At 31.5% G+C, this 71,419-nt stretch overlaps 7 protein-coding genes across 24 annotated transcripts; 2 read left to right on the forward strand and 5 right to left on the reverse strand.

Annotated features, from left to right (window-relative positions):
- Window positions 1-535: 535 nt before the first annotated feature.
- On the reverse strand, window positions 536-4,309 carry LOC137814246 (calcium-transporting ATPase 12, plasma membrane-type). Its single transcript, XM_068616858.2, has one exon. The coding sequence runs from the start codon at window positions 4,042-4,044 to the stop codon at window positions 889-891; it is 3,156 nt and encodes a 1,051-aa protein (XP_068472959.1). The 5' UTR covers window positions 4,045-4,309; the 3' UTR covers window positions 536-888.
- Window positions 4,310-4,955: 646 nt separating this feature from the next.
- Window positions 4,956-18,520, reverse strand: LOC137814247 (uncharacterized). Of its 10 annotated transcripts, none has more exons than XM_068616861.1 (4): window positions 17,534-18,520; window positions 17,168-17,267; window positions 16,394-16,441; window positions 5,780-6,061 (listed from the first exon to the last, which is right to left on the reverse strand). In XM_068616861.1, the coding sequence occupies exon 1, from the start codon at window positions 18,189-18,191 to the stop codon at window positions 17,553-17,555; it is 639 nt and encodes a 212-aa protein (XP_068472962.1). In that variant the 5' UTR covers window positions 18,192-18,520; the 3' UTR covers window positions 5,780-6,061; window positions 16,394-16,441; window positions 17,168-17,267; window positions 17,534-17,552. The 10 variants fall into 10 exon arrangements, 8 of the variants coding, with proteins under 8 accessions (XP_068472964.1, XP_068472962.1, XP_068472961.1 ...); XM_068616860.1 differs by having other exon boundaries at window positions 17,168-17,291; XM_068616867.1 differs by having other exon boundaries at window positions 5,844-6,278; window positions 17,168-17,291.
- A 5,320-nt stretch (window positions 18,521-23,840) lies between these two features.
- LOC137814248 (uncharacterized) lies at window positions 23,841-24,881 on the reverse strand. The gene is made up of 4 exons (XM_068616868.2): window positions 24,706-24,881; window positions 24,451-24,608; window positions 24,292-24,369; window positions 23,841-24,216 (listed from the first exon to the last, which is right to left on the reverse strand). The coding sequence occupies exons 1-4, from the start codon at window positions 24,779-24,781 to the stop codon at window positions 24,082-24,084; spliced, it is 447 nt and encodes a 148-aa protein (XP_068472969.1). The 5' UTR covers window positions 24,782-24,881; the 3' UTR covers window positions 23,841-24,081.
- A 10,495-nt stretch (window positions 24,882-35,376) lies between these two features.
- Window positions 35,377-42,136, forward strand: LOC137814250 (Cyclophilin-like peptidyl-prolyl cis-trans isomerase family protein). Of its 4 annotated transcripts, none has more exons than XM_068616869.2 (14): window positions 35,377-35,545; window positions 36,033-36,220; window positions 36,319-36,373; window positions 37,298-37,386; window positions 37,951-37,975; window positions 38,079-38,117; window positions 38,248-38,365; window positions 38,724-38,884; window positions 38,993-39,329; window positions 39,424-39,545; window positions 39,656-39,875; window positions 40,007-40,300; window positions 40,389-40,469; window positions 41,494-42,136. In XM_068616869.2, exons 2-14 carry the CDS (start codon window positions 36,143-36,145, stop codon window positions 41,864-41,866), a joined length of 1,992 nt encoding a protein of 663 aa, XP_068472970.2. In that variant the 5' UTR covers window positions 35,377-35,545; window positions 36,033-36,142; the 3' UTR covers window positions 41,867-42,136. The 4 variants fall into 4 exon arrangements, with proteins under 4 accessions (XP_068472970.2, XP_068472972.2, XP_068472971.2 ...); XM_068616871.2 differs by having other exon boundaries at window positions 39,427-39,545; XM_068616870.2 differs by having other exon boundaries at window positions 36,125-36,220.
- A 1,467-nt stretch (window positions 42,137-43,603) lies between these two features.
- Window positions 43,604-53,288, reverse strand: D27 (beta-carotene isomerase D27-like protein). Of its 6 annotated transcripts, none has more exons than XR_016521440.1 (8): window positions 53,195-53,285; window positions 52,856-53,055; window positions 52,641-52,780; window positions 51,991-52,083; window positions 46,853-46,959; window positions 44,766-44,858; window positions 44,571-44,619; window positions 43,604-44,016 (listed from the first exon to the last, which is right to left on the reverse strand). XR_016521440.1 is itself a non-coding variant. In XM_068616874.2 (8 exons), the coding sequence occupies exons 1-7, from the start codon at window positions 53,073-53,075 to the stop codon at window positions 44,579-44,581; spliced, it is 756 nt and encodes a 251-aa protein (XP_068472975.1). In that variant the 5' UTR covers window positions 53,076-53,180; the 3' UTR covers window positions 43,604-44,016; window positions 44,571-44,578. The 6 variants fall into 6 exon arrangements, 3 of the variants coding, with proteins under 3 accessions (XP_068472975.1, XP_068472977.1, XP_068472974.1); XM_068616874.2 differs by lacking the exon at window positions 53,195-53,285 and adding an exon at window positions 47,378-47,439 and having other exon boundaries at window positions 52,856-53,180; XM_068616876.2 differs by lacking the exon at window positions 43,604-44,016 and adding an exon at window positions 47,378-47,439 and having other exon boundaries at window positions 44,352-44,619; window positions 53,195-53,288.
- Window positions 53,289-55,075: 1,787 nt separating this feature from the next.
- Window positions 55,076-56,594, reverse strand: LOC137814253 (histone H2A variant 1). The gene is made up of 2 exons (XM_068616878.2): window positions 56,269-56,594; window positions 55,076-55,608 (listed from the first exon to the last, which is right to left on the reverse strand). The coding sequence occupies exons 1-2, from the start codon at window positions 56,380-56,382 to the stop codon at window positions 55,312-55,314; spliced, it is 411 nt and encodes a 136-aa protein (XP_068472979.1). The 5' UTR covers window positions 56,383-56,594; the 3' UTR covers window positions 55,076-55,311.
- Window positions 56,595-56,705: 111 nt separating this feature from the next.
- LOC137814252 (uncharacterized) lies at window positions 56,706-57,584 on the forward strand. Its single transcript, XM_068616877.1, has 3 exons — window positions 56,706-57,035; window positions 57,113-57,229; window positions 57,345-57,584. The coding sequence occupies exons 1-3, from the start codon at window positions 56,706-56,708 to the stop codon at window positions 57,420-57,422; spliced, it is 525 nt and encodes a 174-aa protein (XP_068472978.1). The 3' UTR covers window positions 57,423-57,584.
- The last annotated feature ends 13,835 nt before the right edge of the window (window positions 57,585-71,419 follow it).

Here is a 71,419-nt window from a genome sequence, read left to right on the forward strand (position 1 = left end):
GAGGTGGAACCAAGGCTTGAAGCGAAGGACGAGTTGCATCATGTCCCGCTCATCGACAAAGAACGCTACACCAGTATCGGCACAACAATGGCAGCAGATGACACCAAGCTCATACATCAAGCTTTGAAGAAAAATGTTGATCTTTTCGCCTGGACAGCCTCTGAGGTACCAGGCGTGAATCCCAAAGTCATAACCCACAGACTTTCGATCTACAAAGAAGCGCGCCCGATCGCGCAAAAGAAGAGAAATCATGGAGAAGAAAAAAGGCTTGCAGTTAGAGCAGAGACCGAGAAGCTCCTAACAGCCCGGTTCATCCTAGAAGCATGGTATACTACTTGATTGGCCAATGTGGTCATGGTCACCATTCCAAAAATCAAAAAATATATTCTAAAAAGAATATTCCATAATGATTTTTTATTTTCCAAATTTTCTATTCTAAAAACATTTCATACTTATGGAACACCCTCATTCCGGAATCACCCAATACTATCAAGGTAATTTTAATATTTCAAAAAATGAAGGTACGAGGGACAACCTAACGAACAAATGAAATAGTTTATATACTTTTTTTGGTACAACAAATGCGAACTTTAATATATCATCTCTATCTTAATTCCACCCACCCAATTCAGCATTTTATAACTAACACTAATACCAATAATTTCTACAGTAAATAAAGGTGCTAGCTAAGATTCCATAAAATCCCAAGCACCTTGCACATTCTTAAATATATGATATTTAAGTATAAGAGATATAGAAATTCAAGATCCCGTATGTTTTAACCATAAGGGGTCTTGAATTTCCATACATCGTATACACGAATATCGCATATTCGAGTGTTGAAGATGCTTGCGATTTTTGGTCCCCGAAGCGAGTGACGAGGCAAAATTATAAATAATGCTTAATCTTGAAGACCGATAATTTTACCCACTTAACGTGGCTGAAGAACGGTTTATCTGAAACGGGTACGAGCTTTGTAATCCAAGCAATTGGCCATGACACAGCTGCAATTCCAATACAAATTCCCCATTGCTCCCATGTTAATCGCTCTGTATCAGCAAACTTCCTTAAGAGTTCCACCATCACAACTTGAAGAACAAGAGTAATCCCCACAATTCCAAGAAACAAGTGGTTTCTGTGAAGGCCTTGGAACACATTAAGTTTCTCCATACTTCTAGAGTTGAACTCGTTGAATACTTGGCAGAGAACAAAAGTATTAAAAATTAGAGTATCCTTTACCTCCTCTCTAACATTGAAGATTGACTTTCCATTGAATTGTAAAACCAATAGGACAGCAATCTGATACAAGGCTTGGGCTAAAAGGTTTCTCCACATAATACTAGTAATAAGAGGTTCAGTCCTACCCACTGGCTTTTTCTCCAATAACTCCTTTGTAGGTCTTTCTGTAGCCAGTGCCAATGCTCCTAGAGTATCCATAATGAGATTTACCCATAATAGTTGAACAGTTGTTAGGGGAACATCTCCCGAAGAAACTGCCGCAATAAAATTGATCACTAGAGCTGCAACATTCACGGTTAGTTGAAACTGGATAAATTTTTGGATGTTGTTGTAAACACATCGCCCCCACCTTAAAACAGTGACAACAGAACTGAAGTTGTCATCTAAGATAACAATGTCAGAACTTTCCTTGGCAACTTCAGTTCCTTGGATCCCCATAGAAAGTCCAATGTCGGCTTCTTTCAAAGCAGGTGCATCATTTGTGCCATCTCCTGTGACTGCAACAACGTGACCTTTCTTTTTCAAGCATTGCACCATTAAATGTTTGTCCAAAGGGGATGATCTTGCCATCACGCGGATCTTCTCTACTTTCTCCATTCTCTCTTCTTCAGAATAATTCCTAAATTCCACACCCTCCACCACTTCTCCCGCACTCACATGGCCATCAAAGTCTAATATTCCGCATTCTGTTGCTATTGCTTTTGCAGTGAATATGTTATCACCTGTGATCATCTTGATACTAACTCCTGCAAGTTTACACGCTTCCACAGCCTTCTTGACGTCGGGTCGGCATGGATCCTTGAGGCCAACAATACCTAGCAAGGTCAAGCCATCTTTTCTAAGGATTTGATGTGCTTTCTCCTTATCGTTATAATCAATATCTTCTGAAATCTGCATGTGAGCAAAAGCAATACATCTAAGGCTGCTAGCAGCCATGCCTTCAATTATATTTTCAAGTTTACTCCTTTCTTCATCAAGGGACTTCTCCATGCCATCATTGTCAATATAATGTGAACACATTGCAAGTATAATCTCTGCAGCCCCTTTCCAATGAACGTGAACTGTGTTGTTGGTCTTCGTCCTTATTGCGACTCCACTTCGTTTCTTTTCAGAGTTAAACGTTTCAACATGGAGAACTTCGTATGTGCGCTTCAGTTTATCCATGTCCATGCCTAAATCTGACACGGCCCACAAGAGTATAGCTTTCTCTGTTGGGCTACCAGAAATTTCATGTTCAGATGTTGATGAAGATTTATATATACTGCCAGTTGTGTTGAGGCCAACTCCTTGTTGGAATAACTCAAGAACTTTAGGGGCCATAGCATTGGAAAAATTTTCCACAACATTTTGTAGGCCAAGCCAAAACTTGGTGACTCTCATTTGATTCAAAGTTAAGGTACCAGTTTTATCCGTGCAAATAACTGTAGCTGACCCCATGGTTTCGCAAGCAGAAAGTTTCCTCACCATTGCTTGGTCTGCCATCATTCTTTTCATGGAGTAAGCAAGAGTGAGAGTGACAGCCAATGGAAGACCCTCTGGGATTGCCACCACCACAATAGTCACTGCAGTAGCAACAATCCTAACTACGGCATTGAAAATGTCGTTTATATCAGTTTTACTCCCCTGGAACTCTGTCTTCCCACTATCATCATCTTTTGTGTTTCCAGTGAAATAACGAATTAACAAGACTATGAGAACAAGAAAAGCAACTGTGAGGCCTACCTTTCCAATAGAAGAGGTTAACTTATCAAGGCGAGCCTGTAATGGTGTCCTTTCATTGGTGTCTCGCGATATGGAGCTCATCATTTCACCCCATGCTGTGTTAGTTCCCACAGATGTCACTAGCATCTGACCATAGCCATCCACCACTTTTGCACCAGACAGCAAGAAGGGGCTTTTTGAAGGCTCAATTTCTACATGGTCGCTCTCACCTGTCATACTTGATTCATCCACTAGCAAAGAATGGCCACTCAAGAACAGTCCATCAGCTGGAATCTGGTCACCAATCTTAAGGGATGCAATATCTCCCACAACAACATCAAAGATGGATATTTGCTCTGGCCTTCCATTTCTCACAACTTCTACTTTGATGTTGTTGCTTATCTTAGACAATTTGTCAAACTGTCTCTCTTGTCTGATGTTGCTTAGTGCAGTCACAACCACCACCAGAAACACTGCTAGAAATATACTCCCTCCTTCATACCAGCCTTCCCCCGGGCCATGTTCTTTTATGCCAAAACCAAGGGAAAGACCGGCGCAAACAAGAAGGATCAGAATAGTAGTATCATTGAATGCTTCCACTACAAAGCTCATGAAAAACTTAGGCGGTGGCCTCTGGTAAGTGTTCGAACCAAATACTTCAATACGTTTGGCAACATCATCATGGCTGCCAGTAATTCCCTTTTCTGGAATGGCTCCAAGAATGTTTGCAACACCTTCAACTCCTCCAAACTCTGCAAAGGCTAACAAGTTTTTGTCCTTAACCATACTAGCAATCCTGACCTTGTCAACGTCAGGAACCAAAGAATAATGATTGGTCCCATTACGCGGAATCAGGGGCTCGATGATATCAAGAGTACTGCTGCGACTTGAAGATTGGGTTTGGAAGAGTTTAGAGAAAGGATGGGTGTTCGTATTTCTCTTTGATATGACTTCTTTGGCCAAGGCAAGCATGACTCGCCTAGAATAAATTGCTGTGTAAGCAAAACGCCATCTCTTTTTGGCTATGTTGATGGTGTAATTAACAGTGGAGGTTATGTCAATGAGAAACGAGCTGCTATCATATTTAAGATTTATGGAGCTCATCGTGGATTGAGAGAAAAGCAGAAGTTCTATAACTAATTAATCCTAAAAGATACTAGGAAAGAACTTCATTCTGAAAACTAGAAGGTGGTTATCTTCCATATATAACATGTCAGAGGGTTTCTAAAGGCAATTTCCGAGTAGTTTCCTACATATAAAAGAAACAAGTGTATTTTTTTTTATAATCGGCTTTAGTCAAACTTTTAAAGTACACGCTCTGCAAACAAATTCTTGCCGCATGAGTGAAAGTGAGTTCTGAGAATATAGTAGCCACTTTGATAAGAAAGACCAAATCACGTTTAAAGGGCACTCTTTGCATTCACGGATGAGCTAACCGATTTATATTTTATTTCAAAAACTTGAAAATAGGTAAAATTTGAACCATCTAATTAATTTGATGATGATTTATGACTGTGAATGTGTCTAGTTTTGTATAACAGAAAAAAGAGTACGCAAAGCAATAAAACAAACTTGTGTTGTTATCCAATTGTATGTTATCTTAAAAAATCACATGACTCTGTTTATTATTAGTTACCGGGGCGAAACTGTTGCATATGCATTAAACTCTTTAAAGTGGAACTCAAAAATTTCTAAAATAAAAACTGCACCGCTGGCGTATGTAAAAGACTTTTGTTATAATAAATTTATGCATTTTCTTGAAACCGACATAGAGACGAGTAGTGGGTAACCATAATCTGTATTGCTATTCAATTCAGATCCCAGAATAGTGGGAACACTTGGTACAGTTATAAATCATTTAAACAAAAAAAAGTATAATCAGATAGTCACTTCATTTAACTCATTAATCATTAATGAATGTTAATATATTATTATAATATGAATGAAATGGTAGTTTTATAGTCGTCTTATTTATCAAAAAAATGTTAAAAAAAACTCTTAAACAGTGGAGTATGGATCCAGAAATATTGATAAAAAAGGATAAGGTAGAAGATAAAAATGCACTTGAATCTTGATTGAGTGGAGTACAACGAGCTTCGCGTGGAAGTTAATGGCCTAATTAAAGCTACCAACCAACTAGAAGGAACCAAAACAAATTGAATTTATAAAGTACCGTGCACCATGCTCTTGTTGACTGGGTCTGAGAGGATGTGATGTACGAACATCATATAACTGTTCTTTTAGTAAAGTCGATTACTAATATGTTTCTCAAAAACTCCGGGTAAAACCATGCCGTCCTGGCCGGGCATGGATTTTGCGTGGAATTTGCGTGCCTACAAGTACAAAAATACAGGACTTTTTCGCGTTTATGTTTTTCTTCCTAAGTCACACAAAATAAAAAATTGCACGTTTCTTTAGAAAATATTTGTATTGTGTTTTTGCGTAAATTCAAGTATCATTTCTATCGTTATTCACTCAGAACACAATGTAGTTAAATAAGGTTCCAAGTTTGTTCAAAGGTGTTGTCAATGACTGAAATTCCAACAATGTTTCCGAAAAAAGACATACACGATAAACTAAAGAACTCAGAAAGTATTGTAATGTATTATATAAATGAAGGTAGAAAGGAAGAAGTGGTTGTAGTGGTGACGAAGTGGACAATGGAGATCATCAACATATGCGGCTGGTTTCACACACGCCCTATGGACCAAATGGCAATTCAAAAACCTATTCCTTCTTTACAGGTGTGTGAAACCAAGGTGCTTGCGGTAATGTCGGAAATTTAACTCCAACAACTAAGACTTCACTTTTATTTTTGTTTTTAAATAACCCTGTCAAATTAATCGAACTATTTTAAATTTTCATTATGAATAAAACATGTATATGTCAGAAATTGATAAGACTAACTAAAAAATCTATGAATGATGAAACATCGTAGAACTGAGTGGTTACAACAGTACATAAACCCAACCGAAAGTGTAGTTGAGTTAACTTCTCTAATAAGTCGCTGTGAACCAACTGGCGTCAACCCAATTACCTCACTTTGAGGTTTATTTGTCAACCATCACTCGTTATCTCAGATTTAGAACAATCATCAGATGACTGTTACCCACCAATCAATCTATAATAAAAAGAATTGCAATTAGCCGTTTCAACTACGACACTAGTGTATTATGCAGTAGAATACAGTAACTCGGATTTCTTAAATTATGCAGTAGAATACAGTAACTCAGATTTCTCAAATTGTGCCATTTGATCTTTGTATTAACTTCAGATCCCGCACTTCACAAATGCTAGAAAATATTAATTGCTGGGATAGAACTCATATGACTAACACCCTGACATGTTATTGGAAACAAATTTTAAACAGTGCTAACACTAATTTAAACATATTAAATCTAATTTTTAAATATGTTCTTGATGCCCAGTTTCATTGACTTTATCAATACTAATCTTCATCAAAGAAAATTATTTAAAAGAATCAAATCCAGTTCCATATAACAATTTTAATATACTAATTCAAATTTAACTAAAATCATTTTAAGTTATTTTTCAATGTATGCAACTACTTAGGCTTTTAAAATATTGTAAATTTTATAAGTAATGTGTATAGTTTTACGTTTGAATTACTAAAACTTTATATTAAATAATGGCATACATATCAAATACCATATCACTTTAGAATTTGGTACTAAAACATAAACAAAATTAAATGACCTAATTATTAAGATATTAAGATAATTATTTCTGCGTTACACAAATAATAGTATTAATAGTATCCTGATTCAAATTAGTATTCCTTTTTCTGTAACTAATTATTCAATTTAAATATATTTTATTTCTAAATTTATTTAAACTATGCTTATAGCAAACAAACATTTGTAATTAAAAATAAGAATAATTATTATTAATTAAAATTTGTTATTTACTAAGTCTATTTGTGTTTCACTCTAAAACTCCCTTAAAAATTCTACATATAACAATTCTGTCATACCTACACCAGATACATTAAGAGGTCTATTTGTAGTGAATTTATTGTCTGTACATTATTATATTTTTTTACATTATACGTCAGAAGTTACGTTAACATAGAAATCAAAATCACTTGAATTAAATGTAAGGATAAAAATCAAGTTATTAAAACTAAGGACTTTCATAGACATTTATTAAAAGTCTATTATTCAATGCAGTTAAAAACACATCCCAACCAAACATTATATATATATATATATATATATATATATATATATATACTGGTTTATCAGTAAAGTAACTAATATTAAGGGTGCCTATGCTTTTATTACAAAAGACAAACAAGGAATAAAAATGATCATGTTATATTTATACATTATCCATAGAATCTACCTCCCATAAGCCAAAGAAACTTCCGGCTTACACATACACAATATTGCACGCAATCCAATTGTTCCACAAAAACATTATTTTGTTTCATCATTTTTCTCCCTGAAGACTTAATAATCTAACTTTCACACGTTAAGAGAACACCTCTTCCTCCACCACCATATTAATCATACTTTGTTGCTACTTTTTGTCTCATACTTATAAACATGAACCAATTTACACACATTATATTCTCATCGAACACATATTTCTCATATATGAATCAAATAATAGGTAATATAATATGATAAGATAATTAATTTCAGTTCTGAAGTGTCAAACCGAACATGTCGATTACGGGATAAAGAAGACCTAGATCTATTCAAAAAAAAAAATCAATTTTAATTGGTAATCGAATTTTTAAATTGGTCTTTTATTACTTTTTTAAATCAGCTTGGCTCTCAACATTCCTACTCACAATAGTATTTTCTTCTATTATTCATCGTCAAGTTAACATGTGAACCACAAACATAAAGAAACCAAAATAAAGCAATTAAAAATTAGAGAACTAAAGATTCTTAAATACTTAATTATTGAGAGTAAAAACACATCAACCCCATCTTAAATAGAGAATTTCAAATTTTCCAAGAAATTCAAATACATTAAATTTGAATTATTTTCTTTTCATATTATTTCATTTTTCTAATGTTTTATTTGGATAAGATAATTCAATTCCATTGAATTTTAATTTTCTTATTTCAATAGAGTATCATCAAATGCAAAAAAAAAATATCACTTCAATCTTGCAATTATTAACAAAAGAAACTATTGCATACCTTAATTAAAAAATGTTAATGACATCCACCAAAAAATAGTCACATCAATCAACCTAGAAAACTCAAACCTACGTCGGCCAATAAATAATCCAATCCTATTAATAAGAAAATAATTAAAATCAACATAACAAAATTAGAACATTGATTTAAAAACTTACTAACAAAAAAGTAGAAAAATAGTATCAATCGCATCGATAAAAACAATCCTACCAATGTTGAGAAAATCCTAACTAAGGATGGTAAAAAAGCCCACTAATGACGTCAACTAATATTATAAAAAGACATGTTCAATATCAATTAAAAAACACAATTGATGTTAACAAAAAAAACAAACTAACGTTAACTTATAAATAACACTAACTTATATCAACAATAAATTAATCTTGAAGATAACAATAAAAAATATAATCACAATTTACTTTCATTATAAAAAAAATCGTTGTTGACATACGGTAAAAAAAAAAATGTCAAGTCAATAACATCTCAAATAACTCAAAAAGAGAATACAAATAAAATTATCATAGATTAAAAAAAGATAATAAAGTATAAAAAAATTTAAATTATTACTTTTCGTACTTTGATAAAAATTATTCACATAAATTCCTATAATCCAAACTACCCATTTTATTAGAAACTACTTAATTTTTTAGGAAAAATGAATTATCCTCTAAAAAAACACTCTCCTCAAAACAATGACTTATGTAACATAAAAAAAAATACGATTCGAAGATATGTATAATCTCTAAAAATATAGGATAAGATATATGAATCTATATTATATATAATTATAAATTATATAAATTAACTATAAAGATTTATGTGCATAAATATATAATTTTGTTTTGTAACAGAATGATGTTTTTCGTAACTGATTTAAAAATATTTGTTTCTTATTTTATAATCATAATAAAAATTTATATAATAAATTTAAATTTTTAAAAAATTAATATATTTCTCTTTTTAAAAAATTATATTAGAACTGTACTAGAATTATCAAAAAATCTAACAAATATTTTTGAATTAGACATTTTACCAATACAAGTTCTACGAGTGTCATACAAATATCGGTATTCAATATGTATATCGAACCGACACACGGTTTAAAAAGACACCATTTAAAAGATGAATCCGAATCCAAATCCAAACCTCATACCTCATAGACAACACCATTCAATTAAAAGACAAATCTGAACCTCATAGGCAACGACTTTTAATAAAATGTAAGGGTACTAGTTTGGTAATCCATTATTAACTACTAGGACGGAACTTTCCAAACGTGTCAAACTGAACATAGAGGGTAGTTATGAAAAAGACTTGACTAATAACTTCTACACTTTAATACATGCCATCATAAAAAAAAAGAAAAACAAAAAAGAGTCCGCCTACACAAAGCAAAAACTAATTGAGTGTTCACAACGCATTTTTTTTTAAACAGTGTTGTTAACTAAATTTTATGAGAGATTTTAAATATTTTGTGCCCCAGTATTATTGAATGACTTTTCTAATTTTATAATTTTTATTATATTTAAACTAATTATAGATTATTTTCTTTAAAAAAATAGGGAATGTCGGATGAATAGTAATTAGTGATTGTTGACAAATCGAAAAGACCTAGGAACTAGCGACCGAAAGTTTAAGGACTTTTCCCGTGTATATTAAATGACCGACTGCAGAGGGAAACTACCAGGCAATTTCGTGGAAAATGACATTTGGAATTGTGATGCTTAAGTGAACAACTTCTCGGCATCTTCCAACGTTGACAGATTGTCATTCTAAATCAATCTAAATCAACCAATCAATCTAAAGACTCCAGTGTATTAAATCAATTCTAAAAAATATTAATTTGACACCAGTTTCCAACCTCATAAAATATCTTTATCTCCAATCTAAAAACTACTGGTCAAATCATCCCCATCATAAGGTTGCTTTCATTCGCAAGCAACTTCTTCCATTGGTTGTTGCTCTTAGCAACTACTTCCATGAATGGAAAAGGCGGCCAAAAAGTCCAAATTGAGATCCTCAATCAGATTAAGCTTTTGTTTTTTAATAGTTTCATACGAACAATGAGAATAGAATTATATTATGTAAAAACAATACAGTAATGTCGAAATCATAATTAATTATAACATCAAAATCAACATAAAATTTTAATAATCTATTTAAGAAATAATCTATACATAATATTCAAAATCTTTTTCGTTTTTTCTTCTTGTGTTAAAAATTTTGGCCCATCACTCAATCCAAAGAAAGTGTGTTTGAGATTTTCTTATCCGACCCTTTTTAACTTCATCACTTTTGAAACAATAGGAGAGTAAGTAAAACAATTTAAGATCAAATATTTATATTTTAATTTCATGTTGGTTGTGAAATTCAGAATGATTTTTAAAAATACAAAAGAACACTAAAATTCATTCAAAATCGATCTAAAATCATTGCTTTTTAGAAACATGCAAACCAAACATTATTAAAGAAACATTGACAGGTGTACAAAACATTTGAAGAGGAGAGTGCATGCGAGAAGGCTTAAGATCTACAACTATCAACCATTAGGGCATGACTTTTTTGGGGCATCTTGTTTAGACAACGTGCTAGCTATTCCGGCACACATTGGTAGCAGTCCTATCAAGTAGAAAAAGTAAAAACGATGGGCTTTGCAATCCACCTAGATTGCACCCAACTTATAATCTGCAGTGGGTTTACACAGTTCGTAGAGTCGAACTAGGAATAGAGTGCCTCCACGTGTATGGGGTAGACACTTTTTATTTGCAAGGAAAAAATAGAACTGCAACTAAGGAACAAACTTTCGGACTTTAACTAAGTTACTTATAAATCATCCATGACTGAATAAATATACTTGTAATAATCCAGTCACAATCTACATTTTTTACTAAATATTTTTATTTAATGTTATAATCCTAAATATTATTATTTAATATTTTTTCATATTATTTAATTATAAAATTAATTTTTATTATATATATTTATTTCTAAACTCATCACATCAAAATAAAAGTTATATACATCTCTAAAGATTGTCTTTTTCCTATTTTCCTAGGTATATATGTTGATGAATAAAACTTAATTAAAAACTATGACTATTTATTATCTTGAAAAGAATAATTTATATCATGTTATGAATAAAATTCAAGCAATTCTCACCACTATTATTGACAAAAAATATTAACAATCTTGAATATTGTACATCAATAATATAGATTGAGTACATAAAAAATATTATTAGAAGAGAATGTTTATTTTTCTTCAACATTCTGTAGAAATTACAACTGAATGTTTCGCTGATTATTTAGAAAAATAGGGTGAGAGATTTAAAATTTATTTTTCTTCGACATTCCTTACAAAACTACACACTTTTTCATCCCTAGTCAACATAATCCTGTCCCTTAGCCAGAGTATATTAGAGATCCTAGTGGTGTCATAATTATTCTCATCTAAATAACTTGCTAATAGGGAGTGAGACATTGACATAGTTACACCCATCTAAGATAACAAATTTAGATCCGCAACAGATGCACATGTCAGCAAAGTGGAAGAGAGAAAAAACATGTCCACAACATTATACGAGAGACAATAATATAGAACGAAAGACGTAAAACGGTCTTTGAATTGGGATCAGATCTGGAAAAAAGACGTTGGCTCGAGCCTGGCGCCGATGATCGTTTCCAGGAAAGTGGTCAAATGCACAACTGTGGCGGGCATGGGAGATCTCCGCGAAGGAGAAAAATGCACGGAAGGGTACATAAATATCGACCTTGGTGGTAGGTTTGTCGGTCAGACTAGGTGGCGACCGTGGCAGTAGAAGACGACAACAACGTCGTATGAACGGCAGATGGCAACGTCGGAGGTAAAAAGTGAAAATTGGAAAAAAAAAATGCACTAAGGGATAGCCAAATATCGAAATGAGACAGACCAATAAGCAATGGATGCTCTTGGAATGCACAAATTTGGATTAGGCTCTGAAACCATGAAGAGAAAAAAGGTATAAATTTATGTGATATAATCCCCTTGTGTGTTGGCACAGGTGAGGTACATATATCATACACAGCAGTTGATAGGGATGAGCCCATGTCCATGTACAAAATATCTATAATATATCTAAAAGATGGTAACAACATAGAAATGGTAGCAAAAGATTTAGCAACAATGTGGGAAATAATTATTGTTGCTATAGCAATCATAGTGAGGTAGGCTGCTACAAACGAAATGACAATAATAATGAATATGGTGTAAATGAAGACGATGGTGACAAAAAATACTAGCGATGATACCTATAATGAGGGTAGTGATGAGAGTGGCAGTGTTAACAAGAACAAGAACAATGGTGGCAAGAGTGGTGATAGTATTTCTAATAGAGGTAAGTGGTATGAAAATAGAAAGAAAGTTAATTCTTTCATTTAATTGCCTTCGAACTCAACTCTCTTCAGGATAAGAAATATACTACTCTGAAGAATAAACGATAAGATATAAGAATCATAGCATATCCTATTGGTGCACCAAACGAATGATTATAGCTAGAATTTATCCCATTATATTCCGACCATGGATCCTTGATGTTTTTCTTTTGCACTTCCATTACCTTTGACAGGAAGACCAAGTCCCCGTATTTATATAAATGACATGACTGAAGGGTGGCATGCTAGCCAATACCGCCCAGTACCATATCATACTTTAACAGTGTTTTGACCAGTTCATGTTTCTTTGAGCATAAAAGAAAGCGCAGATAATTGTTTCACTATTAACGTTTGTTTCAATAAATTCTCGCAAAAATGCAACTGTGGAAAGATGAGGGGTGAGACGGGAGTTGCCCTCCTAAGTGTGATGAAGAAAATGGAAACTAAGTGACATTGTTGTGGTTTACAGCTTTTCCCTGTCCTTCCCACAGAATTATGAAATTTGTTTAAGGTTAACGTCTATTAAAAAAAAATTGAAATTGCATTCAAATGAAATTGTTTAACTGGTTTACATAAAAAACACAAGTCATTGTGTTTCAAAACCACTTTGTACAACAACAAGCACAACACAACACTAGTTGGTTAAACCATACACGGCAGCATAGTGAAATGTAGCATGTATGTTGAGAGGTGGGAAATTCGTTCGGGTGTTCCGCCTCAGTAAGAGACTGGTGTTGACAGCGAGATGGCAACTTGGTGGAGGTGAAGATGTTTTTGAACTGCAACCCTTCTCTCACAAAGTTAACACTCGATGACCTCAATTTCCCTCTTTATTTATTGAATTTTATTTTCTCTTTTATTTATTTTATTATTATTCGCTGTCGGAGTTCCGTTAGATTGTAACATTGTTGTTGAAGAATGGAGCAGAGGTAAATTCTATAAATTATTGTGGCCAGGAGACATTTTCTCAATTTAATGAATATTGGTTTTGATTTGAAAACAAAAAATAAAAAAATATTGGATTATAAATTGGTGAGATGTCTATTTAGTTTTGAATTTTTCAATATCGGAGTGTTCCATTTTTTTTCAATTATACAACCAAATAAATTTTTATAATTAATTATATTACACAATTTATTTTATTTTAACCTTTTCCTTTTACATTAATTTACTACAAACTTTTCACTTATTTCTATTCATTTCCACTCCTCTCAATCTAAACAATCTCATTTTGTACTTTCTTTCTCTTCTTTTATTTCCTTTTCACTCCTCCTTTAATCCAAAGAAAGCTTAAAAAACAGAGTATAAAGCTACCAAAGTGTACTATTATGCCAAAGGTTTACCTATGTTATTATATCAATAGTAGTAGACCCCCTAGGGAGGTGAACCAAAAAACTGTTATACATATGGCGGATGGCTTATGACAGAAATCATAGCAGATAAAAAATCATAATATATATCTATAAGAATTGATAAAAAAGAAAAATATATTAAAAACAACAAAATCATAGACTGAAATCCAAGATATCTCAACTCAAAATAATTTCATTTTCAGTGCTTGACATTGTCCTATGAGTGAAAAAGAATTAAGAACAACGTTGTAGGATTAATAGAGAAAAAAAACACAGAATAACATGTTTCTGAAACTCTAAATATTGAACGTTCAGAAAAACAGAACTAAATTCTGAAATTTTGAAAAAATAGAGCAATAAGGAGAACAGTAACAGGCCTAATTGACAGTAAGAAGAGAGAAAAAGAGATGAGGCACATCTGAAGAAATGAAGACCAGGAGAAGAATCAGCAGAGAAAAAGAAAGACAGGGAAGGAAAAAGGGGGAAAAACAAAAAGAAAACCTATTATGAGTCATCGGATTTGTTCATTGGAAAGCAGGGAGGGGGTAATTTCCCCATAGCAGTTATGGCAACAACAGGTACCTTTTGCCTAATGCCGAAACTTCCATCTTAAGAACCAACCCAAGAGGAAAATCCGAAAATAGTTTGCTTAATAGCCTCTTTGGTTGCCTCGGAACAACTATTCATAATCTCAACAATAAGCAAAACATGACAAAATCTTAATTTGATGCCTCAGGAAAAAAAATATACAAAATATCAAGATGTTTATGTTTGAAAGTTTTGGGGTAAGAGTTACTATCTATTGTTTGGATGCAGGAGGGGAACTCTCTTATGTCCTCTTGTTTGAGAGCTAATATAAACGGAAGGAATAAGTTACAAAAAGAAAATTCCAATCTTTACATGCAAATCTATTTTGTTCTACCAAACATGTGAATAAATAATTCCCGTATATGAATTCCCTAAAATGATAAATATTTAACAAACCAAAGGCTCCTTGATGTCAAAGATATTGGAAATTAACAAATTGAAGGGGCCCATTTGCAAATTGCAACAAGAGAGGAGAAATGCGTTTAAGTAGAACAGTCGATAGAAATAGGCCCCAAAGCCCCTAATCATATCCAAATTTCCAACATTCACGTTTGGCAAGGGAAATTGCTAAATCTTTAAACTTTATTCCTGCCTTCTACAGTAATGTGCAAAAACAGGCAAATGAATTTGGCCCATAAAATCCAGGGTAAAAGAAGACATCGAGACATCTATCACCAGCTGAAGAGTACCCAAGTACTTGGTGAACTCACCCTCAAAAACTAGCTATTGAGAGGGGGAACCAAACACTTAAATACACCATCAAGCATCTCATACTCAATCTGGGACTTGGGCATCCATAATACCCAAGTTCCTAGCATAGCACCATCCTAAGAGTCAAACGTCTCTAAGCTTTCGATCTACAACAATTCACAATTGTGAAATCTTTAAACTTTATTCTTGCCTTCTGCAGTTGAGAGCCAAACGGGGAAAAGAAATTTGACCCATAAAATTCAAGGTAAAAGAAATCAAGACATCTATCACCACTGAAAAGTTCCCCCAAGTGCTTGAGAAACCCACCCTCAAAAGCTAACTATTAAGGGGAAGAACCAAACACTTGAATACTCCACCAAGCATAATATACAACACAATTTAGGACTTAGGCACCCTATAAAAACCAAGTTCTTATCACTAGCTTTCTTCCCATAACAGGAAGCATCATTGGCTTACATTCAAGAATATACCTATGACTTCTAACCCAAACCCATTTCTCCTTATTATTTGAGCTATTCCTTATTGGTTAAAAGGAAACATAATTTGTTTAACTTCTACTTTAAAATTACCATACAGAGGCAGGGAGAAGAGAAAACCACAGATATGGTGCATCAATAATTAAGAAACATAAAATGTAATGTATCACACTTCTCATAGTATGTCTGAACTCTCAATCAATGGCACCAGTAAAGCTAACAACGGAAGAATGTGTACTAAACTTACAATGAAACTTGATTCCAAACTCAATCAAAAAAAACCCAGAACAAGTTGATCTGAATATGCAGACTCAAATTATAACCTATAATCTGCCTGGTTGATTTAGTAGACATCAAAGTGAATAAATTGTAAATATTACCTTTAAAATCCCCTTCAACACTCACAATCAACCAACCATGCAATAGAAGGCAAATAAATACATAGTAGAAAAGTAAGCAGCACATAGAGATCTGGCTTCCGTAGAACAAGACAAAAAAGTACGCCAAGCAGAAAAAAGCAACAGCATATCATCATGAAAAAAATTACTTAATTGATATAATTTTCAGATTCAATTTAACTAGACTCCAGCACAACCCCTCAAAAAATTTCACCTTATGATACGTTCAAATACATGGGACTACAGTTATTTTTTACGTTATCATGCCAAGTCTGACCCCTATGTAACTTACTATTAAAATGACATTCAGAACATAAATCAAAAGTTAGAGTGAAGCAAAACCTGGATACTTGATTCGCTAAACTCTATGAGATGACATTTTGATAACTTCTGCACCAACCAAAGAAAGAATAAGTTACTTGTATGGCACAGGCTTCTTAAAATTATTCTTTAAGACAACGAAAATTTAAAGTTATGCACAATCAACAGTATGTTAATATATATTGTGTGAAGCATCAAAAAAACTCCAGTCTCCACCAGCACAGCTGACATTTTCAAGCAGTCATAGCATAGCAATGCCAAAGATGTCTGTTAATACAGTTTCCATATGATTTCTATTTTCTAGCAGTTATGATTCACGACCTAATAAAAAGTACTACAGTTGTCTGACTACGAAGGACAGTACCACCCCATGTGTGACATCAATTTTATCCATGATCTATAACTATATAGAAAGGGGATAGGGAGTTTTGTTGTACACATTTTTTTCTTTTAGTCTACGCCTATAACTTCCAAAAGAAATTATTTTATCCCCATAATTACATCCCTATAATTACATGATTTACACCAGTCATATTAGCATCCGCATTCTAAAAACCATCCACTTCAACTATTTAACTTTTATTAAATTTTTTATTTTTAAAAATACAAAGAGGCACAAAGTTCCTCCTTTCCCCTAGTACAAACAATGATGGTCCATACAAAATTTTCACACCGAAGTATAAGATTCAACATAGAATACCCAAGTATGGAGACCCTATAGCCTTATATTTCCAATTATCCATGACATTGGCAGCCTAAACGTATGAATGCAAAACTCCATTGTATCTCACATACTAGTCCGAAAATAGCTATCCACAACACATCCACCCAGTTCAAAGCAGAGATTTCTTGAAGGATAAAACTTGGATGTAGTTCGGGTGTTCTTCGTACTGTTCTGTAATCAAGTGAAATTTCACCTCTGTAATCCATGTAATACAGGTTTGTATTAAAACCAACATAAACTACTCAGGAAATACTCCAACTCTAATTGGAGTACAACAATAAAAGAAACCAAGGAACTATAAATAAAATTTGTTCTTTAATGACTTCTTTAACCAATAAACTCTGTATAGGAACTACTGTAATCTACCTGACATACCCCAACTGTCTAAGCCAGAACCCAGAAGTATAAAAACAAGTATTGGGGTTTCGAAACTCTACCTCCGGTATCAGGCCAAAATTAGTTTTCGGTGTCTTGTTGTCGCTCACCCAAAATGCATTGCACATAATTGTCAAATCCCAGCAACTCGCTAGCCTTGCAATTGGTCATCTCCAAATCACCACCAATCAGACCCACTTGATTCATCAACCACAAGCTCCTCCCACTCGCAGGCATCGATGCCCAACCAATCAACTTCCCAACATCCTTGGAACTCAAAACCCCTTTCGCAACCCTAATCCTCGCGTCCCTAAAGGGAACCAAACACTTGTCCCTGGCAAAACCAACACACTTCTCCTTAGCCACGGCTAAACAATCCGCCATCTCACGCACTTCGCACTGCTCCCGCTCCTTCAGATCAGAAAGTGTGGAACCCGCCAGAGCCTTCCACCATGTAGGCTTACAGTTCCTGGAAGCACTCACGGCACATCCGATCCTCGCCCCCTCCTCGCACTGCTCAACGATTTTGCGCTCACAGGCTACGAACGAAGACGCCCACGCACGCGAGTCCCTAAAGGCGAGCACGTACGTTCCCGCCGACGGCTCGTCGGAGCGACCCGCCGGTAATGGTCCCCGGAGTAAGGATACGGGGCGGTCGAATTCGATGACGGTTGAAGAAGGTGAGTAGTCGACGACATTGTCGGGGACCGATGCATCCATTATTGCTAGTTAGGGTTTTAGAGGTTTAGGGTTAATCGGTTGGAAAACTCGAAAATCAAATGAGTGCTGAGGAGAGAAGGGGAATTGATAAGTGAAAGTGAATTCAGACGAAAATTCAACAGTCAATCAGAAAGTTCCCTGTGCAAATTCTGGACGGAGAAAACGCCGCAACGCAGTGCCTTCCGCAGCCGCGCCGCTGCTCTCGACAACCGATCTTATATTTCTAGATCCTCTTAATCATAGTGACGTACAAAGGATAAGATAACGCGACATGCCAAGTATAAACACTGAAACATCATGCTTCTAATATTTGAAACATTTTACACTTTTTTTCTGTTTTTACTTTCAAAAAAAAAATATCTATAACTAGTTATATAAAAAGAGGAAACGTCCTCGAAACTGTTTTTATTTTTATCTTATTTCAACATTTTATTTTATTACTTTATCTTGACTAATTTCATCACTATTAAACACTTGTTAAATAAGAAGCACTTCATAATTGACATTGTGGAAATTATTTTTCCATTTTTTAAAACAAATATTTATTGTAGTATTGGTCTATCCTTCACTAGGTTTTTTTATTCCATGATTTTGGTGATTTTTTTTGTTGGTTCTTCTTTGTGTCGTTCTTTATCAGTTTTGGTATGTCCTTTCTTTATATTTGTGATTGTCTGACACTTTTGGACTGTTGGATCTGTTTTGGTGTGTTCTACATTTATGTTTGTGATTGTTCGACGACTTTGAGCTGTTTTTTCAAGAGGATTTGTCGTTGGATGATTTTTTATTAGTGTATATTCTTTGTGTATTGCACATAGTCCTTCTCTTCCTCACTTTTGTCGTTCACGGGATGTTTGTGCTTTGGTCGCATTGTGTTTTTTTTCTGCTGTTTTTGGCTTTTTTTATTATTATTTATATCAATTTAACAATTACATATAATAGTAATAAATCAAAACATTAATTATAAAAACAATAATTCATAGTAAAAAAATATCATGTGAATATAGAAAAATATTTAAAACTATACTTATATTATCTATACCTATATATAAAAGAGATTTCCAATCATAACTATTTTTGGTTATACACAAATTTGTTTCATTTTATCCTTATATCAATATTTCATTTTATTATTTTATTTTGGTTATTTCGTCATTTTATAATTTCTTAAATTTAAAACTAAAAAAATAATATTAAATTTGAAAAAAACTGTTTCAGACATGTGTAGTACATTTATTTGAAAAGAATGAGTTAAGCAAAACTTTGAACTGAGACGTGGTTTGATGGGTGGTTACTTTAACTGTTTCAAACTTTTGGGAATCCTTCCTTAATTTAATGAGAACCATGACCAATGAATATTGATAATTGATCCATTAATTATATTCAATTATGGTCATTCCAAAGTATTGAAATCATATCTCTCTTAAAGACTATAAAGTCCAACCTTGAAAGTTGAAGATAGTATTTTCAAGGTATCTTGAAAATGTGATAAGCATTAATTATCCAATATCTCTTTATGAAGAAGCATTCCTCTTATTCTCTACATAAAGAGAACTTGTGAGAAAGAGAAATGTAAGCAAGTGAAAAGAGCAACATACAGAGTAAAAGAGATAGTTATCCACCATAGTGTGAGATTATAACCACTTATACTGTAAGGATATGCATGAGTCAATTTCTTGCAAAGACGAGTCAGAAGGTAAGAGTGATAAAGATTGGGAAATTTTGAATTGAAAAACTGTTACAATGATTCCAAAGTATATTGATAGAAGTTTGTTTGAGCATGTGTCCACATACACAAATGCTTATGAGTTATGGTTAAAACTTAAATCTATGATTCAAAAGAAAATTCCTATAAATAAAGCATCTATTGTCAATAGACTATTGAAACTTAACTACACAGATGGTCAAAGTATAATGGAGCACTTAAATTCATTTAAGGGTTTTGTCAATCAATTGACAAAGATAGATATAAAAATTGATGATAAGTTGTAAGCACTTTTGTTACTCAGTTCGTTGCTTGAGAGTTGGGGCACACTAGTAGTCACGCTCAACAACTCAGTCCCAAATGGGAAGATCTCAATGGACACTGTTTCAGACAATTTGTTGATTGAAGAATCTAGAAGGAAAGAAAAAGGTACAAATTATCAATATGAAGCAAATGTTATTGAGAAGCAAGGAAGAGGTGAATCTCGTAGGAGAAATGAATCTCGTGGAAGAAACAAAAGCAAAGCCAAAGGTCATTCTCAATCTTGCACAAGAACAACAATATGTCATTATTGTAGCAAAGAAGGTCATAAGAGATCTGAATGCATATTTCTGAAGAGAGACCAAAAAGTTGAAACTGTTCATCCAGACTCAGTTGATCCAAAGAAGAAGAATTGTACTCCAACCACAACCATCGTCGTTGACGATGATTTTTGTTCTTATTGGAAAAGACAATTACCTAAATGTCGCATATGGTTATTGCTCTTGGATTGTTGATTCTGGTGCCTCTTTCCATTTAAGTCCACATGAAGATTTCTTTTCAAATTACAAAAAAGGTGACTATGAAACCATGAAAATAGGAAACCATGTTACACGCAAGATTGTAGGTATTGGTGATATCGTGTTACTAACAGACACATGAAACAAGCTTGAACTGAAGAAAGTGAGGCATGTTCCAAAAATGCGTCTCAACCTTATCTCAACGGGTAAGTTGGATGATGATGGTTTTATAAGCCACTTTTGTACTAGAAAGTGGAAACTAGGAAAAGGGAACAAGTCATTATCAGAGGTTCAAAGGAATGATTTTACATTATGCAAGGAAGAATTTGTTCTGGAGAGGCAAATGTTGCTACAGACTCCAAAGATGTTTGACACAGATGATTGGGGCATATGAGTGAGAAAACACTCGAGATGCTCGTCAATGGTGAAGAGTATCGTGGTCCCTTTGAAGCATATTGCAAGATGTGTGGCATCAAAATGATGAAGACACCACCAAAGACTCCTCAACTGAATGGAGTAACCAAAAGAATGAATCGTACTATTGAAAATAAAGTCAGATGCATGTTACAAGGTGCTAACCTCCCCAAGTCTTTTTGGGGTGAAATAATAAAGATTATAGTTGATCTCATAAACCTTACACCATCAATACCTCTAGATGGAGAGATTTCAGAGGAAGTGTGGTACAAGAAGAAGGCATCCTTCAACCATCTGAGAGTATTCAGATGTAAATCCTTTTTTCATATTCCAAAGGATGAAAGAAAAAAGCTAGATGTTAAGGCCAAGGAGTGCATATACATTGGGTCTCCAAATGATGAATTTGGGTACAAATTGTGGGATCGTATAAAGAAAAAAGTTGTTAGAAGCAGAGATGTTGTATTATTTGAGGATCAAACTATCAAAGATATTCAAGAGAAAAATCAATGTAAGTTCAGAGATCGCATTGATTCAGGGGGGAGATTCCTCAACAGATAGATCTTGATCAAATAGACCAACAGACAGATCCTGCTCACCCAGTTTTTGACCAGACTGATGAACATCCAGCTCATCCTCAAATATAAGAAGAATCTGAACCTATAGAACAACATATGCAAGTTGAATTGAGATGCTTTGAAAGAAGAAGAAAACCATCATCAAAGTATTTTGAAGAAGATTATATTACTTTGACAGATAATGGTGAACCTCAAAACTTCTCAGAGGCTAAGGAGACAATTGAGAAAGGGGACTAGATCAAAGCCATGGAAGAAGAGATTAACTCTTTACATGAGAACTATACTTATGATATGGTGGAGCTACCTAAAGGAAGAAAAGCCTTGAAAAACAAATGGGTGTATAGGCTTAGAAGGAAGCTCGAGACCAAGGTACAAAGCTCGAATTGTTGTGAAAAGGTGAAATCAAAAGAAAGGACTTGATTTTGATGAGATATTCTCACCAATGGTGAAGTATTCCTCCATAAGAGTAGCATTGGATATAACAGCTAGCCTAAACCTAGAAGTTGAACAACTTGATGTCAAAACAACTTTCCTACATGGAGACATTAAAGAAGAAATCTATATGGAGCAACTCAAAGGCTATGAAAAACTAGGCAAGGAACACCTAGAGTGTCATATGAAGAAAAGTTTGTATGGTATAAAGCAAGAATAAAACATAAGAGATAATGAGTTGTTCCTTTGAGATTCTTAGAAAAATTGATAAAGTGATTCTTTGGTAGATGTTTCATTCTCATCTTTTCACTCACTCTTTTTTCTAGTTTTCCTTTTCATATTTAAATTTACAGTTTAAAATTCAAAAATTGTGTTTTTTCATTTTTTTTTAAATTCAAATTTTTAGTTTATAATTCAAAAGTTATATTTTCTAGCTTTTCTTCAAATTCAAATTTATCATATTTCAAAATTATAAAGAATAAAATTGAAAAAAAAAAATGTGTAAGAAGGGAATCTTCTCTCTATATGTTGTTATGTATATATATTTTTATAGATAACTTTTTTCTATTTTAATAATTTTATTATTTATATTTTATAATTTTATTTTATTATTTAATTATTCATTATATCTATAATAATAAACTGTGTTATGTTATATAATGTAATATAACATTTTTTTAATAATTTTTGAAGATAAATATGTACGTATTTAGTTTTTATTTATTTATTTTAAATGAAAGGCATTCACATCTTTGCTGTTTCTTTTTAAATCATTTGAAATAAATAAAGTGAATCTCCGTTTTTTTTTTCTTTGTAAATAATAGTCGTGAAGAAATAAACACGAGAGATGTTAATGTTTAAAAAGGACTTCTTTTCGTCTGTAAACATGGAAATTAATGATAAATCAATTCCCATAAAATAATTTATGTTCCTCAATATATATAACAGTATATTTTTTTTTATAATAATCACGTGTATTATAAGCTATATATATATAGAATTTTTATTATTAAAAAAGATTTAAAAAATGATATCAAATTGTAGGAGGATGTTTGTCATTAATTAAAACAAAATCAAACTCTGAATATTTAATAAAAAGAGTAAAAAAGGTATATCAAGAAGCAATCACAACCCAAATAGTGTTGTAACTAGTGAAATTCTTATGCATAATATAATTAAAAATATTATGTTTGCGTTTACGTTTGCATAAAACCTTCCAAATACAAATATCCCTCCCTTGAAGCATTACGAATATTCCATGTACATAAAACTTCTAGTTAAATATATTATAGATTTCAAGTTTCAGAAAACTAAAACTTTTCTTAAATCAAACACTACCTAAATTATATAAACTTTAATAGCCAATTTACCATTAAATGGTGTAAATTGTAATGTTTTTTTTTTATATTTAGTGACCAAATCATAACTCTTTTAAAAAAATAGATTTTTTTTTCAACAATAAATAAAAAAATAAAATGAAACAATTCACGGTGTTTCAATTCTTATACAATGTGTTTAAGTTTCACCTACATTAGTAAGTCAAGAAGTCAAGAAGAAAAAAATTAGGGCGATGCAACACCTTTCAAGTTTCAATCTTAATAATATCCGTGATTTTACGCAAAAGAACAGAAACTACAAACCAAAAAAAAACATATATGACCGATCCAACAAAATCATAAACACACCTAACACAAAAATGTATAAATTATTTACCCTTAAATAAAGTAAAAAAAAAAACAACAAAATGTTAATAACAAAACTTATTTTCTTCATTATCTCGGATTCCATAGCAGATTCTTTGTTGATCTAAGATCAATATTAGGATATTATCATTTCTTCATGTGTCTCTATTTTATTCTCAGTAGAAAATGTTAAACTTATATGTTATAAACTTTACATTAAGTAATTAAGAAATTTAAATAATATAAAACTGTATAAACATAATAATTTTAGAAGAAAGAAAGAAATAAAAGTATTTGCAAATGAAATCATTTGAGCATCATAATCCTCGCAAATTCATCAAAGCTAACTTGGCCATCCCCATCCAAATCTGCATCTCTGATCATTTGTTCTGCCTCTTCATCTGTCAGCCTCTCTCCCAAACTCATCATTACGTTCCTCAGCTGAAAAAACATCGCAAAACAAATTAACAAATGAATGATTCAATCAAAACCATGAATAAAAAACACGTTCTTTACCTCAGTGGCGGATATGTATCCGTCTTCATCTCTATCAAACACTTTGAAGGCTTCTTTCAGCTCTTCAGATAAAGTTTCCTACAAATTTATACAATCATTAGCCTCAAAACCTAAATTTAATTAATATATGCTATCATCACCAGTTTTTCTATCTTTTACCTTCATTTTTCTACCCATAATACTCAAGAACTCTTCAAAATCTATACTCCCATTACCATCAATGTCCACCTCACTGATCATGTCTTGGATTTCTTTCTTTGTTGGGTTCCCTACTATTGATCGGAAAGTGGTCGTCAATTCCTCCACGCTAATGAATCCTAGACACCACCAAAGGGCCAACAAGTCAAAATCCAAAACCCAATGAGAAAAAATAATAATAAATGATAAAATCATCAAGATGCAGAAAGAACACACCATCACAATCCTTGTCAATGAGGCAAAAGGCTTCTTGGAATTCAGCAATCTGATCATCCGTCAGTGCACCTTCCATTACTTGTTATGCAGTATCAGTTAACTGATATGGGAAAGCAAAGAAAATCTGAATGAGCAATGTGTTGCTTGGTTATCTTTGAATGAATTGAACCTGCTTCATTTTTCTCACACATATATAGATGTGTCATGTGATGCGGCAATTTTTATTGAAACAGTCAAAGATCAAACTCTAAATTCAAAGTAAAAGCTAATTTTCTTTAGTAGGGAAATTTACAAGTCAGACTTGGTGTTTGATCTCAATTATTCATTCACAAAGTCAATGAAAACGCGACTTCAAAGTTTTTGTCCTCGTTAAGAGTCGTGGACTATGAATTTTGTTATCGTATGTGTGTTACATTATTTTATAAGTAAAAAATAATGAAAGTTTATATATTTAATTTTTTTCTAATTTTTTGAAATGTTTTTTAAGAATAAAATTGTATCAGAAATTCGAGTTTAAAAGCGGATAATATCTGGTAGGTGTTATTGATCTTAACAATGTTTCAATGGACTTGAGGTTGAAATATATTTAATGGAAAATGCAACACAATAAAAATAATAACTCAACAAGAGCAATCAACAACAGATAATAATTTGTGCAACTTGCAAGATGTGAGGAGCAATAACAAATAATGGCAGCAACACAAAACACACTTCAATAAGACACATCAATTTTTAACGTGGAAAACCTTTTTAATGTGAAGTAAAACCCCCGGACACAAGCCAATTAATCAAGTTCCTCTATGATCAAAGTTATGGTTACAAGAGAGTTTCAAATCACAGCACAAATTGTGCTCAATAACCAGCCAAATAACAATACAACATAGATGAAACAGAGAACAAGAAACCTGAAAAATTCACAAAACTGCAGCTACCGTACGCGGCCTATATGTCACTGTTCCGGTTACTTTTGGACAATCCGAACGGTCCAATTGAAGCAACACGAGCTATGAACCTGCTGACAAAATTTCAGCCCGATCTAACGGTGGAAGAAACAGAAGCAGCAATCCGAAAGTTTTCATCCTCACTAGAAACGCTGAGAATGCTGCTGCAGTGTGAGATGAATTTCTCACTGTTCAAACAATATCTGCAAGATCTGAACGGTCATATTGAATTCACTTGAAGTATGAACCTGCTTACAAAATTTCAGCCCGATCCAACCGTGAACAAAGAGTCAGTGGCGGCTGGAAGTTGCTGAGCGAAACTTTCTCTCTCTTTAATCTTTTCTCTGTCTATCTCTCTGTTCGAAAAACTCAAAAGTTTAATATTGGATTGGGTCTCCACATAGAAAATGAGCTCAACCCAACAATATTGACGTCGTCAATGAGAATCGAACTCATGCATTCCTTTAGCCCTTGACTAGGATTTATTATGATAAGTTTAATATAGTCTTCTATCACTTAGGAATCGAGGCAAATGACAGTTATTTTCTTAATCTTTTAAAATGTCTTTTAAAAATAAAACCATGACAAAACTTCAAGCGAAAAACAAATAATACTTTAAATACGATGATTGATCGTGACTATACTATTTCAACGTACTTGAAGTCGAAAGCGAGAACAAGTAAACTGCAACATGTGTTAAGTTTACATTCTTTGAAATGAAACCATATGTTATGTTTACATTTCATTAAAATGAACCCAGTGTTGTCATGGAAACTTCACTACGAATGAGACACAGAAGTTTATGGCTTCACGTGGAGAATCTGATTTCAAACAAATACGAACCTTTCGTGAATACGCGTATTGAATGTTTGATCAAATTTATTATCATTGACTCGGCCCCGTGATTTCCAGAAAAATACTTAGTCATTTCTTGTGTTTTTGTATGGTCTAGAAGTTCAACCTTCCTAAGTCCCTATGTAACATGTAATAATATCAATCGCTATTCCTTTATCAACCATTGAAATTACTTACTTTACCTTATAAAGTAAGTTACATCATTAAAATTGATTTTTTTTAAAAAAGGGTTTGAAGTTCCCATATTTATGTGCGTGAGATAGGAATCTCAGATGGCAAATGTAAATTGAATGGGACACTGATTAATTTTAAGACACTCCTAAAGTGGTTTCTTTATTGACCCATGCAGTGAATGGAATTAAACAAATTCCATCTTCAAAACCCCACATAAATTAAATTAGATCAAAGTGAAAATGGATTTAATCCACTGAAAATTAATATTTTATTAAAAATAAATTAAAAATAAATATAGAAAACATGTCATCATTTTCAAAACAAACTTTAAAATACAATTATTATTTATTTATAGATTCTTTTCTTCAAAACAAACTTTTCAAATACAATTATTATTTATTTGTAGATTCTTTTCTTCAAATTTCCTCATGTTTTCACTTCGTTAAAAAAAATACTTTTGACATGTAAAAATTATCACTTTTTTTTAACAAAATTATGATGTTTTATTTTATGTTTATAGAAAAATATTACTTTAACAACGAAATAGTAAAATAGGACAGTTTAGTATGGATTACTAACTTAGCCAATTTAAAAAAAAAATCATTTCTCATGTGTGGTTCACATTCCAATAAAAAATTATTTCTCCTTCCACATCAGCATTTGTAATATGACAAATTTTACGGTTGGATTATCAACATTTTGAAACTCAAGTTTATAATTTTCTGTAATTAATGTTATGTGTTTTTTTATAAACTATATATCTACAATTTTACATAATATTTATCTCTTTAATTATAAATATAACTTATATAATTCTTAAAAATTATTAATATACAAATATTGTAGTGAATCTTCTATTTTAACTATGTTATATTTATTGAATATGTATATCTAAAATCTATAATATGTTTACATGTATAATAAATCTTATTTATTTATTTTAAATATATTATATTTATTTAAATTTACTTTACAAATACCAAAGTGTTTTGTCAAAGTTGGAAAGGGGTTAAAGGAATTTTGCACCTTGTCACAACATATCAAAATTACTTTTAAATTATCATATATGAAAAAAATTCATATGAATGGTCACGATATTTCATCTTTGGAATAAAGCCTCATTCATTCATATAAATGATAATCTATTATGTAATTTTTTATATTTTTGAATAAAGACAAACTTTATTCATAAGAATAGTCATCAATTTTGTACTATTTTTATTTTTTGGATTGAGACTAGTTTCAGTCATATGAATGATAGTTGATTTTTATCATTTTATAAAGTCTTGTTCATTTATATTTATATGAATTGATAATCCATTTCAATTTTTGTTATCTTTTTAATAAATACTTACTTTATTTATATGAATGGACTTTATTATTTTTATCATTTAAATAAAGATTCACTTTATTTATGGTGACATAGAAGAAAATTATGAAATAGAAATCAATTTTAGAGATTAAAAATAATTAGTTATTATAATTACTAAATTAAATACTATTTTAGAGAGTAAAAACAATTAGCTTCTACTAAATTATATACCATTTTTTTATGTTTCTGTGAATGATTATTGATTTTATTGTTTTTCAACGCTTTTGATAGAGACCGCTTCATTAATATAAATCGTCATCATCTTCGTCATTTTTGGTTTTAGATGGAGATTCGTTTAATTCATTTAAATGGTTATGGACAACGTTTTAGATGGAGATTCGTTTCACTTATTTGAATGGTCATCAACAACTTTTTTTTTGTTTTTTATGTCTTAGATTGATGGTTACTTCATTCACATAAATGATTAATATATCTCTGCACTCGTACGCAAAACAAGGTTTTCATACATTACTTCTATTGGTTTTCGAAACCTGCACAAAATTACTATCTCTATTTTCAATTATTTTTTATTATGAAAACATGAAAATGCAAATTTTTAATATTATAAAGTAAAAGTGAGTTTTCAATACCAATTTCATCTAGGTAGTCATAAATGTTAAATAAAATAAAGTGGACTTGACTTAATAAAAAAACACAAAAAATGATAAAATTTTAAAAATATATTAAATTAAAAATAAATAAAAAATACGTTTTATTGATTTTACCACAACTTTAAAACATATTAAAAATAGTCATTGTAATTTATTCTATTAAAATATTAAAATGGGATTAAACTGAAAAAAAATACGTTTATAATTTTGACAAACCCTTAAAACATATTAAATAAATACAATGTTTTTTTATTTTAAATATATTTAAAAGAAAAGAAAATATTCATAGTTAGAAATAAATTTTCTCTTTTAATTGTGATAATCACTCGAATCTAGTTTATTTTTCTTTTTCCACACTCACCACTCCCTCATTTTTTTCTCTCACTTCCCACAGTCACCACCCACATGTAGTTTACTCTTTCCCACTCTTCCCTTTATATAAAGGGAGGTTTTTGGAGGAGAAAGGGTGATCAGAACAATAAATAAAAAAAGTGGAAGGGGAGTTGAAGAAAAAGAGAAAACGAAAGAAAAAAAACACAAACAATATGGAGAATAAGAAGAAGATTAAAGGTATCTCCATTGTCCACTCCGGCGACACTCTCCACCCCGCCGCCTCCCATCACCTCAACTGGGTGCCACCAATCACCTCCCATCTTCTTTGTTTACTGATTTAATCATTTATTTTTTAAGTATTCAATACGAAAAAAACGAATATTTATGCTTCAAGAAAAGCAAGGCAAACTTATATAAAGATAATCAGATATTCTAAAGTAAGAACATATAGACTACATACAACAACACAACAATAATTAAAAGATTTAAAAAAAAAAGAAAATTAGACCATGAAAACAAGTGCATAACAACAAGTTGAGTGTAAATAAAAAATTAAATTAAATGATTATCAACTTCTAATTAGTGTTGGTGAGGGAGAGAGAAGAGCGAGTTTGGTTCTCTGTTAGGAATCATGGCAAATACGATGTTTTTTTTTTCACCAATTTTCCTATCGAGTATAACGAAAAATATTTATGGAAAATCTTTTAGAAATGGGGAAGAGTATTAGACGTTTATATTGCCTGAAAAATAAACACAAGAAACCAATATTTTGGGTTTGTGAAATTTCAAGGGATGAACCACGCACAAAACTTGAAAATGAGATTGAATTCAATTTGGATAGGAAATTAAACTTGAAAATGAGATTGAATTCAATTTGGATAGGAACTTGGAAGATGTGGGTTAACAAACCTAAATACAATAAGAATATGATTCCAAAGAAGGTTGGTCCTCCTTCAGTGCATATAAGAAAGGTTAGAAACAACACTCTTTTGTACAAGTCATTTCGTGTGGGAGTGCGGGCAATGCACAAAAAGATTCAGAGGAAGTCACGCCTCATTTTAGGGTTAAGGTGGAGTTATCAAAATGGTTGGAAAACTGTTCTGTTGGTAGATTTTCTTATGTAGTTAATGTACAATCAGTTAAGGAAAGTTTTTTTGTGGGTGGGTTCAGTTTTGTGAGATTACGTTATCTCGGGGAAAAGTATGTGCTTATGTCTTGTGAAGAAGAGAGCTTAATTGAGAGATCTATAGAAGAGAACAAAGATTAGTTTGACAGAATTTTCGAGTCAATTGTCTCATGGAATGACTCTTTTGTGGTTGTCAAAAAACTTGTTTGGGTAAGGTGTAAAGGAATCTCGTTGGCCATTTGGAGTAGCAAGTGTTTTGAATGTATAGGGTGTTAGTCAGTACGATGGTCGAGGTAAATAAGGCAATGCTTACAAGAGAGGTCCTAGAGTTTGCAAGGTTGCGCATAAGAGTTCCAGTGGGAAAGGTGACAAGATTGGCAAAAACTGCGAAATTAAATGAATTTTATATCAGGTTTCCATAGAAGAAGAGTTTGGCTTCCCTAAAGACAAGGTAGGGTTTCGTCACGTGAGTTGGGATGAGCCTTCCAAAGAAGGGTCAGAGGCTCAATTGGTTAACAGCGTTGGAGATGAGTTCCTCGATTCCGAGTGTTTCCACTATGGTGCTAGAACTGAGAGGTTGGGAGGAGAAGAACAAATTGTTTAGTTCCCGGTGCAGAAGAGAGAAAGTTCAAAAGGAGGTGCATGCACTAGTGGAGAAGTTAATTCTTTCCTGGAAAGTCAAAACGCCACATTGGGAAAGAAGAAAGTGGGCAACGACATAAGTGGAGGAGTGAAGGGAAGTAAGTCTAACAGTCACACATGTTTAAATATGGTAGGTTCGAGAAACAAAAGGGTTTGGGCAGAAGATCTAATTTGTGACGAGCCATCCTAGGCCCATTTTCGAGTTGAGAGTTGGGTTGGTGGTCTAGGCCCAATTTTCGATGTGGCTAAGCATTCAAAGCAAGATGTGTTTGGTGTGGATCTCTGTAAGGGCAACCTTCACGGTGTCTTTGGTGTTGTAGCGATAACCGCGATGGCAAACAGTGACCCTGTGCCATCAACAACGTTTCGCGACATCTCTGGTGTTAAGGCGACTGGTGTGATGGTGTACGATGTACCAAAGCTGTCTATATCATTTCACAGCTTCTTTAGTGGTGCGGTCGTTTATGGGCCACATGTTGCGTCGCCTGTAGTTTTCCACAGCGAGGAGGTGATGACCAGCAGTGGCTTTTCCAACGGAGAGCCAGTATGTGGGGTGGTAGGAGAAAGGCGTCATAATGGTGCTTCAGTGGGTGTAGTCTTGATCTCGTCTTTGGCAGAAGGAGCGAAGGAGATGGGTGCGGAAGGGATTCGCAGTGTTAAAGTTAGAGTGTTGTCTGCTTTGGCGACGATTTGGAAGGGTTTTGGTAGGGAAGGTGCGCGACCAACATCCTTACCGAGGATAGTTGGGGATTTTAATTCTATCACAAGGAAGGAGGAGAGAAAAGATTTGATTTTTGTGTCTGATTACAATAGAGAAATTAGTAGTTTCAACAATTTTATAGAAAAGTCAGAGTTGTTGGATATTCCGATAGTTGACAAAAAGTTTACTTGGTACAAACTGAACAGGTTGGTTAAAAGCATAATAGACAGGATTTTGGTTTCTAGGGATTGACGGGATGTGTGGCCAAATAGCAAACAGTATGTGTTCAACATATCTGTATCTGATAATTGTGATCTTGTGTTAAAAGATACGAGTGTGGATTGGGGCCCGAAACCGTTTAGAAGCTTAGAAGTTTGGCAAAGTGATGGCAGGTTCAATGTCTTTATACACGGTAAATGGCTTAGTTATGAGGTGCATGGTGGAGGGATGTTTGTTTTAAAGGAAAAGTTGAAAATGTTAAAACCAAATTTAAAATTTTGGAATAGAGAGGTCTTTGAGAATGTTAAACAAGCAGGGAAGAATTGCATAAGAAAAATTAAAGAATTGGATGCAAGAAATGATGAAAGTGAACTAGACGAATTCGGGAGGGAGGATAGAATAATATTGCTTGTAGAGCATAGTTGGAATTTTTTTAAACAAGAAGTTGTGTTGTATCAAAAAGCCTGTCTTAAGTGGCTTAAACAAGGTGATTTAAACTCAACTTTTTTTCATTCAACTGTCAAGTGGAGAAGAGCGAGAAACGAGTTTAACGGGGTCTTTGAGAATGGTCATTGGTGTGAAGACAACGTGATGTTGGTAGGTGCCTTTTCAGAGAAGGAAGTTAATAGTGCAGTTTGGAGTTGCGACAGTTCGAAAAGTCATGAGCCAAATGATTTTAATTTTTGTTTTATTAAATTCTGTTGGGACTGTTTAAAGGAGGATATTCTTGCAGTTGTGAATGACTTCACAAATAGTGGAAAATGGCCTAGGGGGTCAAACGCGTCTAAAATGTCTGATTTTAGACTATTTTAGACTTATTTCGCTGGTGGGGTGTCTTTTTAAGACTATATCTAAGATTCTGTCTATCAGGTTGAAGAAGGTGATGAATAAAATCATTGATTTTAGGCAATCAACTTTCCTCGAATGAAGGGGTTTAATGGACAGTGTTTTAGTGGGCCAGTGAAGTTCTAGAGGAGGTGAAGAGGAAGGAGAAAAGCTGTGTTTTTAAGGTGTATTATGAGAAGGCTTACGACTTGGTGTGTTGGGATTTTATCTATTACATGTTAGGCAGACTTGGATTTTGTGAGAAGTGGATCTCCTGGATCATATCTTGTTTGGAATCTACATCAATGTCTGTTTTAGTAAATGGGAGCCTGACTAAGGAGTTTATCCCGAAGAAGGGTTTGAGCCAAGGAGATCCTTTAACATTGTTCTTGTGTTCTTATTGTGGCTGAAGGTCTAGCCGGGGTTTCAAGGAATGCTATTGAGAAGAATTTGTTTGAGAATCTGGAGGTTGGACGCAGGAAGGTTAAGGTCAATATGCTTCAGTTTACAGACGACACTTTGTTATTTTGCGAAGCTAACATCAAAAGCGTGTTTAACTTGAAGGTTATTATATATTGCTTTGAGTTAGCTTCTAGTCTTAAGGTGAATTTCTCGAAGAGAAGATTAGGAGGGGTTGGGGTCGACTAAATTGTTGTTCTTCGATTTGTGACTATTCTCAATTGTGAAGTGATAAAAACTCCGTTCATTTACTTAGGGTTGTCAGTTGGAGGGTGTTACAAGAAGAGCGTGTTTTGGGATGATGTAGTTGACAAAATTATTGTGCAAATGGAATGGTAGATTCATCTCAATGGCTGAAAGGATTTGTTTGATCAAGTCTGTCCTTTTGGCTATATCGTTGTTTTACTTATCTTTGTTTAGGATACCTTCTACTGTGTTGAAGAAGATCGTGTCTTTACAGAGGAAATTTTTGTGGGGTTGGGGTTCCAAAGGGAGGAAAATTGTTTGGGCGTCTTGGGATAAGGTGTGTGAGCTTAGGGAAGCTGGAGGTCTAAGCATACTTAATATTCGACTCTTTAAGTTGGCCTTGTTGGAGAAATGGATCTTGCGTCTAAACCAAACTAAGGAGGGTTTTGGAAGAAAAATCTAGAGTCTAAATATGGTGGTTGGAGAAGTTTAAAAAAGCAAATGCTACGTAACTCTGATTCTCTCTGGTGAAGAGATCTAAAGGAGGTTTGGGGAAGGTCTTTCGAAGATCGCTTAAGGTGGGTTGTCGGTAACGGGAAATATATTTTTTTTAGGATGATAATTAGTTGGGCTTTGGCACTTTAAAAAGTAGATTCCCAAGGTTTTTCTCACTATCAAAAACCAAAAATGTTAAGTTTTTTTCGTTGTGGGGATTGGGTTAATAGCATATGGACATAAATATTTTCTTGGTGAAGGAGACTTTTCGATTGGGAAAAGGACCATGTTAATAAGCTTCTTGAGGTAGTGCATGTTTCGAGTCTCTTTTGAAAACGAGGATAGATGGGTGTGGAAGGATGACGATTGCATTGGATATTTAGTTAATTCAATGTATGGTTTTTTAAGGGGCAAGGTTGATGGGGATCCCTTGAGTTTGCATAGTTCTTTTTGAAAGATTAAGGCTTTGCGCTCAACCATATCACTCATTGGAGGGTTTTGGAAAACAATATTGCTACTAAGGTCAATTTGGCAAAACGAGGGATCGTGGTTAATAGCATTTTGTGTGACCCATGCAAGGTGAGAGAGAAAACAACAAACCATTTGTTCTCTTTGTTATGACTAGACGTGTTAAAGATGTAGATTTGAGTTAGAAGAATAAATACTAATAGTTTTTGTGAATATAGACATTTGGAGTTGAAGAATTATAATAAAAATAATTACGATGTTGATAGTTGCTACAATGTGATGTTAATTATGAGGTGATAATAACAACAATAATGATATAAAAATCATGAACAAAAATAAAAATTGTTTAAATAACCACACTCCTCATAATGATTATGATAATAATAACACAAAATAACAATGATAATAATAATATAACAACAATAGAGATAGTTGTACTTATTGTGATGATAACAACACTCACTTGTAATATCAGTGTAGTTTTTAAATTGAAATCAAAATATTTTATTTTATTTTATTTTTTAAATATAGTTAAAAAATTGTTTAGGCTATATTTTGACCGAACATAGTTATATTAAAATTAAATTCGAAGACTAAAAAACAAAAACATCCATGGTGAACGGTGTTACTGATGAATGATTATTACAATTCATATTTTGTTGCTATATTTTAGATTGTAAATAACAATGCAAAAAAACTTGGAAAATATTATTGCGTAAGATGGCGGCGCAGTGAGAAAATAACGGATCGTTTCTTTCTGTACCTCTAATTTTTATTTTTTACCCCCACAATGTGGTGCAAAGATAAAACTGTCTTTATATAAAAATTGTACAATTTTTTTTTTACATTATGGATTATGAAATTTGGTAAATTTTTGGATTGACGTTTCTGGTAAAATTTTGGATTGACGTCCAGTAACCTTTCGAATTGGTGCTTCCGTTAGTACATGAATGACAATGTTAAAAAATATGCATTCCAGATCCACCAGTCTGTAATTCAAAATATGCATTCCAGATTAAGAAATCCATAATTGAAAAAAACCATTCCAGATTTACTAATCCGTAATACAAATTAGGCTTCCAAATTCAGCAATATGGAAATCAACAATTTATGCAAATTTTGCTTTCGGAACACCCCCTCATCTGGAAAGCAACATGATTCACTTCCAAATTGATAAATCCGTAGCACACTCCCAGATTCCGATTTTAAATAAAAGGTGATGGTCAGTTTCAAATAAAAATGTATTGGTACAGGAAGAAACTGCCAAAATAACGTAGGGCTTACTAATTGGGCTAGCATGGACAACCCAGATATTGTTCGACAAGGCCCAAGAAGAATGCACTTGCTCTCACAGTCCCTCAAGCTGAAGAAGAACCTTTCTTCGTTATAGTCATTGAGACCGAACCGTCGCCTCCATTCATTCATGCCTTCAAGGTGAGTTCATCTCTCTCTCTTCTATCTCTTCTGTGTTCGCATAAGCAAGCCCAGTTTGAACAATTGCAAAATTCTTAACCCTTATAATTTGCTAGTCTCTTTCTCTTTTGTCATTCCATTTATGAATTTTCTACTCTCTGATTGGATACTTCCTTCCTCCTCTCTAGCTGCGAGATGCCATTTCCGACCAAGATTTTGATTCAGTTTTTTAGAAATTAAACTTCCAGGAACTTGAGTCCAGTTATACGTTGAAATGTATACCTAGGGTTTAGGGTTTTGTTGCATTGCATGTGAGTAAACTGATATTTGGAAGCTTGAGTTCTTAGTATATAATGTGTTGGTTTTGATGGATATGTAGTTATGACTATAAACAACTGGTTAGTGGGACTATAGTTTTTCATTTTGAAACTTGTTTTCAACATAGCATCTGTGGAGGATATTGGTGATTCAGTTTGTTTAAATGCACAACTTTGGCTCTCTGTTTAAGGGGAACGCTGACATCGAATGCTCTTTACGACTCGCACCTGGAACATTTATGCTGATTTCTGATTGTTTTATACCTCTACTTTACGTCTGAAGCATCTTCTGAGCTAGGTGATGGGTCTGGAAAAGAATGTTCGTGTATTTTTCGATGTCTCAATTGATGCCGACCCCGTGGAAAGAATTGTTATCCAGGTAATAAGAAAGTTAAGAGTTTTCTTGTTTGTAAGTATATCTAATGTTTTCCTGAACATCTTAGGTTCGTATGAATAAACTCTTTTTGAATTGTGCAGCTTTTTGATAGTATTGTTCCAAAGACAGCCGAGAATTTTCGGGCGCTCTGTACAGGTATTTTCAAGTTCAAATAGGGTCTTTATATGTCTTGACATCATTTTCATTTTCAAAATAGTTTGTTTGTTGCTTGTGGAACATGAAGTTTGTAAATGTATTGGGTAATAGTGAGACTGTGGAGCTTCTTCCTGACCAAGAAAAATATTGGTTTCAGGAGTGATATAGACACTAGTTTGATTGGGGGTCGGGAAGTTATATGCATCCTGAATAAGTTCCCTTCGCACTCTTATGCTGATCAACTTACGAGCAAGATTCTGTTTTACCTAGATCCCTTTTCCTCCCCCTTGCATATTTGGGGTTGGGAGAGGAAAGTTGAACTTGTATATTAATGTATATATGAAATGTCAGTGTTGGTTAAATTCTTATCCCCCGATCCTAACTTAAATTTATAGTCCTTCTTTTGGTTAACTTACATGAAGCCAACAATGCTAATTTGTATGAATGGTGTATACTATAAAGGTGATGTTTGATTAAGAGGAAAAAACAGAAGATAGACTTGTTTTAGTACTTTATAGGTTTCCTTTTCTCACAGTTGCACATAAATGTTAAACAAATAGTTCTACTCATTTTGAGCTTTATCTGTAGAAAACGTGACGCAAAAACCAAAGCTATGTCATTTCTTTTATAACATCTTCATAGAACTTTTAATTGTTACTTCTTTGCCAACTTGTTTAGTTGAATATAAAGTTTATAGTCTATGTGCGTGAGATACTAGTCATTTGTAATTTACCTATGGTGGTACATGTTACTTCCTGTCGATACAAATATCTAGCCTACTAATGTGAAATTATGTTTATTCTATATAAGATAATGCCAAATGATGGTATTAATATTTGACTCAAATGATGGTATGTTTTTCATAGTAATTGGTTCTTTAAACTTTGCACTCTACTTTTGCTGTAACACTGCTTTTGTTTGTAGGTGAGAAGGGCATTGGAGAATCAACTGGGAAACCTTTGCATTATAAGGGAACAAGCTTTCATCGCATAATTAAAGGTTTCATGGCTCAAGTAAGTTGTCCTTCATGTTTACTCTATTCATGATTGTCACCAAAGGTTGACCCAGCATACGATGCTCCCAAGTAGTTGGATTTGGGGATGGTAGGTGTACGTAGCCTCACCATTCTCCACAAGTGGAGAGGTTGCTTCTAGAATTTGAATTCATGACCTCCTGGTTGCAAGGCTGAATTTGCCTTACTGTTGCGTTGCGTGTAGACTCACCTTCTATATTCATGATTAGCATGAGCTAACGATAACTATGTTGATGTTTTTTTTATGTTGCATGTGGGTACTATGTCTAAATGAAAGTTAGCCTATTGAACATTTCAAATAGTACACTCTGTTAGTAAGGTTTTGCGGAAGTGAGGCGAGGGTACCAAAAGAATATTTTGGAGTTTGCTCTTGCTTTGTTCCCTATTTCTCCAAACTTGTTTTTTGAAGTTCATTTGTCTTTTTTTTTTATCAGCAAAGAATAAATAAAATAAAAAGAGACACTTAAGGGGTGTCTCAACCCTTATACAAATGAAGTTCATTTATCTGAAAACATTACCAACTTTCTTTCTTGTGTTCTGACAGGGTGGTGATTTTTCAAGGGGTAATGGTATGTTTTTTGTTTCTGTTATTTACCTAATATGATATGTTGTTCCCTTTTGACCTCATATCTTTTACAAAGAGTTTTAAGGAACAACTTCACTGCTTTACAGGCACGGGTGGGGAAAGTATATATGGTGGAAAATTTGCAGGTACCTTTTATAAGAGCAGTTTTTTTTTATTCTACATTCAAGGATAAAAGAAGCAAAAAGGCTTACACATACTTCAATGTATTTCGATATTAATTATTTGACTATACCCCCAATTACTTCTGCCTTGCAGATGAAAATTTCAAACTAAGACATGATGGACCTGGCTTTCTTTCTATGGCTAATAGTGGGCCTAACACAAATGGATCTCAGTTCTTTATTACATTCAAGCGCCAACCTCATCTTGATGGGTATACAATCTTTGAATGTTTTCATTGTACTAGTTTGATGTGCTTCAGTCATTTTGTATACCAGACTGGATTTCAATCTGCATTTCTTGTTCTCGTTTATGGCCCCAAAATTTTTACGATTTTATCTTTCAGCTTTTTATTCTTTTTTGCTGCTGCTGTTGTCTGTGCATTTCTTTTTTCTTGCTGATGGCCCTTGTAAGTTTTACTCGTGTTATTTTCAGTTTCTTTTGATTGTAGTTGCTATTTAGAGTCTTTGTTTTCATGTGCTAAAAAAGTTTAAGTTTGTAATGTCTGTAATTGATGATTTGTTGATGTATTGGTGAGGTTTTTTATTGTATTCTTTCACATGTTAATGCAGGAAACATGTTGTTTTTGGAAAAGTTGTCAATGGAATGGATGCTCTGAAGAAAATTGAGCTGGTAGGAACATCCGATGGGAAACCTACCCAGACAGTTAAAATTATTGATTGTGGTGAAGTTTTTGAAACAAAAGCTCAGCATACGGTTGAGAAGGAGAAAGGTACTTGCGATAGGAAATACATATTGATGAATATATACTATAAACTGGTTGCTTCAATCTCTTGTTAAATGCTATTGCTTGTAATACATGAACTGCTTCATGTTTTAGGGAAAAGGAGAAAATCAGGGAAACCCCTTAATTCTGATGATAGTTCTGAGTCTTCCGACAAAAAGTCAAGGGGGAAAAGAAAAAAATCTTCCAAAGACACGAAGACAAAAAGGAGAAGATACTCAACATCTGATAGTGATAGTTATTCCTCAGATTCTGAATCAGATTCAGCTTCAGATTCTGAATCGGATTCTTCTGATTCTGATTCCTCTAGTTATGGGAAACACCAGAAGAGGAGAAATAAGTGCAAGCATGGGAAGAAGAGGAAAATTGGTCGAAACCAGAGAAAGAGAAGTAGGCACAGTCGAAGTAGAAGATCAAAGCACAAGTCTAGGCGGTCTGATTATAGCTACCTTTAAAATGCTCACCCACTTTTATCTATTGTTGTACTCCTCCAGTAAGCTTTAAGGGATTTTACTTTCCTTTTTCAGCAGTTCTGAGGATTCAAGTGATAGCTCTAGTACTAGTGGTAGTAGTTCTAGCGATGAGAAAGCTGATCGTCGCTCCTCAGGTCGGAAAACACATGCTGACAATAAAGCAGAAAGAAATCAAGGTATGCTATTTATTTAATTCTTAGAATATGTCCTGTGCCCTCTCTTCTCTCTCTTTTCCTCCACAAATACTCTATGTAGCCACCTAAGCTTATAGCTGCTCTTGCTACAGACACAGAAAAGCAATCTTCGAGCCTTCCTCGACAAGATCAAATTATTCCAGAGCAAACAACGGATACCAAGATTAGAAGAACTGTGGACAAGCAATCACATGAAGAAGGTGAATTGTCTCCGGAAAATGGGGCATTTGTGAATAACGGGCATGATACTCAAGCTGAATTTAGTAAACCTGCTAAACAACATGCTAATTCAGATGTTTCAAATGACAATAGGTTTTGCCTCTTGCTTTCTTAGCTTCTAATTATTATTCATCTCATGTAAATTTTGCTTCAGTAAATGTCTCCTTCTGGGCGTTTAATACTTCTCCACTAAGTTTGTATGACATCTTTTATTTTATATCCAGAAGTGCAAGAACTGGGAGAAGTCCTACCAGGGATTCTGGTGAGCTAGAGCTAAACCAAGGACGTGCTTTGTTGCAGGCTAGTTTTGGTCAAAAAGCATCTGAACCTGCAGCCCCTAAACATGGTCATCGCTTTTCAAAAAGCCCTTCACCAAATGGCATGCCTAAGCGTATTAAAAAAGGACGTGGTTTTACTGAGCGCTATGCCTTTGCCCGCAGATATCGTACTCCATCTCCTGAGCGGTCTACTCGCACATACCGATATGGTGATAGAAATATAAGGAGGAACTTTGATAGGTATGTATAGTCCTACACTATTTTGTTCTAAACTGGATTATTTAATAAAATGTTGGATGTTGTTCTGACTTGTTATGTTAATTTGAAGAAACACAAGCTACAGAAGTTATTCTGAGCGATCTCCACCACGACGTTATCGAAGTCCCCCTGGGGGTAGAAATCGTCCAAGGTTCTTCCTCGCTCTTGTTTGTTTGATTCTGCTATGTAGTTAGACCATGATGCTTCCCATTCCTTGCATAAATTTAGCATTTTCTTAATTATATATTACTAGAAATTAGACCTGTCAATTTGTCCCAATCCACGGGGCTTGGACCTGACCCACACAAGCTCAGACAAAAGCCCACGTAAGAAAAAGGCATTGGCAAAAGCCCATGGGTCATGGCCAACCCATGGGCCATTTTTTAAAGTAAAATAATCTTATTTAAAAATGAAAATGGAAAAACAAACATTTACTTAAAAATAATTTTTTATATACATGAAAAACATTTACTCAATTCAAATCCAAACCTAGGACATTATGGGCAAGGTCCGGTTATATGTCAAGTTAAGGACCAATCAATAATTACTGTACAATATTGAAGGATCAATTTGCAGTTTAGAATACTTTAGGGACTCAACAATTTTGAAAAGTATTTAGAAGTTAATTGAAGCCTTGTAGTGGGCTAAACCCACTTTGACCTGACCTTGATCCTAACCCACTTTATGTAGAACCTGAGAGGGCTGGGGCTTTTCAACCCACTAATTTGGTGGGTCAATAAAAGGGGGCTTATTCAAGGACTGGGTTGGGGTTGGGCTATGGATCAAATTGACTTCCTTTTTATTAAACTGCATTTCTTTGTGCATGCTTATGTAGTTGTTATGTTCTAATTCTAATACAATTAAGGGTCCATTTGTTTTTAGTTTTTATTTCAAAAGTAAATTCTTTATAATGCAGTATTTATAGATATATTTTTCGTAAGCTACTATGTTTAACATGAGAAAAATACTGTAATATTAACTATTTTTAGGTTTTCCCTTTGTGGAAAGACATACATAATTACTATGAAATTTAATTAGATGTTTTTCTTAAAAAAAGACTGAAGCAAATGAGCCCTAAATTATGCATATCACATAGTTTTGTTTCTCAAAGAGCAAGACAAAATACAGAAGGAAAATACATACATGAACTTAATTTCTTATCCTTATGGTTTTAGATACCAAAGCAGGAGAAGTCTTAGTAGGAGCATCTCTCGCAGTCCAGTGCGTGGCCGTTTTAGAGACCGTGACCGGAGTCGAAGCCCAAGACGTAGTCTTAGTCCTGAAGACAGGCGACCTCCCATAAGTGACAGGTTAAAATCTCGACTTGGTCCAAGAAGTGATGAACGATTGGCAGACAGGAGGGGTAGGTCAAAGTCCAATTCTAGGAGCAATGGCTCTTCTCGCTCCAGATCCCCTGATGCTACACCACCAAAACGACATGATAAAAGGACTTCCGTATCTCGTAGCAGGTCTAGGTCCAGCTCTTCATCCGGTCAGAAGGGTTTAGTTTCTTATGGAGATGCTAGTCCTGATTCTGGGGTTAGGTAAGTATCACACTGACTCAATATCAACTCTCAAGTCTCAGCAGCAGGACCCACCTTAAATTCTTATAACCGGCTATTTAGGGCTGCTTATTTTACATGTCCTCAGTGAGTTCTGATGTTGATCTTGAATTCAAGGACTTAGTATTGTGCATTAGCTTAAAAACGAGCATGTGTTGGTTCAACAAAGGTTATCGGTACCAAAACTTGAATGATGCGCCTAGAGTGATTGTGTTCATAATGATTTTTTTGTTAACAGCAATTTTTTTTCTTTGAATTTCATCCTACCCAAAATAAAGAAAAGGCCATTTTTCATTTATTTTTTTTAAACCTATATATGTATTAATTATTTCGTAGCAATGTTCACATGAATTAATCGCTTATTAAATTCAAAATATAAAAATCATATAGAAATTTATTACATGGGTGTAGTACCTTTGCTCGACTGAAGCCTCCATTTTCTAAATTAAATTACCATCAAATTCCCTTAAACCACTACTAAAATTCTAGTAATTCTGTTCAACTTTGTCAAATTTGGCATCGTCTGCTTCTTAATCCTTCCTAATCATGTGTACTACGAAATGCAAATTGGTGCGTTGCAGATGTATGGGTCAGGGGGTTGGGAACAGTATGGTCAGTGTAAGCTTAGATCAGTTAGATGCAACCTTTATAGTGGATCACTCTATATAATAGTCTTTTGTGGTTTATGTACCAATTTACGGTAGCGTCATGGTAGAATATCTCAGATGGGTTTTGGTAGTTCATGGAGAAAATGACGAGGGTAAAAATAGTGGGTTTGTTTGGTTTTTATTTCTCTTGAATAGTTTATGTTGGTGACTATATGAAAGAACTATCAAAATTGAAATATACGAATTGATTTTAATTTTAACTTCTAAAATATTAATTTTTATGGTTTTTTTTCTTTACTTCAATAAAAGTTGAAGAAAAACTTATCGAAATAAGTTATGGTTTAATTAATTGTATACCAACTAGAAAATATATATATATATTAGTGAGTGGTCATAATAAATTTGTTTAATTTTCTTTAAAATCACTCTAAGTTCCATATGGCCACGTGTTCTATTTTAAACTACCACTTAGACTATTATTTGTAATTGTGACTGTTATTAATCCACCATTATAAAAAAAAGTGAATAAAAATATACATTTTGTGGTTGTTACACTTTCACTTTGATTGACTGCATGGATCACTGCATGATTGCTAATTTCATCATAAGCATTGGCAACAACAACTTGGAGGCAATGTAGTATTATGGTGTTATTAGACAGTCTTCTCCTTGCATTGTAAACAGATACCCCCACTCACTTACACTCTGCAATCTCCATATCCCACGTCTCTAATTTCCCATACTCCATTCCTCTCTACACTATATATGCCAATTACATCACTCTGAAGCAACCCATTCATACCCATTATTAATGCTACAATAGATTCTCTACTCAATTTCTCATCATCAATTATAAATCAACTCCACTTCATCACTTTCATACATCAAACACGCATCTCATATTTTATTACTTCAAAATTTAATTCATTTTAACTTATGTATCCAATTGTTAATGAGACATTTTTTAATATTTTCAAATCAAACTTCATAAATCTAAGACTTATCTATTTAATAGCTAAAGATGTGATACAATAGTGATAAGTAGTTTGAACTCTTGTATATAAAGACTTGAAGGTGAACAAAACCAAATAATGTGAGAGTAAAACATTTTGAAATACTCTACAAAACACAACAGTCATCGTTATAGATAAAATAAAATATCATTCCTAATACTAAAAGTATGCTAATGAATTATATTTGCTCTCAAAATTAAAGCACGTAATTCTATTATTTTTTTAATAACTACACATTATTATTCCAATTTATAGCTAGGGAAAGGAGAAAAACATCACGATAGAAAGAACCCTTGGGCTGGTTTTCATTATATATTTGAAATGCAGAAGAAAGAAGATTGATTCAAAGTAGTAAAATGATGGAAATCTACTTGCAAATGATTGGTTGGAAGTGCGGTGGAGCACTTGGTTGTTTTCTTAATGAGAGAAACTATGGCTGATGAGTCTCAGCTTTGGCAGCATACACAAGGTGAACGTGGGAGACACTCTTGTTCCATTCATGTTCACCTGAAACCCTACAACAAATCTTCAGTCAAACCACTACTTCCCAAAAAAGGAAACTATTTCATTTTGCTTTAAATTCAAACGTATTCAAAATTCATTAGTTAACATTCCTAATCCAATCATAAAAATAAAACTTAATTTTATAAGAGTGAGTTAAACTTAAATTCTTTCCTTAAAATATATCAAAATTTATTTGTAACAAAGTTTGTTGGTTTTATCTAATAAAGTTGGTTGATAATCCATTAGCTATTAACAAGTTTCAATTTGTCTTAAGTTTTACAAAGTTAGATATAATTCAATCTGATTGAAATAAGGGAGCTAGAGTTGTCACTAATAACTCATTAAATTAAAACAAAAGTGCTCTAAGAATTTATTTTTCAGAGTAAAATTTTACCCTGTAAATGAAATACAAATAATTATAGCCATGAATTTTTTAAATAATTCCTAATACTAAAGTCAAATATCAGCAGAGAAGGAAAAAAAGTATGTTGATGTAAATAATAGTGGATGGTATAAGAATGAAGTTGTCATTTAAAATACTATATCCTTTTCCTGTCTTCCATACCCTCTGCATTAACTGAGGAAGTTCGTTCCATGATTTTTATATGCCTTGCCTGCATGATATATATGAAAATACAATGTTAATTCTACTTTTTGTAATGTACATTTGACTTTCCCAAGTTCTGAATTTTTTTATTTCATGGTGACACTTGGTAGATAAAAAAAAAAAGAGTGATGAATGTTGCAATGAAATAATTACATAGTTTATAGCATGGTTGGTTCAGTGCTGGATCATCAGTTGATGCTGGAGGATCCTGTCCAAATATCATCTCACAACTCATGTCATCAAAATCTGCAAATCAAAAGATAAATAAAACAATCACATTGTAATCATCCATTATTATCAAGAGATGTTAGTGGGATTTATTTAATCATTTAATTACAGGAATTTCCCTTGTCCAATACGAGGTCCTGTACATTTCACCACCTCAAATTCACATAAACAAACAGAGATTACTATCATTAATTTAGTGTTGAGTCGGCCATCATGATTCAATCTCAATGATTTTGGTATGAGAATCAAGATGTTATTCATGGAAAATAACACTATCAATCAACACTAAACTCATTGCTTATGGTTAATATATGGTTTTAAATACAACTCTTCTATAAAAAAAAAAGTAGTTAGGTATGAAAATAATACACTATGGAATGTGAAACTTTTTTTTGACGCATATTATTTTAAAAGATAAACAATCGATTTAGTATTTTTTTATCGACAATAATAAATAAATAAATATGAACCATTTTAGGGGTGGTTCAACTCTTATATATAATGGTAACCTTAATCACACTTAGTAAACATACTCACAAGTATGACTATACAAGACACTCCTAACTTAATCCAGAGAAAAACACCTGACATACTAAGTAAACATCTCATAAGATCATCATAATACAACGAATCTAAGTACCAATCAGAAAAGGAAAAAAAACGCAGACTGTGACTTGGATAAAACCCAATATCAAGTCTTTAGTTGGACCAACGCGAAAACCTCCCGTACATCTACTACTCCCCTTTAAAAATAACCTTATTCCTATACTTCCAAACCTCATTAACTACTGCAATCCAAATCCCTTCCCAAACCTCATCTACCGAAGTCGGTGCACTGCTCATCCTAAACTGGCAAAAATTTACCAATGGGACATTATGAAACACTTTGTTTTTGGTATAATTATAATTGATTTAGTATAATTTGACATATTTTGTTTTTGGTAAAATAAGAAAAAAAATTACATTTTTAAGTGTAAAAACTTTACTTTTGATAATATTTTTTAACTCCACGGATGACTGAGTAAGTCATTGAACACGTGTTTATATTTGTAATTATCACGTGTTTATTATGAAAGAAATTAACGTTAAAATTCAATTAATCTTAAATGAACTATTAAGTATTTTAAATTTACAAAGTAAAGAAAAAGAAGGTAAAAGATCTGCTTTACGATTAATTTCATATTAACGATGATTTTTTTTTTGTAAACCCATTTGACAATTATTAAAAATTAAATGTATATTCAGTTATTTTAATTATTAACTGAGTTTAAAGAAACCTAACAAAATTAAAATTTTTCTATTAAGAATATAATTTCGTTTATAAATAATTATTGTAATAAATCGAATATTTATCTTATTATAAATTTATTGATTTCTATTGTAATTATTTTAAAGATTATATCAATGATTTTTTATTGAATCATATTGATAAGTTTTTTATACTAATAGTGTATGACAATTAAACTTTCTCAACTGAATTTGGATGGGTTTATTTGTAATTTTGTATCTTAGTGGTATGTGCATGGGTCCTATATTGAAATCATGATTCTGACTCTAATACTAGTGGACTTGTAGAGACCATCATCCTTAGTTGCTTATGAAATTTATTTATTTCATTTGTTCATATCCTTTTTGCTGGGCTTACCAAAAAAGATAATTTTATATATTTTTTTTACTATTGTTCTGTTGATCAGTTTTTTCATTTTCTACATCCGACTAAGATCAGGAACTCATTATATTTGAGATCTCACATTAATTAGAGATAAAATATTTTATTATATAAGTGAGTTAATCTATAAGTCGTCATTTTATGAAGTTGAATTAGTCTTAAAATTTAATTTTTAATATAGGATAAATTATTTTTAAAAAATATATTATATATACTTTAGTAACTTCAATCATATTATAATCGCTTCTAAAATGAGTAGAAGTAAAAATAAAAAATAAAAAATACTGCACTAAACTAATTAAAACTTGAATAATAATTAAGATATATTGTTGAAGATACTTACTGGGTACCATGTTGACGGACATCCCCAGAGAGTCCTTTATAAAAGTTTGAGATGGCATTTTGCAGAGATTATTACACATACCTACACAACTTGTCTCCTCTAAAAACCTACATAAATTGTTTGGTTATTTTGCTGAAACAATCATAAAATCATATAAAGAAAAATAATTACATAAAAACTGTTCAATAAATATTAATTAGAAATTAAAAAAACATATATTTCTACGTATAAAGTAAAGAATAATATTTTTTTAATCATAACTTGTCATTTAAATATAAAACTATTAGACTCAAAATGCAATAGATGTATTAGTAATCATGATTTTGGTATTGAAAAAAAAATGATGGTGATGATGATGGGAATAGAGAATAGAATGTTGGAGAGAAGCTGAATCATAATTAGCAGATGGTGAAGGTGGGTGAATTGGGGACCATTTTCTGTTAAAGATGAACATCATTTGTATGGAAATAAAAAATAGAAAAAACAAAACAAACCAACATTTTTAGATTAAAAAAAGAACCTAACCTGCATTTTGGGATGTAGACTACATTTTTTTCACTTCTGCCGTTGACTTTTGATTCTCTCACCTATGAAGGGTGAGATTAATGAGTTTTAATCCTTAAAAGTTATTATTAAATCATTGTCGGAAAGTAAAAGGATGTCCCCATAGGTGAAGAAGGTTATTTACCATCTATACCATTTATTTTATTTTTAGATCACATCATATTATAAAATCCAATTCTATATTAGAGTCATATCAGATAGCATTATTGTATAAACAATTTTTTCCTCTCAAATTTAATGTGCATATGTATATATTAGGAATCCAACTAAAAACTGTCTTAGTTGAAGTAAAATAGTGCCTAACTAGTTGATTTATGCATTCAGATGTTTATTATCGGTAATTAACTTAGAGTAAAGCTTTATGTTTCTTTAAATTTTGCAATTTTATTTTTCGATTGAAAAGTTTAGATAGCAGACACCATCCCTTGAAAGGGAATCCAAATCGCAGCTATGAACTCAAGATTCCATTAGATGTGCCAATTCTTGTTGACTAAAGTTTTATCATTTAAAGTATAAATAGTTTTTTGGTTACATATGAAATTGAATATTTTGAAATTATTCTCTAATTAGAAATCAAATTATAATATTTAAACGGTATAAATAAAGTCTTAATAATTAAGCTTTAAGTCAAACTCAATCTTCTAATTCTGGTTTGTAAGATGAAGTTTGTAGCTACTTATACTATAAACGATTTTATCTATAATCGATGTGAGACCTCTAACACACTCTTATCATGTAAAAACTATCAACTCGTATGTGAGACTAGGTATTTTTGGATAGTTCACAAGTGATACGATAAATCTAATAAACTCTTATTATGATAAACTATAAATAACTTTGATATGATAAGAAATAAACTTTGAGTCTAACTTGACTCTAAAAAAATCAAACCAAAACTGATTTGTAAGATAACATTTACACTCAATTATAACTATAAAGTTTCATCATTTATATTTTTAGTGTATTCTAGATCTTCAACCCTACGAACCATTCATCAGAAAAAAAAATGGTCACATACTACACCACCAGAAGAATACCAACATGTGAAATTTTTGAATAAAAATGATCATAGTATCATGAATAGGTTAAATTTACGTCTAAAAATCATAAAAAAAAATTATAATGAAAATAAATCAATGTTACATGACTTTAAAATATAAAATAATCAAATTTATATTATCATATACATTGATATGTAGGAATATACAAACTAAATATGATGTATAAACTTGCATTTGAATCGCTTTTCAATATAATATTTATATTACAAATTTATTACTATAGCTGTATATATCAAGCAACTGATAAACAATAAGAGAAGGGAGTGATAAATTAAAATAATAAAAATATTAGGGTTGATGTGTTCAGATATTATAAATTAAAATACTAACAATATTGAGAGCGAGAAACAATTAGACATAGGGGATATTCTTCATTCTCACAATTCAACATTGTTTTCTTTTCTTCTTTTTAAAATGCATTTCATTAACTATTCTGCAATTACCAAGAAAAGTTTTCCTTAAATTATCTCTTTTATCCTTTAGATCTAAACTAAATTTCAATAATTTAAATGCTAATAGTCAAAATGAATATATAAATTCATAAGTATAAAATACGGTTTGCATATTTAAGATATATTTGTATCATAAATTTTAATTATATATAAATAATATGTTCACAAATATTCTTTTTAGATTGATTTTTTTACATAAAAAATCATATATTATATTTAGACTAAACTATTAGAAATTGATTGTTAAAAAATAGACTATAGCTAACCGTCCATCTCTATAAAATGACTTAAATTTAAAAGAACTACCTGAAAAACTCATAGGATGAAAATATGTGGGTTTCAATTAGCCCATGGGTCCTAAATTTAGAAATTACCTTAATTACTTTTTGAATCTTTGAAGTTTAGGGCAGACGTGGTTTTGATCTCCTAAATTTAAAAATAAATTATTTTACCCTCTCAAAATTAAAAAAAAAAACACTAACTTTGAAAGAGTAAATTATTTTTCAAAAACTATTTTTAGTCCCTAAATTTAAATTTCAAGGATTAAAATTATATATTTCTTTAATTAAAGAGACTAAAATGAACCTTTTAAAATTTGGAGAACCAAAACATACATAATCTAACCTTGCAAATTTAATTTGCACTAACAATCATTAGATAGAAACTAATTTTAGAAATAAAATATAATTAGTTATTATATTGACTAAATTATATACTATATTAAGAACTAAAAAAATTATTGTGTATCTAAAAATAGTTTCTATTATTAATAAAATTTATAAATTATTTTTTAAATTGGTATCTAATTAGCTACCAAGATTTTAACTACCATCTATTTTATATTCTAAAATTAGTAGTTAAAACCTTAGTAATTAATTAAATATCAATTAACTGATTAGATACTAATTTACAAACTAGTTTATAAATTTAGAAAATAATTTAGATACCAATAATTTTATAATCTATAAATTAATATCTAATTTAATTAATATAGTAACTAATTATTTTTTTCTCTAAATTTATTTCTATTTAATGATTTTTTAGTAGCGTTAAGATAAAACTAAAATAATCTCGCTCACATTAAAAGTATTCTAACTAATCTATTTAATGATTTGTTGAGATAAAATTAAAGATGATGTCAATCACATTAAAAGTATTTTAACCAAGATTAAAGTGAATAAATTATAAGCAATATCAACTTAAGGATATCTTAGGTAAAGATGCCCTCTCTTGATTGATGTTGAGTTAAAAATTATCTACAACTCATACTAAGGTTAAGATATTCTAATTGGGTAAAGATGAATTTTTTTAGTTGATAGGAAACAAAATTTATTATAATTATGGTTGAGTTGAAGATAATATAGTTGAAGTCTGAAATTACTCAAATGTGATATAAAAAAGGATAAATATTATAATCGAGGTTAAGTTTAAGCCATTCTAAATAAAATCAACCTAAAATTCAAAATAATTTGATTGATTGCGTTAAAAATATTTTAGATGAGGATGAATTAAGATTATTCTAGATGAGAATAAAATAAAAATGAAGTTACTCTTCCTTAAGGTGAAGATATTTTTGAGTAATGTTGAAATTATTATAGTAGACTTCAAATTAAAAATATTCTTTCTTAGTCAAATTTAAATTACTTTAACCACCAAAATAGTTAAAAATATTTTAACTTGATTTAAATATATTTCTGTAGACTGATTTAGTAGATAACATTTCTAAAATAGACTTATTTGTCTTAAATCTTAATCCATGCTTTTTATTGAATGAGTTAGGAGCTTTTAAACTTCTCTTATTAGATGGAACCAAATTAAGGCCATTATAGCAAGTGATATGAAATAGATTAATTCAAGAGAAAAATATGAAATCTAATTATAACTATAATAACTCCTAAAATGCTATGTATTGAATCTTGATGGCTGCTAGGAAACTCAAATAGGATATGCAAATGATTATGTTGACCTAACTATAAAAACTTGTTTGACAGTGTTTCAAACTATGTAAGGAAATAAAATTTCAATAAAACTAATCATATTTCATATTCATAACATATATTTTTATAAAAGTAGAGATATAAAAAAAAGGAAAATAAGATTAAGAATATGAGGAAAAAAAACTTTATCATGCAATTAATCATTCAAATAATTTTTTTAATTTTTTTTATTAAAAAACAGATTTTAAGTTTAGTTCAACCTTATAAAATTTACTTATGAAATTTATACTCATTTATATAAAATATTCTTATCACTCATCGATTAATTTTTTTTTTTTTTATAAATTATGTACTTCATATTTTAAATGTTTTCTAGTATTATATTTCACACTTAGCAAACTATAATTTCTCAGCTATTTATTTTTGTATTTGAGTCATTATCAATAATCATTTTTTTTTCAACACTAACACGTGAAAGGTTTTGTTTGAATGAATTTCTTAATTAACAAAGCAAAGTAAGAAAAAACCCATAAACTAAATTATTTTTTATATAAGTTAATTTTAGTTGGTGAAAAAATATATCTTTTTCTTTTAAAAGTGTTTATAAAAAATTTCATTTAAATATATTTTTAAATAAAATCTATTTTATGTACTAGTTATTTATTTATTACTACCTCGTTAAACCTATAGAATATTTCAGTCCAATCACATGTAGAAGGGATACTCAACCTATTTTATTTTTCAAAAATAAAAAAACTTTAATACTCTATACCAACCGTTTTATGATAAAAAGGAAGAGATTTGTTAGTAAAAGCTTAGGTGTAAATGCAGAAAAATATGTATTTTCCCCCTTATTTTAGAGGTACAATTTTTACCCCATTTTCCAACACTTGCTCTTTACCTGTTTGCGTTTTTGTCTTTCTTGGCTTTTTAAATGCTAAGTTCCTATTGAGAAATGAGTGTGAGAAAACCACACCCTCTTTACTCTAAGCTCCCTAGTGAAGGATTTTCTTTTAGAACACAAGGCAGAGTAAAATCCAACAAAAAAAAACACTATACAAGTACAAACTAAAATGTGAATTGTTGACCCAGAAAAAATAAAAACTAGAGTCTGAATTGTTTACCTCGCAAGGTCCGACTAACCAGGCAAAGAACAAAGTTGTGAAAACGGCGAAATATTCCCTTGCGAGTTTAGATGATGGCAGCACTGTCTTTATCTGTCATTGCTCATATACAACAAACAACACATTCATCATTGAAAATTGCAATGCTCAAGAATTAAAATTCAAAGTAAAGCAGATAACAGAACTTGAATAAGCCTTCTGTCACAAAAATAGCATAAATCTAATAGCTGAAAACAGAGGCAGCTTCTACTGAACAAAGAATAGTTCCCAAAATTTCCTTGCCATTCATCATGGGACTATAGAGTAACTCCACAAATGACTTATATTGTTGCTTAAACTTTAAAAATACACAATGCAAATTGTGCCTTTATTGTCAGATTCCCTAAACATATTGATAGTGATTTAGTTTCATAATTTATTGAGATCATTAACTTTCCTAGCTAGCTACTGCAATTAAGACAACAATTTTAACAAATCACATAACTAAATCACATTTAGTGGTTTAAAAAATAATGGTAAAATTAAAATATACCACAACTTTCTCCATTGCAAAAAGAATAAAAGGGAGTTGTGGTCACAGACACCAGACAAGAAGATCAAATGACTCAAATCAAAATTCCAATACCATGAGAAACAAGTAACGAACTCACGAAAGAAAGTATTGGCCTGGGGAAGGCTCTGTTAAGAGCTTGGATGATAACCTCTTGCTGCTGAATAGGGTCAAATTTGTGTTTAGCCACAGTAGCTGCTTCAACCAAGCTTTCATACCCACTCTTGTTGTTACTAAGTCCTGCAAAGGAATCAAAAGCTGTAGCAAATCCTCTCCTTCAAATAAACTACAGCAAAGTGACAAAAGGGTATGCACCTGTGGCTTCTTGAACGCTTTTTGAAAGATGGTTTATTGCTAAACGATCAAACAAGTTATCTTTGTAGGCATTAACTTTTCTTGTTTCTTCTGTAATGCTATCTGAAGGTGTTCTGAGCATTGCAACCATATAAGGATGTTCTAGTTTATGTTTGATGGGATTCCAATGAGTTGAACATAGTGCTGAACTCCTGTTCAACCTAAAGCAATTTGCAACCATTTGTGAGTGTTATGAGTTTGAAGTGAGAGAAAAACAGGGAATTGTGGTTGTTGTTTAAGAATATCAAGAGGAAGAAGTAACAGAGACACATATAAGAACAAAGAGTGTGTGAAGAGCACCTTCACAAACAGTTCCTGCTATAGATTCCTGTCTTAGCATTTGCTTAGGATATTAGATGCTTTCTTGTGTCCTCTTCAGATTCACATTATACATATTTTTTTAGTGTCAAAACTTATGCAATGGTTATATAAACGCTAAAAAATTCACGTCATAACATTATGTAATAAACTAAGTTTGTTAGTTTTAAAAGTAAAGAAACTATACTGGTTCATAGAAAAATCAGAAACTAAAATTAAAAAACGTCCAAAATAGAAAAACTGAGACTCCGAGATTAGTTTAAATAAAATTATTATTTATTTCTCTAAAACAAGATTGTTGGTCCATATATAAACAATGCACGGAGTAGAAAGTACTTTTTTAATACAGACACCATTGAGCCAGTACGTATATTGCTCTCTAAAATTATCCAAGTGTTAAATTAGTAGTTTATAAGACTAAAATTTTAAAAATTAAAGACTGAAAATATGTTAGTATGGGTATAGAGAGGCTTAAAATACTCTGAACTAAAAGTAACCACTAAAAAACACAAAGAATAGACTCAGTTTTTATTTTTAGATATTTTCCTGTTGATGTTATTTAGTTTTATTTCAAATTCCTCAGAACCAGATGAGGACACTTGCCTTATTGTTATCCACAGCAATTTGGGTTATAATATTGTACTCTTCATTGACAATCATCGTCAATAACAAAAATATCTGTCTTTATTTTATTCTCTATAGCTCACTGAAACCAGAGCTTTTAGCATTTTTCAATAGCATGAGTTTTAGCACTCTAAAAAATCAACTTACTCAAGTCATTACCCCCTATCAACTAATGCCATTAGACTCGCAAATGTATCTTTTTAACAATTTCTTTGTATAAAGAAAACAGAGCAGGTAGGAAGGAAATAATAAAAATGTAAAAAAAAAAAATGTAAATGTTTAGGGTATTTGAATTAAAAAAATGCTAGAGAAAAAATGAGTTTTTATTCACAAAAGACATATTTACCCTAAATATATATAGATATTGTGAGATAAAGAAGAAATTATAATATTTTGATGTTCAATAAATTTTTATCTTCTTTTTTCCTTTATAACTACAAAAGTTTAATTTTTAAGATAATATTACCTATAAAAGTGGATTAACAGTGAATCATTTCTCTACCCCTGTAACATATTGTTTCTCCTTCTCCCTTTCTTTACCTCTCAGCTATTATTTTCTTTACTAAATGATAAATGGATACTTTCTCTTCCATTTCTCTTTTTTCAATTTCTTTAATAAGAACCATTTTGACAATACATCTTTTTGCAATATTTACACCTTTTCTTTTTGGTAAGGGTTTTGCCAATCAGTGATTTTACTATAAAGTTATATAAAAACCCATAAAATTATAAGAGAACATATTTTTTGTATCCTAATAAAAAAAAATTCTTAATAATCAGTACCTGAGTTATTAATACTAGCATTTGCTTAAAAATGTCTTTAAAATCCTAAAACCTGTAAAATTATAACTTTAAGAAATAACCAAGAAACAACAATAGTAGACCATGTAAGATCACTTTAATAGTTCAGTAAAACAAAAAAGTAAAAAAATTACTATCATGGTTATTGAATAATTATGTAATATTTTAGCCTCTAGAATTCTAAAGAATTCCTCAATGATTTCAATGCGTGTAAAAGTTACCAAAACAAGACCACACAGGCCTACACAAGTTACCAAAACATGCCACTGGCACTGAAAAATCATACAATCAAGCAAACTTGTTCGAGATTGGACACTACTAGGCCCAAAGAACGTTATACTTTGATAAAACCCAGTCCACTAAATTGCTAATAATAATAGTTAATAGTATTGCACAGTCAATTAAAACAACAAGCAAATTACCAGTGAGTCGAATGAGTAGTCAGAAAAACAAATCACTTAAGCTAAAACAAAGAGCTCTTAAAATCCAACAGCATTACAATTGTAGGAGTAGCACATCAAGCAAGTTAAAGGCAGATAGAATGACCATTTACACTCTAGCATTAACATCTTGTCCTTAAGAAACATAAAATAAGATCTACTACCTAACTAACACAACCACCAGATGGTAAATAAAGAGACGGATAAAAGGAGAAACAAAGAGGCCATTGAGTTTCATTCTTTGGCAGCTTTGTTGATCAAGGACTTGTGGATGTGAGGGATGACACCACCACCAGCAATGGTCCCCTTGATGAGGGTGTCAAGTTCTTCATCTCCCCTGATAGCGAGCTGCAAGTGCCTGGGTGTGATCCTCTTCACCTTCAGATCCTTGCTTGCATTCCCAGCCAACTCCAGAACTTCAGCGGTCAGATATTCCAGAATTGATGCCAAGTACACAGCAGCAGTTGCTCCCACTCGTCCATTGGCTTGCACTCTTTGCTTCAACTGCCTGTGGATACGACCCACCGGAAACTACATCCAACAAAACAAAATCAAACTAATTCAGTCTATGCATCAAACCATCTCAACAAAACCCAACAGAGTTGGCCTAATGGTTTGAGATTTAAATAGTTTATCACAGATCTTTAGTTCAAACTTGATTGTGGGCATTATACACCAAAAAATTCCAATAATCAACAAACATTTAGATTGTTCTGTAATTTTGAAGAAATGAACAAAAATTCAAACTTTCCTTCCTTTAGATCTATAATTCTAGTCAATTCAGGGATTCTAGTCAATCATGAAATTTTCTTGAACTAATATGGCTCCCTAAACCAAAAAAACACTGCTTTTTAGGTTGATGAAATTGAAAAACACAAAACAAAAGAATACTACTCTAAAAAATCTTAATTTGCCAAATCTGGTACAGTTCTGAAGACTTTCCACAACCAATTGAAAATTCAACAAAAAAAAAAGAATTTTGATCCGTTGTTTTGTTAAGATTAGAACCAGACACGGGCAACGAAACTTCCAAAACAGTAAGAGGAACACAAATCAGATCCAACATACACCCAATATGTGGGCCATGAAACATAGTAAAATTCAGTTCTATAGATGATGTTTTCAATTGAAAACTAAGGCAATTCTTAACAAAAAAAAACCAAAATAGGAGGAAACGGGAAATTGGGTTACCTGGATCCCAGCACGGGATGAACGAGAGACAGGCCTTTTCTTATCCTTGTCTTTGTCCTTGTTGGCTGCCGTGGTTTTGCCAGCCACGAGTCCTTTCCCTCCTTTTCCCCCCATCGAGATACAGAGAGAGACCTAGAAAGCTAAAGATAGAGCGAAGAAGGAAGATGCTGCTGAAATAGTGACTGTGGTTGAATGAGAATGATATCTTAATAAACACTTTAAATTTTCATTTCTCAAACAATGGGCGGGCAGGGGCGCGGTCACTTTTGCGTGGGAATTTGATTTTCAAATTATTTCATTTTTTTTGGCGGGTCCACCAAATATTATCACTTGAGCAGGCCCATCAAAACCCATCGACCTACTTCAGGCCCAAACTTAGGATAAGATTCTACTGGCAGTACCTCAACTTCCAATTAGTGCTTTAGAAAAAAAATATCATGGCAGCCAATGGCGGTGGCAGCTTCTTGACACTGTGGTGTGCCGGTGCTATCCAAAATCAACATGTATCACAATCTACAACTTGTTTCGGAGTTCCCCACCACCACCGGAAGAGGAAAATGCCGCACAGGTTAGTTGTCGTGGCAGTGACCCAAGGCTCTGCCGAGTCAGGCAAGTCCGAGGAAAAAATCCCTTCATGGGCCAAACCAAACTCCGATGAACCACCGCCATGGGCCAGGGATGAGCCCAACAACAACACTTCACAACAAGGATTTGAAATCCCCTTCTACGCTTATTTACTTGCCTCTGCTATCACCGCAATCGCTGCTGTAATTAACCAACCTCTTACTATTATTACTGTTATTATATTTTTTTATTTGTTTCTTAATATCTTTTGCTACTTCAGATAGGTTCCATTTTCGAATACGTGAACCAGAGACCGGTTTTCGGAGTATTAACCTCGGACAACATGTTTTATGCTCCCTTACTAGGTTTCTTTGTCTTCACTGGCATCCCCTCTTCGGTAATATTTACTTTCCTCATATTAAAATTAATTAATTTAATTAACTTTTTTTTTTCTAAATTTGTTGTATTAGTTGTTTTATGCTAATTTATGAACTCTTAATTGTTCAATTCAGGCTTTTCTTTGGTTCAAGTCTGTTCAAGCTGCTAATAAGGAAGCAGAAGAACAAGACAAGAAGGATGGGTATTTATAGATGAAATTGTACATAATGTGGTGTTAAATGTTAAAATTTGATGTGAATATTGGAGTATGAATGGATGCCATATTAGTATGGTAGAATATTGAACACCATTTTATTGTGTAATCAACACATTATCTACACAATTTATGTTAAAGTAAGAATGATTTATCTGTATATCAGTGCAGATCATGCACAAATTATGTCTAAATGTTAATGTCAAACAAAACTAGAAGAATATAGATCTAACAGATGCAACTACAATTATTTATTGTTTTAGGATATATTCTCAAATTTTCTTTTCTTATATTTGGAGTAACTGGACTTGATTTCATTGATAGAGAGAGAAAGTAATAAACAACAAAATATAATTTAAAATAAATGAAGATTTCAGTTGTTCTAAAAATAGTAAAAGAGAGGGAAAATAATGAAAAAAATTAGTTCATATGTCAATTTCATTTTGTCTCAATCTTTTTCGTAATATTGTGCATGTATTTTTTTAGGTAAATGAAATATATTAAAAATATGATGATTATTTCAATTATATAGAAAAGATATAAGTCTAAGAATAACCATACAAATTTAAAAACTTAAAAATAATACTAAATTTGAATCTTAATCTTATAAAATGTTAAAGAGAAAGAAATTATCAAAGAATGGTTATATTTTACAATATCCATTATATGTATGTTAAGCTTAAGATGAAGTTTAGTAAGGTGAGTTTTAATAGTAGAAATGTAAATTTAATGAAAAAATAATTTTTTTTTTAACATTTGTAATTATTAATTCTTTATATTTTTAATAGTATAAATACAAAATAATTATCTATTGCACAATTTTGTACAAAATTTTGTTGTGTATTAAACATATTAATAAATAATTATTAATATATATGTATTTTTTAATACATACTTAGAAAATAAATACTTTTTAAAAATATTGTTATATTAAGCAAATAAAATAGTTTTAAGAAATATGAAAATGTATTACATTTTTATCTGATTATTTATTTATTAATAATTTCCTTACTGTTAATTTATTGAGAAGTATACTAATTTATTATAAAGCTGATGCATTAGGTCATTACCAATATGAGTCATTCTTATTGGTTAAAAATAATCAATCTAGTTATAAATGTTGTAATTAAATATAATTACCATTTTAACTATTTACTATTATAGATATTTTTAAATATAAATTAAATTTATGATACTAGATAAGGAGATGATATTGTGTTTGTGTATAAAGTAGGTAATCACCAATAATTTTAATATAAATTAAATTTATGAAACTAGAGAAGGAGATGATATTGTGTTTGTGTATAAATTAGGTAATCACCAATATAACTAAGTACATAAAAACAAATATTTCTTTACATTCATATTTTCTTCCTGTATTTTAATATATATTTTTTAATTCTAATAATACACTTTCAAGTATAATAGAGTGAATGATGTTTTTTTCTTCATTTTTAAGTGTTGATGGTTATTTGTGGTGGCTGGTGATAAACGTTGGGGCTTAAGATAAGTTTTGTGCGTATTTTTACTCATGGTAGTTGTATTTTTGTTCGGTTATTGTACATTCCGAAAGCAACAAAATATGTGCAAAAAATAAATTACAAAACTGAAAAAGAAAATCGCACTGTAGAAGAAACTTTTGGTTGTGAGGGTTCACAATTTGTTTGTGGTTGCAATAACAGTCCACTTCATGGAACTATTGCAAGTGCAACAATAGTTATTTTTTTCATAGAAATTATGTGATGTTGCATGAGAAAAAATTTCTAACTATAAGAGACTAAAGCGCGTAAGTAAATGTGGATTTATCTTATGGAGTAAATTAAAATATGTCAAATGATGAAACTACTCTTTTAAATGTTGTGTTGAAGAAGAATGGAAGTGTTCAGTTAGAAGAAATGTATTCGGGTACAGTTAAGGTTATACTTTATTTAAGGTTTTTTAAATTTTTTAAAAAGGTTAAAACTGATTTTTCATAATTAGTATGAAAGTGTAAAAGAAATGTATGAAGGTGAAAGAAAAATTAGCCAAAATATTATATAAGTTTCTATGAAATAAGTCTGATGAACTGAGTTTGTTAAGATAATTGTTGGGTGTTTCTTCTTGCACTCCATCAAAATTTTCAGCGCACCTATCAACTTTCAAAAGGACTATTTTATTTTTTTTAATAACTTCCAGATTATCTGGTTATTTTTTCAGAACATACTTCCTGAAATTCATGAAATATTTTTCAAATAATGTTTTTCTAAACTTAATTTTTGAAATAAAATTTCTTAAATATATATAATAACTTATGAAATAATTTTTTAGGAGTGTATTTTAGAAAAAAACTTTTCAAAATAAAAATAGATTAGATGAAGTATTTAGTCATTTTACCTATTTAATACGGTGTTGCATAGAACTTTGATGGGTGTAAGAAGAAACATCCATGAGTAGATTTTTTTTCTCTTCACCCAAGAGTATCATTGGTCCATATATCTTTTTAATAAATAGAATAAAATAGATAAGTATTGTTAGAAAGTAGAGAATAATACTTCACTATTTATAAATAGTAGCAATCAACTAATCTTATCCTTCCAAATAAACCACTTCTAACTAAAGTACCTTCTAATTTATTCTCATTAATCATTTGTAATACAATCTATTAAGTAAATATTATTATATAATTAAATGATTTAAATACTGAACAAATAAATAATTATTCCAACATGCTTTTCATTTCCATTTCATAAAAATTATTAAATGAGCAATACAATATACAGCTTCTTAATAAAAATAATTTAACATGAAAAAATAAAATAAAAAATAAGTAAAGGTTCGTGTCAAGACACCAAAACGATGTGATTTGAATTAAAAATTATAAATATAAATATATTTTTAAAATTTATATAAATAAATCAATTGTGTTTGAGATAATAAAAAAATGTTTCATCCAATACAACTTTCATTTCTATTACTTTTATTCCTAGGAAGAAATTGTGGTTAATAATATAAGAAATTATTAATGTTAAGTTCAGATATAGTACATATCTTCTAACAATCTTTAATGACATGATGATTTTATTTTCATAAAATAAAGTATATTTTATTACTTTAACATGTTTTTTATTTTCATTTTATAAAAATATTAAATAAACAATACAATATACTCCTTTTTAATAAAAAATAGTTTAAAAAAACAAACAAGGATAAAATAAGAGTTAAGCATCACTTCAAAGTACAAAAATGGTGTTATTTGAATTATAAATTATCAATATGGATATTTTGTTTAACAACTTAAATGGATAGATACTTTATATTTAAGAAGAGCAATTCATAAAAAAAATATGTTTTTAAATGTTGTTTTAATTTTTCAAGTTTTTTTTATCAGGAAATGATTTCATAATAAGGAAGACTAAGAAGTTCAGACAAAAAACTAATCTAGGTCAATAATTTGGTGTTTCTAACCGTCTATCATACTTCGATATATATCATTTTTTTTTACAACTTTTAATGATAACATGATTTCTTTCACACTCAACTTAATGTACAAACCTCTATGACTTTGTCACCATATGATCAACATTTATCTATTTGACTTGTATATAGCTAAAACCTATATATCTAATTCAATCTCCTAATTTAATTCTTATGTCACGTCATACTAGCTTACTCTTAGTAACTATTTACACATACAAAACATCAGATTTGCACAAAGTATAAAGAGTATATCCATATACACAACACACTTAGTGATTCACAACATATCATGAATCACACTGGGTGATTCACAACTTATCACCAATAAAATACATATTTCATATCATTCAACAAATAACACATATCAAACTAAGTTTCATCACAATTAATTCGATTTAATTTGTTCTCGTTAAACCCAATTTCACAGTTAAAAATAGTAATAATAGTAACATCACCAAATACAATTAAAGCAATACAAAAATATCAACCCCAATTCTCATAATTGAAGAAAAAAGTTATTTTATATACAAATCAATTAGAGGTACAACTTACCTAATCAATGATTTCTTTTCAAATCTAAGAGCTCCAATAACCTAGAAAACATTCAAAAGTACCAAACATTAAAATCAAAGATTGACTTTAATGAAACATCATCTCCTCAACCTAAACTCAGAAAAGACTACAAAAGATATTATAAAGCATACATGAACTTATTCTATTAGAAATTTTGATTAGTTAGAAAATATTCTTACTCTACTACCTTTGTATTTAAAAAAAGGATAAAATTTAGCTTGAGAATGTTAAAGGAAAGTCTAAGGAGACTTAAAGGAGATGATGTGACTTTTAAAACTAAATAGCTAAATAATTAAAATAGACTTTTAACATAGGTATCTTTAATGCCCTATTTGTATATAGGTGAGGAAAGTCATAAAGTGTGGAAATCACACCAAAAATTGAGAATGGATGTCAGATAATACATACAAGAAATATATATATATATATATATACTAAATTAAAATCAAATCACTCATTCTTCACAACATAAAAGTTATCTTCCCCAAAAATTAATTTAATACTAAAAAAGAAGTAGGGATAGAGTTCTCTGATTCCTTCTTAAAGTTTCCAAGTGTCATTTCTAGATCTTGTATCCTAAACCACTTTCATTAAGATGACAATTTTGTTTCTCAATCGTTTCACTTGATATTATTATATTCTGATAGGTTTAACGTAAAAGGATACGTAATCTCTTAGATGAACCATCTAATTCCAAAACATGACTAGGATTGGATATGCACTTCATCAACTGAGACAATGAAAAAAAACATTGTGAAGATTAGCCAAAGATAGAGGTAAAGCTAATTCATATGCCATTGCATCAATACACTGGAGAATCTAGTATGGATTAGTGAAGTCAAAACTTAGTTTCCTTGACTTAATGACTATTCTTAAACATGTGGTAGGTGTAACTTATGAAAACACATGGTTTCCAACTGAAAACTTCCAAGGTCACATTCTCTGGTCAACATAAGCTTTTTGGCTAGTAAAATATGCTTTCATCTTTTCCAAAACCTACTTCACTTTATTTATGGTTTGTTGTTGTAATTCGGGTCCCACCAAAATACTTTCTCCATCTTGATGCCAACAAAGTGGAAACCATATAGGGCCTCATAAGGAGTCATCCCAATACTGGAATGATAATTGTTATCATAGGTGAATTTTACTAGAGGTAAAATATATCCTGAATTGTCCAACTGATCCAAAACACATGTCCTCAACAAATTGAAAGCCAATCAAATAGTCAAACAAAAACTGATATCAAAATTTCAATCGGTTAAAAGCACGATTTAACCGGTTGTTTATGACAACGGAAAAATCAAACAGTTATGGAGAGAAGAGATAAAGAGATTTACACACAAGGTTTATATTGGTTCACTCAATCCTAAAGCTACATCCAGTCCTCAGTTAAACCACTGAGTATTTCACTATGTAACCAATCATAGATTACAAACACACACCATAAAGAGGTGACTTTGAATCCCACAAAGCCTACTCACCCTCTTTGCACACAACCAACACCTCAAGCCAGAATCACACTGACTTTACAGGATTTTACAAACAGTTTTACTGAGTATAATATGAACAATTACAAGAAACCAAGCAAGGGTAGAAAACACCTGGAATTACAATACACCAGAAATCCTATTAATCAGTTCTTGAATCACAGCAAATCCCAAAGTCAATCTTGCTAAACTTGGTAAAACACCTTTTCACAAACGTTGGTAAACTCTCTTTATGATCTCAAATCAGAGTGTAAAACTTCTCTCTTTCATCATCATTTTTACATTTGAAAGAAGACTATTTCTATAACACTTTTCTATAACACTTGAAAAGCTACTGTTTAAGATAGATTCAAACAACTGAAACAATTAAAACAGATATTCAAAAAATTGTTATGAAAACTCACATTTAATCGGTTGAAACTACGATATAACCAGTTGAATGGTTTCAGTAGTTATACAACTGATTCAAAAAACAGTTTCAAAACTCCTTTGTCAGCTAAGTGACAAACAACCGATTGTCTCGAAACTTTAATCGGTTGTTTTTCCCTTTGCATGGAAAAACACTTTAAACTTTAAAACATATTGAATTAAGCTTTGTTTGATAATCAAGACTGATCTTACAAAGATTCTAAACCCCTTAACTAAATCCAAACCTAAAACACAACACAGCTTCTAGCTCCATGAGGATTTGAAACATCAAAGCTTCCCATCTTTAACAGAAATACCATGAAACTGTACAATTTTCACCATATACAATCTCCACAATGTACAATTGAGCAAGCTTTTGCATGGTTATCCTTTTATTCATAGGTAAAAAGTGGATGCTCTTTGTCAATATGTAAAAAATAATTCAAACGTAATCCTGTATTCTCATAGTTTTAGGCAATTGAGTAATAAGATCCATGGTCATGCTATCCTATTCGTACTCTAGAATCTCAAATGGATGCAACATTGCCCAAGTCTCTAATGCTTAATCTTGGCTTTCTAGCACACCAAGCTAGAAGTTACGAATTGAGTCACATCACTTTTCATCCCATACCACCAAAATGATCTCTTTAAATCCTGATACATTTTAGTCACACTTGGATGTAAACTATGTTTACTTATATGCCCTTACTACATAATCACTTTCTTCAACTCATCATCATCCCTGAGTATACAAATCCTACCTTTGAATTGCACAATATCATATGTTCCCTAAGAGAATATTTTAATGAAGCAACAATCTCAACTCAAATCTAGTTATAAAACACACACATTTCACCCAAGTATCAAACTGAAAGGCCTTTGATTTAGTAATAACAAATAGCTTGTTAGCTACCTTGGGATTGATCTCCTCACCCGTTGAATGTTCTGAGTAGGAAAACTAGTGGTTTTCTTTTTCTTGGTTGGTTAGTTTTTAACTAGATGTTCTTTCTTTTTGAAAAATGAAGTAAGTTATGATATTGGGTGGAAAAGCATTGGTTAGCATAGTGTGATCCACTACATCTGAAAGTTCTCACTTCAGATCTTTGATATTGTTATGGGAAAGAATTAACACCCTTCTGATGTTGGAGTCTAGAGTATGACCTTTACTAGACACTTTTCACTGTCACCGGAAGGCCCACAAGAATGTGATATAATGATGTTGTTATTCTTTAGATTCTCCACCACTTTAGTTTTCTCTGCTAAAGAAAAAACTTGTAGATAACCATCAAGATCATCACTTCTTGTATTGCATATCCCAACCCATTTTTAAACTTCATTCATCTTATGCTTCGAAAGTAGCCTAAGTATAGAACCTGGTCAAATATTTGAATCTAATTGCATACTCTAACAGAAAAAAAAAGTTACCTTATTCCAACTACAAAAAGTCAATCTTCTTATATACTACAACACATTGCAAGGCATAAAAGCCATTTTTTCTTTCACCCTTCATCACTACCATAAATCCCTTCATCACCTTCAATATTTTTCGTTCATATTTAAACACATATATCTTTGTTTTCAAGTTCACCAAGTGATATATGGTTACATTTCAAGTTAGGTATAACCTTGTTTCTTCAAGCACTCTCTCAATTCCATATTAAATACAAAACATAATGGTTCCAACTCCAGTTATCTTATAGGAGTTGTTATCGTAAAGAAGAACTAAACCTCTTTCAATTTATGTAAACTCCTAAAACTCTAAAAGATGAGGTGCTATGTTAAATTAGTAGCTGAAATTCATTATCCATTCACAATCACTAGTATTGTTTGACACCACATGGACTTTGATGATTCATAATCGTCTTCCACCAAATTTTTTCATCAAACATAAACGATCTATCAAAAATAGATAATTTATTATATCTAGACGATCTGTCAAGGTTGTTAGCCTTCTCCTATCTCTTGGAAAAAAATCTTTGGGTATGACATTCCTTCTTACAATTGAAACATCTAATATTTGCTATCACTGGTAAACAAAATTCCCTTGTCTATAAGGTTGTTGCTAGCACTAAAAATTTAATGTTAAACTTCTCATTCAAATCCATCGATCTTTGAGTTGTCTAAACATCGTAAAGAGAAAAAGAGACTCCCTTTCATACAACAAGGTTTCCTTAAATGATCACATTTCTTAAGCAACAAACACAACAATAAAAACACTTGATTCACATCCTTAATTTGAACGTTAATATTTTCTAGATCAATAATTAGCTTATTGAATCCATTTTATTGTTCGCTAATTTTCCTTTCAATACTCATCTTGTATCATTAAAATGCTTGCTCAAGTTATAATGGATTAGCCAGGGATTTCGTCATGTATAAGATCTCAATATTTATCCATGATACCACTACAGTCTTCTTCTTGAAGACTTGCCCCAATAGATTGTCATCGAGGCTAAAAATAATTGCATTGTGAGCCTTACCCCACAATGTTTTCTTGTTCTTCTTCGTCATGGCTACACCAAGCTTGAATTCATCTTCTAAAACCTCAACAAGGTCTTATTGAATCAGATGTCCATATATCTTTAACCGTCACAATCTAAAACCATTCAAGCTAGTGAACTTCACTACTTCATTGTTTGTATAATTCACAACACAAAAGTAACATGGTTCAATTGAAGTGTTAACAAACTTTAATCTATGTTCACACAAGAATTCATGATCACAAATATTACATGAAGTTTTTTTAGTTACAATGACCTCTCGCTTAAGAGTCAGGATCAAGGACAGTTTAAATATACCATCCTCCCTTAACCCACTGAGACGTCTTTTAAGGACTAAACCGTGACCAAGCTCCAACCTCAAAACAAACAATACCTCGAATGCGGCGATTGACCCTAGTGATACTATATGAACAAACTTGAGGTCGGAATAACATATCTAGTCAATCATTATATTCCAAAACATATGAATGTTAAAAAAAAAATGTAAAATTGCTTCTAAGAGTTGCAATCACCTATAAAACACCCAAAGATACCAAAAGATAAAAAATCAAAGGTTAATTTTATGATAATATTGTTACTCTATTAGAAATTATGATCAATTAAAAAATATTCTTACTATGCCATCTTTTCAATGATTTTATCTGATTGAGCAAAAAAATAAGAATTAACTTCAAGAGAAAAGTTCAAATAGATTTAGAGAAAATAATTTAGAGAGATGATAAAATTTTCAGAAATAAATAACTAAATAATTAAGAATATAATGTATATATTCAGGATAAAATAAAAAATTAACTCTTCTTTAAAAAAATCTACAAAATTAAAACATGATCTTATATTTTTGTCCCAATTTATTATTTAAAAAGGAAAAATAACGTACAATATTTAACATTAACGTAAAAAATAACAGAGTACATAGCAATATTATAATATTTTAATTATAAACTACTAAAATATATAAATAATTAGATTGTATTTCTATGTAATTATTTTTAATACAAAATAAATTTCTAATCTTATTTTTATTAATTAGAAAAATAAAATTTCAACTATGACTCACAAATTTTTATAATTATTTATTTATTTACGTTAATTCAAACAATGTCATATTTTCTAATAAGACGTGGAATGAATGAGATGGGATGGTACAAAAAATTTCATCGTCAAAGGTAACTATTGTCTCTCTATTGTTTTGTTGATTCTTACTCGAAACAAAACATAATCTAATGTTATTTTTTTTTAACAATCACTATTAATTTGTGAGCCAACGTCTCCGAGAAGTTTCATAAAGTAAAGGGAAAAGTGAGTTTGATTGATTTGATTGAAGGAAACATAGGAAGAATATTAAGATTAGAGAAATTAAACTGAAACAAAGGGCATGGAGAACGCGGTTTTGACTATGGTGGTAAGATGCTTTGATGAAAGGTTGTGTAGGTAATAGGAATGGAATGAGGAACACGAACACTCTACGCGTACGTATCTAAGGATTTTGTTGTCTTCCTAAATGCACTACATCACTGGCTAGCCACCATAATGGGGTGTAGAATATGGAGCACTTGACTAACATTTCAAATGGGTCCCATTCTAAACTTGTCACATATTTCCTAAAGTCCCACCAATTGTCCCAATATTCATGCTCTTTACCTTTACACTTTATGCTTTTCAGTTTCAGTGAATCAACTTTCACCACCTATTTTCCTTAAACTTCTTGTTCGCCACTTGCTCAGTCTTCAACACTTTCCACTACCCTCGCCTAAATCCAATCTACTGCACTACTACTTCAAAATGGCACACTATGATTGTGTAGAATGAATTCAGTGATTAAGGTGTAACCCAGATAGAGTATTGCAGCTTTTAACCAGAAACTGATTTCTTTTCAGTCTATATATAAGTATACAATGTGAGTGAGTGCTATTTCAGTCACAAAGCAGAAAGTTTTTATATGACTCACAATATGTATAATTTTAAAATAAGTACTTACAAACATTGTTCGGGTTGTAAATAAATAAATAAATGGGGGTAAAAACACTATATATAAATCAGTAGCGTACAGAGGTATATTGTGTACAAGATTGAGATGTATTTTAGTACTATGTTTTCCTATAAAGCATAAGAACAATGTGTTGATAACAAATATTAGGGGGAAGAAGACAACTTACACTTATTTAAAAAGTGTATTAGTTTCTTTGTGTCTGTAAGTGTTAATGTTATAAGTTTTTTACATGCTCTTTATTTTTATTTTTTTCATACTTTAATGTAACATCTAATTAACAATATATTTTAATAATAATTATTTTAAAATTATCATAAAAATAATATTTTTTGTCACATAGTGTTGGTATTATTAATTATTATTATTTATTTATTGATAATGTTTTTTGTATTCTCAAGTCTTCATTTAACTTATTATCAATTAGTCATGTCATATGTTTTTTGATTGTGTTATTTTTTTTTTACCAAAGATTCTATTTGTTTGTAAGATCAGATGGAGTTTCATGATCTTTATCGCATACGGACATTTGAACATGTTGACATGGTCATCATAGTTTTATCAAATTGCAACAACTTGTTCTAAGTTTGTCTTATGAGTCGTGTCAGTTAGTTAAACACATTCAATGTATTTGGGTATTGTTAATGAAAAATCGTTTTGAGTTGTTTTTTTTATCTTTCAGACATTTTACAATGAAATTAAAAATCAATTTGAAATTTATGTTCGAATTTGGACAATGATAAGGACAGTGAGTATCTTTCTCATTCTTTAAAAAAATTATAGTTACTCATGTTATTTTTAATCAAACCTCACGTGCTTATACACCTCAACAAAATGGGGTGGTTAAGCGGAGGAGTAGACATCTTGTTAAAATAACTCACACAATTTTAATATATGATGGGGTTCCATAACATTTTTAGGGTGATGCAGTTCTTAGTGTGTGTTATCTTGTTAATCACATGCCATCTTCATTTTTAGATAACAAAATTCCTCATTCTATTTTATTTCCTCATGACCCTTTCCATTCTCACCTCCCAAAGTGTTTGGGTCTCATGCTTTATTCATAATTTTAGTTCTAGTCTTGATAAATTATCTCATAGGTCACATAAATGTGTCTTTTTTAAGATTCACTAGATCACAAAAAATGATATAAATGTTTCTCTCCTTCTTAATTGTTATTTCATTAATTATATATCACTTTCACTAAGTTTTCCCTTTACTTTAAAGTCTCTTTATCCTCCTCTAGAGTTTTCTTTTGATCAAGTTAATATCCCTATTACCTGTGATCCTCTTGTTAGTCCACCTAAAGACTCCCATTGACTAACTCATTTCTAGTGTTAACTCCTCTATTTTTTTACAATTAAGTTTGACCTTCTTATTGCTCTCCGCAAAGGTATATTCTCTACCATAATTTTTCTCCTCATTACACTGCTTTGAGTTACCATAAATTATAATAATTTCTTCATACATGTCTTTCATTTATTTCTATTATGTTTGTTCCCAAAAATTGAGGTGATGCATTAGCGCACATCTTGGTTGGTATCAGACCATGTTTAATGAAATAAGTACTCTTCATAATAGTGGAACTTGGGAGCTCATTTTGTTACCGTTTGATAAATTTGTTGTTGGTTAAAGGTGGATTGTTTTCTATCAAAGTTGGTCTAATGGTACTATTAATTGTCTTAAAGCTTACCTTGTGGCAAAAGGGTATACACAAACTTTTGGTTTAGACAATGGTGATACTTTTTTTCTTCATCGACAAAGATGACTTGTGTTTGCTTATTCATAGTCATGAATGCTCTTCAATGATGGACTCTTTATCAATTAAGTTTCAAAAATGTCTTTTTAATGGAGATTTGCAGGAAGAAATTTATATAGAGCAAGGTTTTTTTGTTCAGGGAGGAGTCTTTTGGTTTGGTATGTTACCTTCGTAAATCTTTATATGGCCTCAAATAGAATCTTAGGGCCTAGTTTGAAAATTTTAATAATGTTTTTCAACAATTTGATATGACTCATAGTGAGACAGCTCATTTAGTTTTTTACCGTCAATCAAGTGTTGGGTGTATTTATATAGTAGTCTATGTCGATGACATTGTTCTTACATATAATGATTTTCATGGCATCACATAGGTAAAATAATGTCTTTGTTATCACTTTCAAACCAAAGATCTTGGCAAACTCATATATTTCTTGAGGGTCGAGGTAGAACAAACTAATATTGCTATTGTTATCTTTCAAAAGAAATATGCATTGGATATTTTGATGAATACGAAATTTGTTGACACAATCATGGATCCCAATTCCAAACTTCTACCCAATTAGGGGGAGCCTCTCTCAGACCTTGAGAAGCAGAAAATTAGTTGGAAAATTTAATTGTCTTATTTTTTACTTGTTTTGATATTTTCTTTGCAGTTAGTGTAGTAAGTCAATTTCTTAACTCCCCATGTAAAGATCATTGAAATGCAATCATTCATATACCGAAGTTCATTAAAGGTTCTCGTGGAAAATATTTGCTATATGGTCACAATAACAATACTAAAGTAATATGTTATAAAGATATTGATTAGGTAGGATCTCCATTTAATAGATCCACTTCCAATTATTTTTTCACCATTTGTGATAACCTAATCTCTTGGAAGAACAAGAAACAAAGTTTTGTGACGAGATCTAGTGCAGAAGCATAACATAGAGTTATGGTCTCAACTACTTCTGAACGTATTTGGTTTAAACAATTACTTAAAGAATTGAAACTTGGAGAGATCAATCAAATGAAACTTATATGTGCTAATCAGGTTGTTGTTGAAATCTTTTTTTTTTCATGAAAGGACCAAACATATTGAAATTGATTATGATTTTATTCGAGAAAAGATTGTATTTGGAGATATCAAAATGAAGTTTGTTAATCCAAATTATCAATTAACAAATTTTTTTACTAAATCCCTATGAAGGCTTAAGTTTGATTATATTTGTAACAAGTTGAACGTATATAATTTATATATACCAACTTGAGGAAAAGTGTTAAACATTTCTAGATATTATTAGATATTTTTATCTATGTAATGTACCTAACCCATATTTTTTTTTTCATGATTTCATAACCTTATGTGTTTATATATATATATAATTTATTATATTTTTTCCTTTCATTTATTTTAATAATTACTTCTCTCATCTTTGTCAAGTCTCTTCTGATTTCTCCAAAGTTTTTTCATTATTAAAATAAGTTTTCTAGTACTCTCTTTAATTTTTTTTATGAGATGTTAAGCCCCATTAAATATGTTTAGCATACATTGGTCATAATATTATTTTATTTTGAGTATACTTTGTTTCATGTGTGCTAACTTCTAACACTAAAGTTTTAATAGTTTTTTGAGATATGAGATGTGAAAATACATATTTAAATGTTCATTTGTACTAACTTGTAACGGTAAAGTTTTAGTAATTTTTTTGAGATATGAGATGTAAAAATACATATTTAATATGATTGAATAATAGATGATCATGTGTGCTAACTTGTAACACTAAAGTTTTTGTAATTTTTTTATATGAGATGTGAATTACTATTATTATTATGTGTATTATA

The sequence above is a fragment of the Phaseolus vulgaris genome, chromosome 1 (genome assembly GCF_051622355.1).
Source record: "Phaseolus vulgaris cultivar YP4 chromosome 1, ASM5162235v1, whole genome shotgun sequence".
Classification (NCBI taxonomy): Eukaryota; Viridiplantae; Streptophyta; class Magnoliopsida; order Fabales; family Fabaceae; genus Phaseolus; species Phaseolus vulgaris.

Excerpts from the sequence above, each read along its gene's own strand:
- LOC137814246 (XM_068616858.2), bottom strand. The coding sequence starts at position 4,044 with ATGAGCTCCATAAATCTTAAATATGATAGCAGCTCGTTTCTCATTGAC.
- LOC137814247 (XM_068616863.2), bottom strand. The coding sequence starts at position 18,191 with ATGGATGCATCGGTCCCCGACAATGTCGTCGACTACTCACCTTCTTCA.
- LOC137814248 (XM_068616868.2), bottom strand. The coding sequence starts at position 24,781 with ATGGAAGGTGCACTGACGGATGATCAGATTGCTGAATTCCAAGAAGCC. Across the intron at positions 24,609-24,705 it reads CATTGACAAGGATTGTGATG|GATTCATTAGCGTGGAGGAA; the intron begins GTGTGTTCTTTC and ends GGTGGTGTCTAG. Across the intron at positions 24,217-24,291 it reads GATACATATCCGCCACTGAG|CTGAGGAACGTAATGATGAG; the intron begins GTAAAGAACGTG and ends ATGTTTTTTCAG.
- LOC137814250 (XM_068616869.2), top strand. The coding sequence starts at position 36,143 with ATGGGTCTGGAAAAGAATGTTCGTGTATTTTTCGATGTCTCAATTGAT. Across the intron at positions 38,885-38,992 it reads TACGGTTGAGAAGGAGAAAG|GGAAAAGGAGAAAATCAGGG; the intron begins GTACTTGCGATA and ends TTCATGTTTTAG. Across the intron at positions 39,330-39,423 it reads TCAAAGCACAAGTCTAGGCG|CAGTTCTGAGGATTCAAGTG; the intron begins GTCTGATTATAG and ends TTCCTTTTTCAG.
- D27 (XM_068616874.2), bottom strand. The coding sequence starts at position 53,075 with ATGGTTGCAAATTGCTTTAGGTTGAACAGGAGTTCAGCACTATGTTCA. Across the intron at positions 46,960-47,377 it reads GTCTACATCCCAAAATGCAG|GTTTTTAGAGGAGACAAGTT; the intron begins GTTAGGTTCTTT and ends CAATTTATGTAG. Across the intron at positions 44,620-44,765 it reads CCAACCATGCTATAAACTAT|GCAAGGCATATAAAAATCAT; the intron begins GTAATTATTTCA and ends TATATCATGCAG.
- LOC137814253 (XM_068616878.2), bottom strand. The coding sequence starts at position 56,382 with ATGGGGGGAAAAGGAGGGAAAGGACTCGTGGCTGGCAAAACCACGGCA. Across the intron at positions 55,609-56,268 it reads CATCCCGTGCTGGGATCCAG|TTTCCGGTGGGTCGTATCCA; the intron begins GTAACCCAATTT and ends TGTTGGATGTAG.
- LOC137814252 (XM_068616877.1), top strand. The coding sequence starts at position 56,706 with ATGGCAGCCAATGGCGGTGGCAGCTTCTTGACACTGTGGTGTGCCGGT. Across the intron at positions 57,036-57,112 it reads CTATCACCGCAATCGCTGCT|ATAGGTTCCATTTTCGAATA; the intron begins GTAATTAACCAA and ends TTGCTACTTCAG. Across the intron at positions 57,230-57,344 it reads TCACTGGCATCCCCTCTTCG|GCTTTTCTTTGGTTCAAGTC; the intron begins GTAATATTTACT and ends TGTTCAATTCAG.